We start from the raw sequence: 72,089 nt of genomic DNA on the forward strand, positions 1-72,089 counted from the left end.
AGCGATGGACAGAACCTGAGGCTCACCTAGTGCAACCCCCTGCAATACAGGAATTCTGCCCACAGCCATCCCTGGGTGGGCTCGAACCACCAACCTTCTGGCTAACAGCCAGGCACACTAACCCATTGCACCACAGGAGTAAAGCTGTCTTCTTGTCACTTTTGGTTTCTTTTTTCTTGTTGCGTGTTTCTGCAAAATTGAAGTTTCATTGGAAAGCAAAATAATAGGATTCATATTGGGGCTTCAATCAGCTACACAGAGTTGTTCACAGGTGACCTCCATACTAACCAGCCTATTTGACTTTAATGGAAAATTATCCACTTAAAAGAGAAATGAAAAGCAATATTCTGCTGACAGCTTTGGAAAATGATAATAATTCATTAAGCCAGAGGATGGATTAATTTAGTTGGAAACCTTCCTCACCACCACCACTTTAACTCAGGTGTTCAAGTTTATTTTTCAAACCTAATAACAACTGTATGTGCAGCAATTGAGAGCTACAAATTGAGATGGTTGATTTTCTCCATAAGATTATATCCTTCTGCTCAATCTTCTCCTTCCAAATTCAACAAATTTCCACAGTGCAACATAGATTTCACTTATATTTGCCTCCAAATTTATCTGAAAGTGGAAGTTGAAGCCAATTGCAAGTCCTTTGGTGGGTGAAACGGCTGAATGTTGTTGTTTTTTTATTAAAAAAAGTGGTTTAAGAGATTTTCTGGAGTAATTTCGCTACAGTTATTTAAGTTGTATCCCAACACTGCTTGAGCTGTTTCACCCACAAATTCTTTGTGTATGTGTGTAATTTAAATTAATAAAGATCTTTTTTAAAAGTAATGTTAGAAACCTAGACAGAAGCACTAGCATTATAAATTGTGTCCAACAAGGAAAACCAATGCAATAACCCCCATGTCTGAATGCACCCCATGTGGTCATAATAAGTGTAGGCTTTAGGGGTGGGAGTTATGCTGTGAGAAACTCACAATGGGTGAACAGATCCTATGGTCTATTAGATGCTCATACCTGTGTCAGCAAGAATCCTGAAAGTAGAACTGCAAACTCTCCGTCTTTCTTCCTAGAAAAGGTCCTGCCGAGCCACTGAGAATTCTCCCGATTTGTCTCCCTTCTCAGCAACTTCTTCAGTCTGGCAGCTGCCAGAGCTCAGAATGAGAGGCCAGCCTACTAATTTAAACACTGGGAAAAGAAACCACATTTACTTTTTGAGTGACAGATTGGATATTTATTACAAAATTGGATACCAACTGTCATGCTGAGATCCTGGATTTCTGATGTGAATCTGATATTGCTGTGAGGTGCCAAAATATCTCTGGGAGTTATATATGTCATTTCCTGGCCTCTCCCCCCCCCCCACCTCCAATATACTAAAACAGCTCAAATATTGAATGTATAGCTTATGGTTTTTTCAGTAGAGAGGGAGAAATTCAGAAAATTTGGAGCAATTGCTCTGCAGATGAAATTTCTAAGGGTGCATTTGTTAACTAGGTAATGGAAGATAGTTACTGTTTTGCTGTTGCAGTTTTGTTACGTTGTGTAGTGTTTTGTTGCAATGGCACAATAACTGTATTCATTCTTGTGGTTGAATAAATATGTTATCTTCATAACAATCATGACTGTTACATCATCATCATCATTATCATTAATGATAGTGATGCTGATAATGTTGATAATGTAGAGATGTACACACAAAAAAAACCCCCCTGGGAACCCAAAAACGCTGAATCCAGCCCCAGAACAATTTGTGGTGGGGCTAATGTTTAAGGTTTCTAAACCCTAATTAAACATTTGCTTGGGGGGGGGGGGCAAGAAGGATACACTGCATCTCCTCCCTCCCTCTTGCTGAGTGCTCTTTTGCTGCTGCCTTCACTATAGGGAAGACCCTCTCAAAGGAGCACCTAGAAGTTTGCAGGATTCAATCCTGGGTGCTGCTTCCCAAGTGCCTTCCCAGCTGCTCAGGAGAAGATTCAGCCATGATGGGGTCTGCACAGAGACCCCAGCGCAGTCTCTGGGGGGAAGATGTTGATGAAGTAGACCCCTGCAGCCTGCCTCATCAACCAAAAACACCAGATTGCACTGGGTAACCCAATCTGGGTTGCTCCAAGGCTCTCTCAACTCATCTCAGCCCAAGCCTGGATCTCAGAAAACTGACCTTCAGTTTGGGATTCATCAGAATGTGGGACACAGCCCTAGATATCCTCATGATCATGTTGATGATCTCCTTGACCAAGCTTTTACTTAGCAGCCCAGTTGTCCCACCAGGTTCATCAGCCACCATCGACCATTGCTAGGCATTATGGTGTCAGGGATTCCCGGTCCCTCAGCCTCACTTGTCTACACCATGAGTATCTGTGTCTAAGTTTATTTAATCATTTTCTGCCCGCAATTCTCTCAGGACACTTTTTAAATCAGCTAGCAATGTATTTGGTAGTTTTGGACATGAGATGGAGTTCACCACTTGAGACAGTGGGTGGGCTGTCACATACTTGACAGGTCACAACATATAGCATTTGGCTTGATGAGTCAGAAGTTCTGGTGAGTCAGAAGGTGTGGGCTTGTACTACATCTAAGGGATTGCAGCATTTCTTGATATTCTCAACTGTGGTGCTGAAGGCAACGTATATAAACGTTGGACAAAGGTAGAAAATGAAAACAAGGCGCAGTAAAATGATCAAAAGTGGATGGAATCATTGGTGGCCATACAAGTGAAAATGTCACAGTCTGGTTCACAGGCGATCAAAGTCCCGTCTTGGGATGTTGGGACCGGGGGCAAGATGGCATGGTGAAGGCAGGAACAGGAGTCCAGAAGCCAAGAGTCCGAGGGTCAGAGAGCCAGGAGTCAAGAAGCCAAGGGTCTGAGGGTCAGGAAGCAAGGAGTCACGAAGTCAAGGGTCCGAGGATCAAGAAGCAAGGAGTCAAGGAGCCAAACACAGCAAGGCAGGGAACGTGTTGCTGTGGCAAAGAGCTGAAGAGAAATGCTGACCTTATATCCCTTCCCAGTTCTTGCCACCAGGTACTGTAAGTTACCACTCGGCCTCACCTGTGCAGCCTCACATTGCCTCTTCAGAATAAACTTAGGAAGGCCCCAGCCCTGCAAAGTCCTACTGGTCACAGGGCCTGGCTCCTGCATGCACTCCTGACAGAAAATCAGGCAGCAGAACACAAAACAATATAATGTGGCGGAAAGGAAATATCTTCTTTTAATGAAATTTGGGTTGAGCTAAAGGTTATGTTATTGCTACAGTGCTAAATTTGAACAACCCACTTTCCATTTTTAACACCTATTTACCTCAGAATGAGTGGCCTTGATAACAATCAAAAAAATCAATAAGAAATCCAGTATTCAAAAAAGAAAAGAGAAATATAGAGTTATGAAATATAGGAAACATACATAAGGACATAACTCACTGATGACATTTAATAAGGGTTTAAACCTTCAAGCTCCAGCCATTTCCAGCCCCATCACACAGTGGTTATAGACAGGTATACACTCTGACAGAACTCTAGAAAATTCAGAGAGGATGTCAGCTTCTCTCATTCATTGTAGGATCACTTATAGTTCCATCATATCCTGCATTATTCAAAACCCAGTACAGTCATACCTCAGGTTACAGACACTTCAAGTTGCGTTTTTTTGGGTTGCGGACCTGCCAAAACCCGGAAGTACCGGAATGGGTTACTTCCGGGTTTCGGGGGTCGCGCATGCACAGAAGCGCCGAATCGCAACCCGCGCGTGCGCAGATGCGCCGCTGCGGGTTGCGAACGTGCATCCTGCATGGATCACGTGTTGGTGCTTCACAACTTTGACCTGCGGCAGGACCATCAGTTGCAGGCACAATGGATGAAGCAGGAGCAAAACGCTGCTACCAGTAACTTGGTTACTTAGATGTGTTTATTATTCACAGCAGACTCTACAAGTTACTATATACAAGAACAGACACACGGATCTTTACTAGCTCTCTCTTAACAAACTCCAAACGACTCTCAGAACTCACACTGACCAACACACACTCCAGTCAGTAAGGGTCATAAGACATTATGCCTGTGTGAGACCTTAGCCAATGGTAAAGCTGTTTCCAGGGTCCCATATCTCCAGGCAGATAACTCCTCTCTGCTCAGTCATCCTTGGCTGTCAGCCAACTCTTAATTGACTCTGTGTGAAGCTGCACAAAATGGCACGTAGTCAAAAATCCCAACATCACGTTTGCAACCCGAGTGTCCACTGTAGTGACAATCAATGGATGTGGAGAGAGGATGGAGTAATGTAAACTATGATGATGACACAATATAGGTAAGGGCACAATCTTAGTTCTATATCCATTGGGATGAGAAAGTTAGGATGCGATAGATCTATAGCTCAGCCATCAGGTTCCCAGCTCAGTTTGGCAAGAATTTGGTCAGATAACTGGCTCTAAAAAAATGGCTAACCTATAAAAAATTATTAGAAGAATGTGATAATAAATTAAGATTAAAGAATTATGACATTTTAAAACAAATTGGCATAAGTTGGCTGCAATATTATCAACAGAATCTTTGAGCAAGATAAAAGGAAAAAGGGGTTTGAGAAAATAATCTCTGATTTAGACTAAGAACTTCTCAAATAACAAAAAAATCTGTCTAAAGTGTACAAATTATTATTAAAATGGCATCTTAAAGATGAGGAAGTTAAAAATGTAATGGTAAAATGGGTGCAAGGCCTGGGATATAATATAGAATTAGAAAAATGGGTTAACCTCTGGAAAAATGATATCAGATTCACAGCCTGTTACACGATTAAAGAAAATGCCCTTAAAATGATGTACTGGGGGCATATGACTGCAGCAAAATTGGCTAAAATGAACAAAAAGATTAGTAACAAATGCTGGAAATGTAATCAAAAAGAGGGGAGTCTTTTCCACATGTGGTGGACGTGTCCCAGAATCAAAAAATTCTGGTACATGATATATGAAGAAGAAAAAATAATGATTAGACATACATATTTTTAAAAAGCCAGAATTATTTTTATTGGAAATTTTCACAACAGACATCCCAAAGGAAAATAAAAGAGTCTTTCTATATGCAATCACAGCCGCAAGGATCATGACAGTGAAACATTGGAAATGTAATACAATTCCCACAAAAGAAGAATGGCTCTTAAAATTAAGTGAATATATAGAACTTGCCAAATTAATGGATCTAATAAGAAATCACTCAAAAGAAAGAACAAGGAAAGAATGGGCTGTTGTTATTAATTACATGGAAAAAGAAGGTTTCCAGAACATCACCTGGCTTAGCATAGACTAAATCACACTGACAGTCAGATTGTCTCTCCAATATTTACCATTTGAATACAGTTATCTGGAAAAAAATGATTTGATAAGTATGTTCGTCGATAGCGGGAAGTCAAGATACGAATTAAGGAGCCAAGCCGAAGCTGTTTTAAAAAGGCTTGAACTCCCTGTGTAGAAGTTGATATAAATATATATATATTTTTGAAGTTTGTTATCTATTTTTCCATTTTCATTCTTTGTTTTGTTTCTTTTCTCTTTTTTATTCTTTACTTTTCTTTTTAGTTTTATTTATGTATATTTTATGTATTTATGTGTTTGCAACTAATAAAAATCTTAAAATAAAATAAAATAAATAATAAATAAAATAAAGCTCTGTTCTCAAGAGGGGATTCCAAGGGGGCGGGGCAGAATTGGTGTTTCTAATTAGTTGCAGGTCCTTTCTGTATTCAGTCCAGAAGAGCCAATCCCTTAGTTGACGTCTATTCAAGCAAAACTCAGTTCTGAAAGAGATATGGTTTTCAGAGTTTGTTACCGTCTGATTCCATATTGCATAGAGCAGGAAAATGCTCAATAGCCATACAGTGGTACCTCGGGTTACAAACGTTTTGGGTTATGTGTTTTCAGGTTGCAGACCGCAGGAAACCTGGAAGTACTGGAAACGGTTGCTTCCGGGTTTCGCCACTCTCACATGCGCAGAAGCGCCAAATCGCGTCACATGCGCAGTGTCACGAATTCTCCATGGCACTTTAGCAGAAATGCTCAGAGTTCCAGGTTCTTCAGTGCAGTATATTTATTGTGAGCTATATATACAAATATCTACAGGCTATAATACACGAGCAGTTCATACAGTCGGTGGCATAGTGTGGGTTGTCAGCACCCAGGGCAACGCAAGTAATTTGCGCCCCCTAACCCATGGATTTGTGCCCCCTAACCCTAACCCCCAGATGTTGCGCCTGGTGCGGCCGGCCCCCCCTGCACCCCCCACGCTATGCCACTGCATACAGTCAAACAGAGTACCTGGCTGCACCTTAAGGCAAATAGGAAGACCTTTCTATCTCTCTCTCTCTGACCACACTCCTCTACACCAACCCCTTACTACTGAAGGTTTCCCTTTTAAACCGATGACAGCCAATCAACTGACAGCACATTACTGCTGAGTCTTTCTGACCCAGCACTTCCATAGAAAGTATTGCAGGCTGACTGCATCAGCCAGTTGCAGCAGCTAGCAAACTCAAGCCTGCAGACTTACTATCTCACACAGCATTCTGTGAATCCCAACACGCAGATGTGGCGCTGCAGGTTACGAATGCAGCAGGTTGTGGACGTGCCTCCATCATGGATTACATCTGCAACCCGAGGTTCTACTGTAGTAGCATTTTTAAAAATATATATATTTTCACTGAGCACAGTCCCCTCTTGCTGACCACCCAGATTCTGTACAATGAAGAGCTTTACACCATCTTAACTGAAGATGGCATGAATTATGCTGGTTTCCCATAGCTATGATTGTTTCCTAAGTGTGCTAATAAAATATATGGATAACGGGAAGACATGATATAGGGGGTGTAGATCTCTACTACTGTCATTCTGCTGCTAGGGATGGAGGAAGAATCGGTTTAAAATGGATTTATACATGAAAATTTGTGGTTCTGATGCAATCAAGTTTTGCACACATTCGTTTGTTGTCACATTGAGTGCCTGTTTATGTCTGAGCTGCATTGCCTAGGTTGTTGTTATTAAGTTAAAAAACCCTCAACTAATTTTATGCAAAATTATATGCAAATAAATTACATATATGTGTAATACTTATCAAGGAATCAAGTCCCAGGTTGTACTATATTTCTACAGTGTTATATTATAAATATATTAATACACTTTTTTAGAGTTTCTCTCTGTTTATGCACTGGTTAGTTTAGGAAATCTGGTGTGCATATGCATATAATCAGTGCCAGATTTATGTATAAAGCTAAACAAGCTATAGCTTAGGGCCCCACTCTCTTGGGGGCCCCCAAATAAATTTAGAGGGGGGGGACTGGATGTACATTTCCAAAATATAAGATAAAAAACAAATAAAATAAAACCTTCATACAGCAACAGTGTTGTGTTGTGTAGGCTCCTATGATTTAAGTCAGGTATTGGCAAACTCAGCCCTCCAGATGTTTTTGGACTACAACTCCCATCACCCCTGACCACTGGTCCTGTTAGCGAGGGATGATGTGAGTTGTAGTCCCAAAACATCTGGAGGACAGAGTTTGCCTATGCCTGATTTAAGTAATGGGCCCCACCTGCTCCCTAAAATATCACTGGTTTTAGATACCTATTAGCTCCATAAATTACCATATAGCATATATTCAACACAATAAACAGCCACAATTTGTTATTGACAAAGGACAGCTGGGCATATACCTTTAGGGCATCATCAAACCTAAATCCAGCCCTTCATACAATTGTTCATATTTTCAACAGAACTGGGAGGGTTTGTTGCTTGTCAGAATGAAGGATTGAGATGAGACTTAAGAAAAATATATATGCAGATAAACTCAAAAGCTGGCAGGCAGCAGCACTGCCTCCGAGACAGAAGCAGTGTAGCTCTGCACTGCACAACCAGCCAGCCGGCCAGGAACCCTTTTGGGGGGGCAGCGGTGTTTACCTGTTTGTTTGAAAATGTCTGTACAGGGGGAAGAGAAAGGGTTAAAATGTAGACTAATAGGAAAGCCGGAGGTGGAGCCTACCTGTTTATAAAAGGGCTTAGCCCGAGGTTTGGGGTGTGGGTAGTTGGCTGGTTTTAATGGGTTGGTTGGTTGGGAAAGGCAGTTGGAAAAGCAGTTGGCAGGCAGTTGGAAATAGAGAGACAGGGCAGTGGGTTCTTGTGTGAGGAGAGGTATACCTGAAGGAGGGTCTCCACCTCCATCTTTCTGCCCAGACACTGAAGACCAGTGCTGAGGGCCTGTTGGCAGTTCCCTCGCTGCAAGAAGCCAAGTTACAGGGAACCAGGCAGAGGGCCTTCTTGGTAGTGGCACCCGTCCTGTGGAACACCCTCCCACCAGATGTCAAAGAGAAAAATAACTACCAAACTTTTAGCAGACATCTGAAGGCAGCCCTGTTTAGGGAAGCTTTTAATGTTTAATAGGTTATTGTATTTTAGTGTTTTGTTGGAAGCTGCCCAGAGTGGCTGGGGAAATCCAGCCAGATGGGCGGGGTATAAATAATAAATTATTATTGTTGTTGTTGTTATAGAGACAGGAAAAAATAAGACTAAGAAGGTAAAGAGTAACAACATTTGGAATGCAGTTAAAGTTTGTGTCTGCAATAAACTACATTTTTCTTTGTTAACTTGAGTACCTGACTGAGTGATTTACCGGGGAGGAGCTGGCTGGTGCGAGCGGATTAGTGGTGTACGGTTCAAATAGTCTGTGAGACGGCCGGGAGTTCCGTATGAACGCCACAGGGGGCTCGGATGTGGAGGCAGTGCGTCCCTGCCTCCGAGCCCGAGGCCCTCCCTGCAGAATAGGGTGCCTCGCTGTCTGCAGAGAGGAAGAGGGAGCTTCCACCGCCAGCCGCCACAATGCAGATGTGTGATGTGACATACACATGCCTTCACGTTGTAACCTTTCAGACCTTTTCCATGGGTTGGGTGAGCGTTGCTCCCAGGAGGGAGGAAGGAGTCAATAGACACCGAGGGTTGCTTCAGAGAAAGAGTTTATTCCTGCTCTCTGGAGCAGCAGAAAGGCACTGCGTGATCGTTCACAGCAAGTGCACTTAGAGAGCAATTACATACAGCTTATATCCCTTTTAGGTCCCCTTTCCCCCTCCCCAGGAATCCAGCCTCGTGTGTGTTTGTACATGTAAGTTTACATCCTTGAGCCTCCTTGAGCATGAACAGACCTTCCTATTCCTGTACTCTTATCTTGGAGTAGAAAGGTCACCCATCTATAGGAGTACTCCTTACTCCTGGCACCATCCCCGGGCTGACAGGCCTGTCTTGCAAGGTCTGTACATCATCGTGGTCAGGATATTTACAACCGGTAAGATAAGACCATCCCATCTCCGCTAGGAACTGACAAGGCCATCCATTATGCCTTCAGGAACTGATAAAGGAGAAGGCTTTGTTTATACAGCTGGTTTGTGTTATACAGCTCAAGCTAATGGATTTTAGCTAATTATCGAAGAAGAATGAATTAGGGAATTTTGGGGCTGGGGCCCGGTTCGGGTGACCGCACACTGAACAGTCAGGTTTGGGTAACCTGTTCCTTCAACGTAATGTGTGTGACGTCACACATACTATGTGCTGGCATGTGCATGTGAAGTTGCACATCCATGTTGTGGCAGCAGGCACCCTCAATCCTGAGGGTGAGTTGGCCCTCCTGGTTGGAAGTGAACCTAAAGAACATCTATTCCAACCACCTGCAATTCAGGAATAGACATCTGTCTCACACAGGGATCAAACCGGCAACCTTGCCGTTATCAGAACCGTGCTCTAACTGACTGAGCTGCAAATCCTCCTGCATCTTATACTTAATCTTTGTATCGGTCCATGGTTAGGCCTCAGCCCAGGCGCATATTGTAGAATATCTTGAATCTGAAACCCATGTGTTCTTTAAAAATGTTAAGCAAATGTGGAGTTCTTCAGATTTTATTGGTGTGGGAAAATACACTTTAATTAAAGTTTCTAAAGTTGTAGGGGGTGGAAATCCCAGCAAGTATATCAAATGTACTTTTGCAAATGTAGCCCTAAGGACAAGTCTAATTACTTTCTTTCCCACCGTTTTCATCTTTCTGTTTGTTTTGTTGATAATGTTCCACCATCTGATGACATTAACAGAGAGCACGCCTGGTGACTCATTCCATGGCTCAGCTAGGGAGCCTGATGCTGTTCAGAATAGAGGGGGATGCCTGTGTGTGTGTGTGTATGTGTGTGTGTGTGTGTGTGTTAGATTATTTGTGCTATTCTGCTGGAACTCCTACTGTGGCAATCCTTGTTGTGCTCCCACAAGAAAAATATGAATAATACACTAGACCAGAGACTCCCAACTTCTGTATTCTTGAGACACCTCTGTTGTGCCAGATTAGCAGTTGGTTGAAACTAATATTTGCAAATTCTCCACATTTTTATCCATTTAGTTAGTCTACTAGGAGCTACTGGGTATGATTCCATGGTCGGAAATACTCAGTGAGAAGGGAGCCCAAGAAGGAGGGGAGTTTCTAAAGGAGAAATATTGAAGGCCCAAATGCAGACGTTAACAACAAGAAAGAAAAGTGGGAGGCATCTCAGGAAACCTGTGTGGCTGCACAAGGAGCTTACAGATGAGCTGAGAGTTAAGAAGGGCATGTATAAGAAATGGAAGAAAGGGGAAATCACAAAGGAGGAGTATACACAAGTAGTCAACACTTGCAAGGGGGGAAGTCAGGCTGGCTAAAGCTCAGAATGAGCTTAGGCTTGCAAGAGAGGTTAAAAATAATAAAAAGGTTTCTTTGGCTATGTCCGAAGGAAGAGGAAGAACAAGCAAGTGGTAGTTCCTTTGTGTGGGGAACATAAAGAAATGCTATTGGGTGACAGAGAAAAGTCGGAATTACACAACACCTACTTTGCCTCTGTTTTCACCCAAAAGGAAAGTGACGCCCAACCTGGTGATAACAGTACAAATGATGTAAGGAGGGAGCTGTATCCCAAAATAGGAAAAGAGGCAGTAAGGAAACACCTAGCTACTTTAAATAATTCAAATCTCCAGGGCCTGATGAGCTGTATCCAAGGCTACTAAAGGAGCTTGCAGAGGTAATTTCAGAGACTTTGTCTATTATCTTTGAGAATTCTTGGAGAACAGGTGAGGTCCCTACAGACTGGAGGCAGGTAAATGTTGTCCCTATCTTCAAAGGGGGGGGGGAGACGCAGGTAACTAACGACTGGTGAGCTTGACATCAATACCAGGGAAGGTCTTAGAACAGATAATTCAACAGTTGGTCTGTGAGCATTTACAAAAGGATGTTGTGATTACTAAAACCCAGCATGGGTTTCTCAAAAATTAGTCATGCCAGACCAATCTGATTTCCCTTTTCTTTCTTTCAAAACTGCTTCCCACCCCAACGCCTTATTGACTACTATATATAAATTATACATTAAAGTAGACAAATAATACAGTGGTACCTCAGGTTAAGAACTTAATTCGTTCTGCAGGACCATTCTTAACCTGAAACTGTTCTTAACCTGAGGTACCACTTTAGCTAATGGGGCCTCCCACTGCTGCCACACTGCCACCACACAATTTCTGTTATCATCCTGAAGCAAAGTTCTTAACCCGAGGTACTATTTCTGGGTTAGCGGAGTCTGTAACCTGAAGTGTCTGTAACCCAAGGTACCACTGTAACTTACAAAAAAGGATCAATAAATGTGTCACCCATTGTCTAGAAACCTTTATCATAATCACATGTCAGATTTTCTTTTGTGAATGAAATACAATGGTTTCAACAATAGCCAATAACCAAATGTAGAGCTTGGGGTACATTAAAAAGGCATACATCAACTCCCCAGATGTTCAGTGTCCAGGGGTTCAAAGCCTGGCACCTAGCAATAAAAACTTTATATAAAAAAAAAAAAAAACAAAGCCTGGCACCTAGAAACGCATGGCATAGGAGAGTCTGGCACCCACAAACTCATGACATTTCACTTCCTTAAGGGGAACAATTCATATTGTTAAGCAAGGTAGCTAAAGTAATGGTGTCATGTCCTCCATTGTGACACGTCCCCCTGGTGAGTGACTTGGCTGAGAAATTTGGGGAAAGCAACTATTTGAGGATAGTTGCTCAGAAGAAAAGAGGCTTTTCAGAAAATACAGTTGTCACAAACAATGAAGATTTCTTCAACCCGTTGTAAGTAGGATCTCTTATTCTTTCCACAGTCTATTTCTTTTGCTATCCCTTAAGATTTAGAAATATAGGGAATCAGGTCATGGTTAGATTAATTTTTAAAGATTGTCCTCAGGGCCACCTTAGATGCTTTGAGGTAAATTTCTAGAACCCATTCCTTGATTATTTCCCCTCTTCTTCCCTAGGTTTTGAAGTCTCCAAAGACTCAGTGGGCTGCTGGTCTCCTGCTGCTGTGAACAGAGGGAGGAGGTTGATGTGATCAAAAATGAGAAGAAGGTGGTAAAAATAAGACAAATATATGTAAGACCGTATGACCAGGGGATGGATGCCACAATGTGCTTCTACCAACGGGGAGTGCTGATCTTTGTTCATGAAGAACAGAGAGATCAGAGAGAATCTGGATCACAGGGGTGGGGAGGCAGCTCCCTAATTCAAGAAGAGTTCAGGGATGGGATGAGGAAGGGAGAATAACGTAAGTCACCTTGAGATCGTGGCAGAAAGATGGGTTATCAACATAATAATAAATGGAAATACTAAGAATTGTTTCTCTTCTTTTCTCTGGACTCCCCCCGCCTTTGTCCAGTTCCCCTTCAAAAGAAAATTAAATTAATATATATTTTTAATTTTTATTATAATAAACTTCATTTACAATCATGAACATTTTTGATCATGATTTTGTGGGCATGGGTGGGAATCTGGGGCCTCGCTTCAGGAGTCTACAGTTTGGCTCCTTCCCTTGTGGGTACTTGCCCCAAAATGGAAAGAAGAAGTAGTCCCAGTGAAAGAAGAATGGATACCAAATCTTATGGAAGATGGAGAAATGGCAAAACCTTCCGGAAAACTAAGAAATCAAGATAACAAATTGCTTATAAAAGAATGGAAATGGTTTATTGAATATTTACAAATAAACTGTAAACATTGTAATAACCTGAAGTTTTATAAGAGCAAATATATATTTAAAGCAGATGAATAAATGAGCAAATTAATTAAGCTAATTTGGATATGCAGAAAATATTAAACATAAATTTAAGGAACCACGGGATAAGGCGGAAGGAAGTCGAGTTCTGAAATGTTAAAATGATTGTAAAATTATTGAAATGTATAAAACTGAAAATCCTAAATAAAATATGAAGAAGGGATAGGATAGATTCCAGGTATATTACTTTTGTAACTTAAGTCTGCCTTCTGGGATCCATCTGTGAACAGAATGTGAGTGAGTAAACTTTTTTATACTTTTATAGAAGACTGTGTCGTGTCTATTTCTTTTATGAGGGACTAAAGGGGAGATTACCAGGTAACTTATTTTAGAGGCTTTAGCGAGCCTGAGCAAACGCATCCGCTGTGTAAGTTTAAAAAGGGGGATGCTACTCTGCTAAATTGTGGAACTTGTTAACACAAGTTGAAAAGGATATAATCAAACAATATATCCTTTCCCGCATCCCTGCACATTCCCACAAAGAGTATTCATTCATGGTTCCTCATCATCCTGGAAAAAAGTGGCCAGTAGTGTGTCACAGGGTCCTGTCCTGGGCCTGTTATTGTTCAACGTCTTTATAAATCATTTGGGTGAAAGAATTGAGGGGATGCTTCTCAAATTTGCAGATGGCACTAAACTGGGAGGGGTAGCTAATGCCACAGAAGACAAAATCAGAATGACATTAACAGATTGAAGAACTGGATGAAAGCCAACAAAATGAATGTCAGCAGGGACAAATGTAAGGTTCTGCACTTAGGCAGGAAGAACTAGATTCCCTAATATAGGATGGGGGATACCTGGCTTCCTAGCAGTACCTGTGAAAAGAATCTAAGGGTCTTGATGGACCACAGGCTTCACATGAGTCAACAGTGTGATGCAGAAGCAAAAAAAGCTAGCACTATTCTAGGCTGCTTCAACAGAAGTATAGTGCCAAGGGAAGTAGTAGTACCACTTGATTCTGCTTTGGTCATACCACACCTGGACTAATGTGTCTAATCGCAGGGGGTTGGACTAGATTACCATTGGGGTTCCTTGCAACTCTAAGATTCTATGATTCTATGAAATGGATTTGGATCAATGACAGCCATCCACCAGTGTCATATTCAAAACTGCTTCCCACCCCAACCTCTAAATGATTACTATATATAAATAATACATTAAAGTAGACAAATAATAACTTACAAAAAGGATCAATAAACATGTCACCCATTGCCTATAAACCTTTAAGATAACCACATGCCAGATTCTCTTTTCTGAATGAAATACAATGGTTTCAAACACTTTTTAATAACCAAGAATCAAATGTAGAGCTTGGAGTACATTGAAACAAAGCTTAGATTAACGCCCCAGATGTTCAGTGTCCAGGGGTTCAGTGCCTGGCACCCAGAAACTCATGACGAAGGGGAGTCTGGCACCCACAAAGTCATAACATTTCACTCCCTTGCAACCTTAGGAAAGCTGTTTATTGGCAGAGCACACTGGGCAGAAACTGAAAGAAACAGGGGGATGAGGAGGTCTAAGGGTGAAGTCCTGCTCCTGTCTATCACAATACTAGACAGATTACTACAGGGTGTTGAGAGAGGATATTTTTAACTCTTAAGTGAGAAGCAGCATCTATAGTCTAGGCCAGAAGTGTTTTCCTTTGGTGACTCCTCCCTCCATGTTGAAAAGTGTGTGTGTTTGTGTGCATTTCCTGTCCTTTCCAGAAAATCATGGTGTTACATGAAAAGGGGTCTAGAACTTTTTTTAATGAATTAAATAAAACTGCTCAACACACTAAAAATACACTTTAAAATGTATATCAAGGGGAGGGATGCCCATTGTTCCATTGTTAAGCAAGGTAGCTAAAGTCATGGAGTCATGTCCTCTATTGTGACATGTCCCCCTGCTGAGGGACTTGGCTGAGGACTTTGGGAAGAGCAGCTATTTGAGGATAGTTAGTCCAGGCGAGAGGAGCTAGTTTTTGCAACAACAAATATCCTCAGGGCCACCTTAGATGCTTTGAGGGAAGTGGCTTGCCTTCTCCCTTGTGGGCATCATCACAAGAAGGGCATCTCCCAGTTTTGGAGGGTCTTTTGACAAGATGCACTCGCCATGAGAGGTTTCTGAAAGCAAGTTCAGCTGCCAGGTGCCCCCAATGCAGTGTAGAGATAGAAAGTGTTGAGGAAATAACTATAATCCATTATCTGACCTTCTTTCTTTTCTTCCCTAGATTTCAAAGGCTGTGCAGGCTGCTGGCCTCCTTCTGTGACCCACCAAAACATGATGCCCTGGTCTATAAGGAGGTGGTGGAAGAAGAGGAGGAGGAATTAGTGGCTGTGACCAAAAAAAATGGATCTGGTAGTCAAAATCAGAGTAACCCATGTTCGACGCAAGGCTCAGGGGATGGATGTCACTAAGGTAAGAGATCACTTGTGTTCATGAGGAACAGAGAGGCCAAACAGAATCTGGCTCACTGGGGAGGAAGGAGGCAGATCACTGATTCCAGAAGACTTCAGGGACATCCCTTTTGAAGAAGAGAGAGAACCATTTCTCTTTACTTCTGTCCTGTTCCATTATAGTGTAGTGCCCACTGCAGTCTCTCAGGTTTGCAGGTGTGCCCATTGGTTCAAAGGGTTGGCAACCCAAGTTAGACTGCTGGACCAGGACTGGGGGACCAGGGTTCAAATCCCCCCTCACCCATAGAACTGAATGGGTGGCCTTGGGTGCTCACTGCCTCTAGGCCTACCTCACAAAGCTGTTGTGAGGATGGGATGAGGGGAGGAGACTCACGTAAGCTGCCCTGAGATCCTTGCAGGGAAAAGGGGATATCAATGGAATAATAAATGCATAGTGAATGAAAAAAATAAGATTCTTTTCTTTTTTTCTTCCAGGCAGAAAACAATAGGCTGCAGCAATAGGAAGTCCAGCGTCTCCAGCCCAGCTCCCCTCCAAAAAGACCCATTTTCACCTTCCCCACAATCCAAAATAGACAAATAAATAAATGAGTTACACCTGCTTTTGACTTGGATATATTTTTCTTTGATTCTAATAAAGGTTCTACTACAAACATGCTACTCCTGGATCATGATCTTATCCTTGGAAGTGATTTTTCCAACCATTGTGAGCATGGAAGGAAATCCTGGGTCTTGCTGCAGGAGTCAACAGTTTGGCTCCTTCCCTTGTGGTCTTGTTGCTCCTAGATGGAAGGAAGTGTGCATGTGTGAAGACAAGACAGAGTTTGGGTGGGGCGAGATATTCCACTCAGTTCGTGCCTTTGAAAGCGGGACACTCTGGAACGATATTGTAAGAAGCCACTCCAATGTCTGTTGAGGGGTGCGAGGTTCTAGGGGTCTTGGCACTTAACCAGGCTTTGTGCTTCCTTTTCAATGAGGCACAGCAGCCATGATAATGTTTTTGGTTGGCATGCTTATTTATGGTATGAAAAGGTGAAAGTACGTAAAGGATTTATAAATCATGTAGTTAGGAAAAAATTGTATAGATTATGGAATAAATACACAAATTTATTAGAGGCAAAAACACCACTTTGGCTCGCACCATTGTAAACTATAACAGTAAAGAAAAAGAATATGATCAAAGGTCTTAAGCCTTATGAGGAACGGTTGAGAGAGTTGGGTATTTTTAATGTTTATGGTGTTTTAATGTATTTTAAAGCTCTGGTTGGAAGCTGCCCAGAGTGGCTGGGGGAAACCCAGCCAGATGGGCAGGTATAAATAATAAATTATTATTATTATTATTATTATTATTATTATTATTATTATTATTATTATCCTGGAAAAGAGGAGACTGAGGTGGAATCTCCACACATGTTAAAAACATTGTGAAAATGCTTTTTTTAAAAATTTCCTTTGTAAAATGCACTGAATTTGCTATAGCTCACAGTGTCACAGTTATAAACTGCACTTTAAAATACATTCAGAACATTTTATTTGCAGCTGTACAGCTGAGTCCTGAGTGGAGATATGATAGGCATCTTACAGTATCTTAAGGGTTGTCTCATGGAGGATGGAGTGAGCTTGTTTCTCTTGCTCTAGAGGGTAGGATCCAAAGTGATGTCTTCAAGTTAGAAAAGAGATTCCAACTAAACATTAGGAAGAATTTTCTGACAGTAAGAACAATTCAACAGAGGAATGAAGTCCCTTGGAAGGGGCTGGACTCACCATCTTTGGAGGTTTTAAAGCAGAGGTTGGATGGCCATCTGTCATGGATGCTTTCGTTGGGATTCCTGCATTGCAGGTGGCTGGACTAGATGACTGTAGTGGTCCCTTCCAACTCTACAATTCTTGGATTCACAGCATATTTCACACACTGAATGGGAGACGTTTTTGTCTCAGGACTAATTATAGTGAGTATTCTCTGATGCTGGAGATTAAAAGAAAATAAAGCAGCTAGAAAAAGTAATTAGTCTCCATGGGTAATTCTTTACAGTGAAGGGCTATCTCATCATCCTCATTTTATTCCTAGGAAAAACTCTAAAAAGCCTTTAGGGTCATTGTTTGACTCAGATGTGTAGAACTATAGCAAACAGCATGAGTCCACATGGTCCCCAGGTGAACCACATCTGCACAACAGTGTTCCAGGTCTCTGAAGCCCATATCAAGGAATGACTGGGGGTTTCCAGATCCTCAACTCCTCTGTTTGTTTGTTTTTTAAAAGCACCCTGCAGCAAGACCTTAAGGCCTCAGATCCAGCTATAACACAATGGGAATCATAGCTCTCCTGATGTTGTCAGACTCCAACGCCCAGCATTGCCAATGAACGACCAGCATTGCCAATGAAGGGTGATGGGAGGCATAAGCCAATGACATCTGCAGGGCCATAGGTCCCCAATCTACATGGCGAATCTCCCATTACCATGTGCCAAAGAAGAAGAAAGAAGAAGACCATGTGCCAGAGCAGAAGGACAAAATGTTTGTTTTCTGATCTTTCAACCTATGGCCTGGAAGACTGGGAATTTGCGACAGATTCATGCACTCCCTCTCTCCTTACTTCCACACTTAGATTTTACTGCTGACCTCTTTCCACCCATATGAAATCTGGTCCTGCAGAGAGGGACGAAGAGTTACTTTGCTAATCTCATCAAGAGCCTTTTGCCTCCAATGGATTGTTTCTCCTCAGTGGGAACTGCCACATTCATCTTGCAGTTGCATTTGGTGAAATTTGATGTTGGCAATTCTACCCAGAACAATTAGAAAAAGCAAGTCTTCAGGCAAGTTTTCAAAGCATACCTCTTACAAATCAGGGTGAAATGAAAGGTGTGATTATCACTTACAGAAACAGTAGTTACAGGCTTTAGAATTTGATTCATATGACAAAATAAAAGTCCTATGAGTCACTATTAAATCCAACATGAAACAGGGAAGAGAAGCACAATGAAATTAAATGAATTTAGAAGTGGAAGATTATTAATGGCAACTCTGTACTCTATTGCTAATACATTCCTAGGCTGCATCATCATCATCATCATCATCATCATAAGAACACCCTTTCATTCAGAGACAAAAATAATAATAATGCAGAGGTCATTTTTAGGAGGTGGGATTAATTTTGAATCTGGAGGGCATGGAACATCCTGAGGTTCCTCTTGGCTCCTGCAGCTGATGGCCAAATTTTCTATGTGCTCTATCACACCACATAAAAGTCACTTCTGGAAATGTAGCAGAAGTTTAACGTTCATTTCTGTGTTAATTTTTTCCGGGGGGGCGGGACTGTTTGCAACCCCATTAACTTGGAAAATCATGAAGTATACATGGAGGAGAGAACATGCTTGTATTCTCCTGCTCTGGAGGGTAGAACTCAAACTACTACTACTACTACTACTACTACTACTACTACTACTACTAATTTATTCTTTGTACCCCGCCTATCTGGCTGGGTTTTCCCAGCCACTCTGGGCGGCTTCCAACAAAGATTAAAAATACATTAAAAAATACAAAAAAGGGAGGTATGAGGAGGTCCGGGAAATAAGTTAAAGGAAAATAAGTAATAGAAAATATGTGTGTTTTTAATTGTTTTTATTTTGTATTTTTCTTTTTTTCTTTTTTCATTTTTTCTGTATTATTATAAAAAACCTTAATAAACATTTAAAAAAAATAAAATAAAAATACATTAAAATGTCACACATTAAAAACTTCCCTGAACAGGGCTGCCTTCAGATGTCTTCTAAATGTCAGGTAGTTGTTTTTCTCTTTGACATCTGATGGGAGGGCTTTCCATAGGGCGGGCGCCACTACCGAGAAGGGCCTCTGCCTGGTTCCCTGTAGCTTTGCTTCTCACAATGAGGGAACCGCCAGAATGCCCTCGGCGCTGGACCTCAGCGTCTGGGCAGAACGATGGGGGTGGAGATGCTCCTTCGGGTCTTCAAGTTGCAAGAAAGGAGATTCCAACCAAGGATTCAGAAAACTTTCTGACATTAAGAGCTGTTCAGCAGTGAAACTGACTCCCACAAGAGGTGATGGGCTCTCCTTCCTTGGAAGTTTATAAACAGAGGTTGGATGTCCACCTGTCATGGATGCTTTAGCTGAGATGCCTGGTTTGCAGGGGGTTGGACTAGATGACCCTTGGAGCCCTTCCAACTCAAAGATTTTATGACTCTATGCCTGAATTCCCAATTCGTTCAAATTTTGAGTAGGAGGTTTTAAGCCTCAATATTTAAATGCTTCATCTCTTGATTGTTTGGGTTCTTGACAGGCATCAAGAATGAAATAGACTGTCAACTGTTGAGTAACTCCCCAAATCCCACACACATTTAAATTATGGAAGGAAATGGCTTCCTTTCCCACTGGTTATTTACCAGTGTTTGAAATAATGGGGTGGGGGTGGCAAAGAATGGTGGGGGGCTGAAATCTTGTTTCCACTTAAGGGAAACTAGGATAAAGTACTAGATGATACATGTTGCCCTGCACATTGGAAGGACACACTAGCAAATATTTAATCTTAGAATCTAGATTTATTTATTTCATGCAGTCATATAAATGGAAAAATTCCGCTGATGTTTGATGGAGTTCAAAGAAGACCTTGCACTGGAAATGTCTAGTAGTTTCTGTAAGAGGCAAGCAAATCTGATATTAGCAATATTTGGGGGGGGGGGGAGAATTCTTCCAAAATATTAGTACTAAGCTACATCAAAGCAGATAATTATAGGAACAATTGTGGAATTTAGATTAGCTTTAGGCAATTTATAACATAAAATAATGAGGGACTAAAATGAAATTTGTTGAGTAGTGCTCATCTCGCTTTCAGGACGAGGGAGCCAGCATTTGTCCACAGTTTTCTGGGTCATGTGGCCAGTATGACTAAACCTATTCTGGGGCAACGGGACTTTGGGACATTGTGCTGGATACCAGAGCACATGGAAACTCCATTTACCTTCCCATCACAGTAGTACCTATTTATCTACTTGCACTGGTATGCTTTCAAACTACTAGGTTGGCAGGAGCTGGGACAGAGCAACAGGAGCTCACCCCGTCATGGGGATTCAAACCGCTGACCTTCTGATCAGCAAGCCCAAGCGGCTCAGTGGTTTAGACCACAGCGCCACCCATGTCCCACAGGGTGTGGCTAGTGTGTGTTTGTTGTGGTCCTTCAGGACTCTCTATCTGGCCCATGAGCAGCATTTAGTATTTCCTGGCTGGAACTTGTCCTTGAACTTAGCTAATGGCTCTTGCTTGGCTATATGGAGGATGGACAGGGGCCTGTTTGCATATGTGTAAGGGCAGAGATTTTGTGCAGATTTTGTGCAGGTGGTCAGCAGAAGCTGCTGTGAACCCCTCAGACATGTTTCAAGTGGAAATGTCCAAATTAGCCCTATAAATTTCACTTTGGGCAAAATATGGTGGCGAGAACCTGCATGTAAATATAGAACTAGTTCCAACTGTTGCAACGAAGGAGTGATTTCTTCTGCGTAGACATATAGAATTGTTCTATATCTTGCATGTCTCCTTCATTGCAACAGTTGGAACTAGTTCTCTATTTACAGTACATGTCGATAAACAGGGATCTTTTTTCTCCTCCACACACCTTCACGTTTTCAATTTTCTTCTTCATTTGTCAGTACGCTCCTGGGGGAGAAGGGCTCTGCACATTTCACAGTTTATGCATCCTACCTTTCCCCATCTGACAGAAACAATCTATGTCAAAGTCATTAGCTGCCATAACATTTTAACTGTCTCTGTGAGGTGAGGGCCTCAGATCTGGTGACAATAATTAAAAAGGCAAATACAAGGAGGAAAAACCTGAACTGTAACAGGCGAACTATTATAATGGCAGATTGCTAATTACTTACAGCTCTTTATTGATGGCACTTTCAAGAACCATTAGCCACATTCCTTTGTTTCATTAGTTTCATTACAGTTTATCTCCAAGAAACATGTCTGGAGATGTTTTTTAATTGTCTTTCTAAAATCAGATCCATTTCAAAGTGTTTATTGAGTCTCCACACAGGAATGCAGAGATACCCACCCATAAACTAGGTGCAGTCAATGCGAGATGTGAACTTTTTTTGCTTCAAGAAAGAAACAAAAACCACATATTGGATTATTGTTTGGAGGAGAGAGATGGGAAGGAGATCGCTTGGAGTAAGGAATGTGAAAGTACATGGAGGTCAGAAGCAACATGGCCTAATAGATAAGAATGACGGATAGGGAGAGGGAGGGAAGTTGTTGGAGGTGAGGTTAGGTGTTAGGAGATTAATAGTTCTTTTCACATTAATCTAAGACTCCAGTTTAGTGTGATTCCCCCACACCATAATTTATCAGATAAACAATCTGCTGTTAAATTTGGGTAATTGTCAGTGAAACTATGCTGAAAGGGTTTGGAGGCTTACTCTTGTCACAATAAATTGTGGCACTTTTGAACTCATAATCCAAGGATAGAAAACATATGACCCTGCAGCTGTACTTAGTCACAATCAGGTAGTGGACCAAAGTTCCACAATAGCTGTTGTCACCATAGGAACCATTCTACTGAGTAGCTCTCTGGAAAATATATTGGAGGGATTTTTAACCACATAAATGCCGTGCAGAATCTTGTGTTCTGAAACTTTCACTATTCAGGTGTTTACATTAGTAACAGATTCCCAACTTCTAGCTACTTATAAATAACTTCTAGTTATTTATGAATTTCTTTTTTGGGGGGGAGAGTAATCATAAGTCAACATGTGTTAAATTCGAATTCTAAGCTATTTTACTATTTGTGATAAGAAACAGTGCAGGTCACTTTAAGCACTGGCTGATTCTCATCAGCGCTATCAAATAAAAAAAAGGTAAAAGGAAAAGGACCCTTGGATGGTTAAGTCCAGTCATAGGCGACTATGGGGTTGCAGCGCTCATCTCGCTTTCAGACCGAGGGAGCTGGCATTTGTCCACAGACTGCTTTCTGGGTCATGTGGCCAGCAGGACTAAACCACTTTTGATGCAATGGGACACCGTGACAGAAACCAGAGCTCACAGAAAGGTTGTTTACCTTCCCACCGCACCGGTCCTATTCATCTACTTGCACCGGCATGCTTTCAAACTGTTATGTTGGCAGGAGCTGAGACAGAGCAACGGGAGCTCACCCCATCATGGGGATTTGAACCGCCAACCCTCCGATCGGCAAGCCCAAGAGGCTCAGTGGTTTAAACCACAGCGCCACCCGCGTCACATAAATAATATGCATATCGAATATGCAGAGGGTATTTAGGAACTCACAAGAGGGGGCTGAAGGTCTGATATTAAAAACTCAGCAGGAAATGAGGAAATGAGTTGGGGATAGACAGAGGCTGCACTCAGAGAGGTGACCCAGTGACAAGAATGGTCCTTGACTCCTTAGGAAATAAGGGATCCACCAGGTGGATCCTAAAGTAAGAATATAATCTAAGGATCTGAATGATCCCTAAAGTTATTCAGGCTAACGGAACCAAAACATGACAGTTTTTTAAAATGTTTGTTCAAATTGTGCAATACTTTAAATCTGCATTGAGAGCGGTGCTTAATTATCAACAACCTTGTTTAGACAGGAATGACACACAGAGAAGCAGCATTCTATACAGGCACCCCAGGACTCATGTAGCTGAACCCACTGCCAAAAGTTATGGAAAACCAGGGATCCTGCAGCTCAGCCATTTTGGAAGGCAGAGTTGGAGGTTGCATTCAGTTCTCTGTACTTTCCCCTCCAAACCATTGTTCGATCTGATTCCTCTTCCTTTCGTCAGCCGAGCTGGCCCATCCATGGGGCAGGCCGAGGCACCCGCTTCAGGTGGTGGAACTGCAAGAGATACCATCCTCACAGGCAACCCACCAACTGCCTCCACCACCATTGGAAATGCAACCAAACAATTAAATCCCTGTGTTGCAAGCAAATTATCAGTTGCCTTTGGATATTACTGACCATTGGAAAAGCGGCAGTGGCACCTTCAGACAAGATCATGATGAAATCTCACGAGATCTCATGAGACCTTTGCAAGATCTCACCAGAACCTGCCGCTGCCACTTTGTGGTCACTGCTGTAATACCTGCCAAAGAGAGGCTTCGGCAGGGGTGGAGTGACACCTGCCCCTTTGCCTCAGGTGGTGGTGATACAGGACGTGCTGCCCCTGTTTATCAGAGTACACATGTGCCAACCTAGCTAGTGCATACTGTGTTGGGCTGGAGCCATTAAACAGAATAATAATAATAATAATAATAATAATAATAATAATAATAATACATTATTTATACCCTGCCCATCTGGCTGGGTCCCCCCAGCCACTCTGGGAGGCTTCCAACAAAACACTAAGATACAATAACCTATTAAACATTAAAAACTTCCCTAAACAGGGCTTCCTTTAGATGTCTTCTAACAGTTTGGTAGTTGTTTTTCTCTTTGACATCCGGTGGGAGGGCATTCCACAGGGCGGGCACCACTACCGAGAAGGCCCTCTGCCTGGTTCCCTGTAAATTGGCTTCTTGCAGTGAGGGAACCACCAGAAGGCCCTCGGCACTGGACCTCAGTGTCTGGGCAAAACGATGGAGGTGGAGACGCTCCTTCAGGTATACTGGACCGAGGCCGTTTAGGGCTTTAAAGGTCAGCACCAACACTTTGAATTGAGCTTGGAAACGTGCTGGGAGCCAGTGTAGGTCTTTCAAGAGTGGTGTTATATGGTCACGGTGGCCGCTCCCAGTCACCAGTCTAGCTGCCGCATTCTGGATTAATTGTAGTTTCTGGGTCACCTTCAAAGATAGCCCCACATACAGCGCATTGCAGTAGTCCAAGTGGGAGATAACCAGAGCATGCACCACTCTGGCGAGACAGTCCACGGGCAGGTAGGGTCTCAGCCTGCGTACCAGGTGGAGGTGGTAGACAGCTGCCCTGGACACAGAATTGACCTGTGTCTCCATGGACAGCTGTGAGTCCAGAATGACTCCCAGGCTGCACACCTGGTCCTTCAGGGGCACAGTTACCCCATTCAGGACCAGGGAGTCTTCCACACCTGCCCGCCTCCTGTCCCCCAAAAACAGTACTTCTGTCTTGTCAGGATTCAACCTCAATCTGTTAGCCGCCATCCATCCTCCAACCGCCTCCAGACACTCATATAGGACCTTCACCGCCTTCACTGGTTCCGATTTGAAAGAGAGGTATAATCAATATTCACTTGCAAGTAAGTCCCATTGACCACAGGGGGACATTTCTGAGCACAATATTTCACTGTCAGTGTGATCCTAATAGTCCGAGCTTTGGTGCAATAGAGCGAATTCTCCATTCCTCTCAGTTAGCAGTGATACCAACATTTTATTCGTTGAGTTTCTGGTTTTTTCTGGCGATAATGGTAAGTCAACTGCAGCAATGTGGGGGAAATTGTTTTAAAATTATCAGTCACCATTTAGCTGACTTCTGTCATGTATTCCTCTCCTCCAGTCTTAACTTTCAGCTCAAGAAATAACTCCCCTGGAGAAAAGGGGCATACAATGCTTTTTGCGACTGTCATATATCCAATTTGCAGTCTTTTCTTCTCAATTCCATGAAATTTTCACTACTGACATCCATTTGGAAAGGCGCCCCCCAAGTTTTTGTCTAAATAATTGTGATATTTTTCTCCGTACTAATGAAACATTCAATATATATTCTGCTCAACATTCATCTAAAACTAAGGTCAGTCTACGCGAGGAGGAGGAGGAGGAGAACATAAAAAAGCTGAGGGAAATATAAAGAGTCCAATAAATTATAAGGATTAGCTTGAGAACAAATAACAGGGGCTAAGAAAGTGGGTGGCCATATTTTGTCTCTTGACAAGTCTGTTACCTAGGAAACAAAAGACCAAATGATTGCTTAAATGACCCTATGCCTGTAGATTTAAATTGATGAAATTATATAGGGCTGCAATCTACAAAGAACAAGGAAATGTATTGTCAGAGCCACAATTTATTAGGTGAAATAAAAAATAAAAAAATGAGAAAGTAATTTTCAATCTGATGAGACTGGGATTTTTGTCTCTCCAGCATTTATTGCCTAAGTCTTTATTATCAGACCCCTGATCCAACCAAGCAGAGGAATTAAAAGCAACCAGTCAACATATCCTGCTGATTAATCACCATTTTTTAAAAGACTTCTGTATAGGAAGCTAATCACCAGCTGAACTCCAAGCTCCAAACAGCAGGAAGGAAGTTGATTCCAGCCAACATCCAGATGGTATCAGTAGGACATCGTTTTGACTTGTGGCAAGAAGTTCATTAATCCTCCTGCGACTGCTGGACTTCCAGCAAAGGTAAGCCAGTATAATTTTTATCCAAGAAAAACCACGGTGAGCCCTCGCAGTAAACGGCAAACAGATATTGCTCATTAATTTTACAACAGAGAAACCTAGTGACGCATCACCCACAATCAGTATAATAACACTCTGTGAACATATGAGGGAAACCACTAAAAAAAGAAAGGCAGAGAAAGAATAAACTTTGCACCTGTTGGATGAAGCAATCTGAGGTGTTTACACAATTCCCATAACAATCTCCAAAGATTGTGGCCTTTTACACAGTGAAAATCTTCCAAATTGGCTGCATAGGTAGGGACTAGGGCTGGGTGACACTTGGTTTTTAACATTGTGATATATCACCAGCTAAACATTGCAATAAATTGATATATTGCAATGTCTGAAATAAGGATGGAGCTATGTAGAGGCATTGGCTGGCTTCACGGTTTTCCCACATCTTGATTTTTATTTTTTTTACATAGCACACAAACATCATGATTCACAATACAGTGGTACCTCGGGTTAGAGACACTTCAGCTTACAGATGCTTCAGGTTACAGACTCCGCTAACCCAGAAATAGTACCTGAGGTTAAAAACTTTGCTTCAGGATGAGAACAGAAATCGTGTGGCGGCAGGAGGCCTCATTAGCTAAAGTAGTACCTCAGGTTAAGAACAGTTTCAGGTTAAGAACGCATATCCAGAATGAATTAAGTTCTTAACCCGAGGTACCACTGTATATATTGCCAGGTCAAAAATTATGAAACCAATATCATGATATGGACTTTGAACCAGTTTTGAACGATATAGTGATGTATCACCCAACCCTAGTAGGGTCCCATGGAAAAATGTTCCTGAACTAAAAGCAGAAATGTGTTCATTCAGGACAATCCATCGTTCCTTCTTTGATCATTTTAACTCTGAAAAGGCATTCTCTCACACAACGTAGAGCAGGAATTGGGACCCCATGGCCCTCCAGCTATTGGAGTCCAACCCATCAGTCCTAGCCACCAGCAATGGTGGGAGTTGGAGTTGGAGTTGCAAATTCATTGAGCAGCTGTAGTGGGATCTTTTTGTAGAAGCAGACAACACTAGCTGCTTATTTTTTATTTTTATTTTATTTTTAAAACTTTTTTATTATTGTGTTGTATAAACAAGAATGATGTTATACAAATAAGTATACTAAGTTTTCTCATGTCATTTGTATATCACAAAAATACCATAATAAATTTGGAAAAATATGCACAACGTATGTTTCATTGTTGTTTATTCGTTTAGTCATGTCCGACTCTTCGTGACCCCATGGACTAGAGCATGCCAGGCACTCCTGTCTTCCACTGCCTCCCACAGTTTGGTCAAACTCATGTTGGTCGCTTCAAGAACACTGTCCAACCATCTCATCCTCTTCTCCTTGTGCCCTCCATCTTTCCCAGGGTCTTTTCCAGGGAGTCTTCTCATGAGGTGGCCAAAGTATTGGAGCCTCAGCTTCAGGATCTGTCCTTCCAGTGAACACTCAGGGCTGATTTCCTTCAGCATGGATAGGTTTTATCTTCTTGCAGTCCGTGGGACTCTCAAGAGTCTCCTCCAGCACCATAATTCAAAAGCATCAATTCTTCGGTTATCAGCCTTCTTTATGGTCCAGCTCTCACTTCCATACATCAGTACTGGGAAAACCATAGCTTTAACTATATGGACCTTTGTTGGCAAGGTGATGTCTCTGCTTTTTAAGATGCTGTCTAGGTAATAATGAAACTGTATGTTTCATTATTAGTGGTCAATGAATTATTGGTTTATGAATTGGTTTAAACAATTAGGAAGAAGAAGAACACTAGCTGCTTATGATCGCAATACCAAAGGTTTATTTAGACTAAAAACAGTGACACCTAGAAAATTATATTGGCTTGAAAGACTAACTCACAAGAGGTGCAAATTCAACCTGTACTAGAAATTCTGTGATAGCTTGATGGTGACACCTGATCTGGAGCTGGACTGAGCTACTCTAAGTCTCTTGTGAACATCTTCATGGTGATACCTGGTCTGGAGCTGAACTACTAAAAATCTTGTGAACATTTTCAGTGGTGCTAAACAGCATTTCACGTTTTCTGTAGAATTATTGCCATTCCTTGTTGGAAATGTAATGAGACTGAAGGTATATTTTTTCACCTTTGGTGGACATGCCCAAGGATTAAGACATTCTGGGAGATGATTTATAACGAAATGAAAAAGATATTTAAATATACTTTTCTGAAGAAACCAGAGGCCTTTCTCCTGGGCATGGTCGGCAAATTGGTGCCAAAGAAGGATAGATTTTTTTTATGTATGCAACAACAGCAGCAAGAATACTCATCGAGAAGTATTGGAAAACACAAGATTTACCCACCCAAGAAGAATGGCAGATGAAGTTGATGGACTATATGGAACTGGCGGAAATGACTGGCAGAATCCGAGACCAGGGAGAAGAATCGGTGGAAGAAGACTGGAAAAAGTTTAAAGACTACTTGCGGAAATACTGTAAAATTAATAAATGTTAGAAAAATGTTGGAATGAAGTTATATGGCTTTAGTAGAAATGTTGTAAGGAATTAAGTATAGATAGATTAATAGAGTATTAAAGGGAAAAATAAGGTTAGAATGTGTTAAGATAATTATAGGATAGAAAACAGAGGAAGATGGAAAGGAATTGCTGAAACAATTAAATAGAAGTGGAATACAAAAAGGGAGGTGTGAGGAGGTCGTGGAAATAAGTGAATGAAAGATAAGATATTGAAATTGGATTGTGTTTTAAATGGTTTTTGTTTTGTTTTGTTAGTTGTTTGTGTGTTAGTGTTTTGTAGTGTTTTTTTGTATTGTATTGTATTGTTGTATTATTATTTTTTGGTTTTCTGTAGTGTTGTGTTTTAACTGTTGAAAAATTAATAAATATTATTTTTTTTTTTTTAAAAAGAATTATTGCCATTCCTTTCCTTTGGGAAATATTAAATATTATTATTTTTTCACTTGCCCTTAATCTCAATTGTTTTTACTTGCCCTCTGTGACATTGTCATAGTCAAGTCTGATGACCTAGTACGTTGACATCATCTCACCCATTGTGTACTTCCTTAACTGGATGGATCAGCTATATGCCTATGAAGCTGCCCTATCCTGAGGGTAGAGTCCTATCTTCTTGGATATTAGTCCATTGATCACAGTGTTGTCTTGTTTAAACTGTCAGTAGTCCTCTGGGGTTCCAATCATCCCCCCTTTTTTAAGCTGGAGATGTCTACATGCAAGCACTGAGTTGCAGACAGATTTAAGCAAGGGGAAATAAACAGTGGCAAAGGAGAAAAGCAGGACTAGAGTAACAGCAGCAGCCACCATGGAAAGAGCAACAATAGCACCAAAGTCTAGATCAGGGTTATTCCTAGTCTTTACCCCCCAAAATAAACTAGAGATTTTTGGGTACCACTCTGATTTGATCCAAGAAAGGAATGTAAGGATGCTAAGCATCTGAGGTTTCTTTTTTTTTTAATTTTAAAAAATACAGGTTTTTAAAACATAAGCAGACTTGAGATAATGAGAAATAAAGTATTACCATCGCCCGAAGTCAGGGCAAGAGCTTACATCTCTTTTATCTTACCTGAGAAATGGAAAACTGAGTCTCTCTTTTCATCATTTTGGTTTATATCCCCCAGTAATATGCAATGCCAAGCTCTCTTCTGCTTTCTCTGTGGCTTTTGTTAATTATGTGATCACTTTTTATCTTCCACTTAGGGTACTGGCCTTTGTTTTTCAGAAACGGCTTGGGGAAGTAGAAATATTCCACCAGGTCTCACTAATTGCTCCTGCTCTTCTTTGTGTTTCATTATTTTTTCAGTGCTCGGAGTTTACTTTATTCCAGTGTTTGTATATCTTATTTCAGTTATTAATTTTGCAGGTGAAGCTTCGCTTTTATAAACAAAGTTGGGATGTCTGAGTGCACAGGGACCTAGCTCCTCTTTAACTGCAAAAATCACCTGCTAGTTCCTTTAATGCCTAACTTCTAACATTATCTTCCCACAAATCCAGCTTATTATAATTTAAGTGAGCGAGAAATGAGTTCGTAAACACTTCTCAGCCTTCTTCTATGGATGACCCTTCCTTGAGGGATGCAACATACACACTTCTTTTCAGTTTCCCCATGATGATCATGTATGGGGTGAAAAGAATTCAAATTAAGCAGAAACAGGGGTGTCCTTATGATATATAGCTCATCCCCAGGCTGTCACCTCAAAAGGAAATTAGCCTGACTTAATTACCTTTTAACACTTGTTGATTCCCTAGGATTAAAGACGTTTCTGACGCATAGCCTAATACACACAGGTCTTGATTAGATTCTAACACACGGTGTCTGGCACATAGTTTTAACATACAAGCCTTTATTAAATTCTAACACTAGCTTGATCTGGAATTTAGGGCTTCTTACACCCACAAACCCTTAACAATCTTGGTTAAAATGTAAAGTGAGAACAATGCTCATGACAAGTTGCCTTACAGAGCATGAGATGACTGGATGGGAGGTGATAAGTTAGAAGTTAGTGGACGATAACTGCCATAAAGTAGTATGCAGAACACCTGTTCTGGGTTGCTGTTCAAACCAAGCTGATTTTATTGGAGTGCACAAAAGAACAAGAGAATTGCATTTAAATATGGCATTTTCAGTATGCAAGGCTGAGGTGGAGGAAATGAAACTGGCTAGCAGCCGATATCACTGGCTCCAGAAGTTTGGCAGGAGAGAGGCGCAACAACGAGAAGATACCTCCAATACTGCCCAAGGCAGCCCTTCCATTAGTATGCAACTTGGCCATCCTCCACAATTCCATTCGACCTACCCATGCCATTGGTCTTGGCAGTTCCAGCTCGATAGTCATTGACTCTGTGAGCATTGCAGCTGGTCTTTGGTTCAGATGAAGATCATTTAAAAATTAAACAGAATTACATTGCCCTCACCTGTTTTGAAGCACGAACCACAGCAAGGAACCACAGCTGTCAAAAACGGAGCCAGCAGTGTCAGTACTTAGGAAGACATTTCAGTAGAAACAGAAGAGGAAATGAAGGGTATTTTGTTCTACTTCAGGGTTTGCCAAATGTGATTTCTGTCACTCTACATCTAGTGGCCTTGGATGCCAGAAGACTCTGGAGATTCTTACTCTCTTCACCTTTTGTTGACCTCTGACACTCATTCCTCTCCTGTGTTCCCCTTCTTCTTCCTCAAGGATGTCCAATATGTCCACTGCCTGTTGGGTTTACCATCTAATTTATGGGCAGGAGCCTTCGGCTATGAGGACCACGGGCAAAATGCTATTTTGGTGTGCAACTTCCAGCATGCTTGGGCCTCTCTGGCAGCAACAGTATTGTGACCTATGCTGGGTGACTGTGAGCAAGAATAGGGAAATATAGGGAAATCTGTCCATTTCAGTTTCTCCCTGTTCCTCATCTTTCCAACAAATTTGTAACTTGATTTTTAAAGAAGTCCTCATGAAAATTAACCAGCATTTCGGAGTGAATATCTCCTAATAATACAATTTCTTTTGTTTGCAATTTGTCCTGGGGCTCCCACTTGTGGACACAGTACTTGGACTCTCACCTTGATTATTCCCAACAGCTTTATTCAGGAGAAAAAAAAAACTTTACATGGCTTCAACATAGGTCAGGCTGCAGATTACATGGTTCAAGAGTTCAAAGCAGAGCTCTAAGCTAGGAACATGCTAAGATGTTTTTTCAACATGTGACATTCCCCCTTTCCCCTTCTTTTGAAGAGCAAGACAGGCACAGCCAGTCACACATTTTATCTCTGGAGCAATGGGGCTGGGGCAAGCAAGCAGGCTGGGTTTGTTCATGCTTGTGCATTCAACAGAGCATTCTTGGAGATGGAGGCAAGGTCTGCCCATCCAACTCAGTGTGTGATCCAGGCTCAGGCACTTCCCCAGTTGCCAGAGCGATTTCACTAGTAAGAGGCAGAGCAGGGGCTGGTTCAGATAATTCTCTCTCCTCTGCTGGGACATCCAACACCAGTGAGATGGATATGCCTCCTGATAGATTACTTGGCTTCTCCCCAGCATCAGCCTCTGTGCTCTCACCCAATTCCTTCTCCCCCTCTTCCAAGTCCTGCTGAGAAGTCTCATGTCAGGTTTCAGGGAATCAGCTTCCTCCACCTCACCCCCCCCCCTTAGCAGTAGATAAGCAGAACAAAGGAAAATGAGTCTTCTTACCAGTTAGAAACTTTAATGATCACAGCGAGAGAACAAAGAATCCATTTCCTAGGAATGGCGGTGCTCCCAATTAAGAGCTCCACCCATTTCCTCCCTATAGTCACCCATGTCATGACTGTGTCTTGTAACCTGAGCTCGTAACCTCTGTTCTTTCTTTTCTGCCAGCTTATCAGCTCTTTTTGTCCTTGGGCAGGGCAGAGGAAGGTGGACTGATATTCATTCTTCCATACTTTCCTTTCCACCTGTCTTCAAGTCCTGGGGTGGATGTTGGAATCCTGGTCTGGATCAAGGAATGGATCTGTCAATTATTTGTTTGTTTTATTTTTACAACCTTTCCCTTTTAATTCCACTTTCCCTTTCAGTTCATCATCAACCAATGTGACCACCTATCCAATGGTAAAGAAAGCCATGCCTTGTCAAATGGGCACGGATTCTGTGATACATTCATTTCAGTAGCCTTCCTTAAAAGTTCTAAAAGGATCTGTAACAGAAGTGTATGTCTGGCTTACCATTTGATATTCTACTCAATTTCTCAGTATTTGCCTCTGCCCCCGTCCAAATTATAGCAGCTCAGAAAACACACCAATTAAGGCTTTCTGTGTTTATTTTCTTCCCCCGTCACACACACACCTTGATCCACATTACTCTTTTATTCTGTGACAAAAGGCAAAACTTCAAACCAGGCATAGCCATTTTAAGATCATTAGTAGATCGCACCATGACAGTTACTTTACTGTTGCGGTATCGGCAGCGAAATGAAATTACCTGACCTATCTGGGGATGTGCAAAGCGCTGTTATTTACATATGTAGCCTCTTCTGCCAATCTCAAGTAGGTTTTAGCACTCTACAAGTATGCTGGTAAAACATGCAGTAAAAATAATGACAGCCCTCAACTGACCTATGCTCCTATTGTTCTTACTCCATAAATTCAGTCAGTGAACTGGAACAATCTGAGAAGGGAAAAGTCTTGTTTCTGCTGTCAAGCTTCTCAACTTCATATCCCAAAGACACAATATTATTTACCAAGTTTATCATTTTATAGTTGACTGGCCTACTGGGAAGAAGGGGGGGGGGTGTGGACCAAGCACAGTGCTTCAAACAATTGATGTTTGAAATGGATGCCCACTATGAAATATGAGCATATTTTCACTCAAACTTTGGAGCTCCCTGTTTAGAGATGTTTATTTTGTCTTTTCCTTATTGGCCTTCAACCTCAGGTTTAAATTCTTCCTGTTTAGGAAGACTTTGGAGCATGGATAGAAAGTCTATGACCCTTCATACCAGATATGTAAGTATGTCTGTACACACATACATGTGAAGCTGTATCTTGCATGCATTTTGACAGAAAATTATAATTTGGGGGATTAGCAATACTGTTATTGGGATCTTCACTGAAGACAATTGAGAATAGCAAATGAGATTCTGGGAGCTAGTGTTTGCCACAAACAGGTTGCTATTGTTCCCTACCCCTGCTCTAAAGTACAATATACCGTATTTTTTGCTTTATAAGACTCACTTTCCCCCTCCTAAAAAGCAAGGGGAAATGTGTGTGTGTCTTATGGAGCAAATGCAGGCTGCGCAGCTATCAGAGAAGCCAGAACAGCATGAGGGATTGCTGCTTTCACTGCGCAGCAATCCCGCTTGCTGTTCTGGCTTCTGAGATTCAGAATATTTTTTCCCTTGTTTTCCTCCTCCAAAAACTAGGTGCGTCTTGTGGTCTGGTGCGTCTTATAGAGCGAAAAATGTGGTAAATATTGGTACTGTTTCATAAAGGCAGGAAGTATCAAATTCATTTTGAAGAGTTCATCTTAACAACACTCATGTTTGCATTTGAGTACCCTCAAAACAATATTGCTACCTGCTCTGTAGGTTTCAAGGCATTCTTTTTCAAGTATAACATCCAGCCAGCTGTAAATGCTTTTTCATTGCCACAAGTCATATGGTGTAACAAGAAACAGATTACCAGCTGGTGTACTTAAAATCCTAGGGATGGGTGGGTCAGAGTCTGCCAATTTTGTGCTCACCTGCTATGAAAAATGATGTGTCTGGAGTCCTAGTGGTATATATTTAGCAACTGCATCCTCTTTCTTCATGGTACTTTAGTACTGGACACACTGAGTTCAATCACAGCTTCTGAGTGTGTTCGCACATTGAACCCACACTTTACAAGTGAGGGTCATGAACTTTTTCACTGCAGTATCAAAAGGAAGGGAAGTCCATGGAATAATTCTGTCCTTCTCTTCTCAGTCAACTAATCAAAATAAGCTTCCCTGAAATGGATATGTTTCCTTCTGAACCTGCTCTCTCTTTACTGGGTCATCATGCAATCCTACGTACATTGAAGTCAGTCCCATTGAGTTCAGTGGGGCTAGTGCAAGGAAAGAGGATATAAGAACCCATAAGGGACAAACGAGGGAAATATTTTCTTTGGGTAAATTAATACTCCATCTCAAGGAAACACTTTACAGTTGTACCTTGTTTTTTGAGCACCTTGGTACTCGTCTGTTTTGGCTCCCGAATGCCGCAAACTCGGAAGTGAGTGTTCTGGTTTGTGAACGTTTTTGAAAGCCGAACGTCTCTTTTCTGATGAGAGCAGCTTTTGCATCTCATTTGGAAACCAAAGACCCAGAGTCTGGAGGCACACAATGCCAGATGCTTGAAGTCCAGTGTGAAGTTTCCACAGTCTGTGTTGATTTGGGGGGCCATGTTATCAGCTGGTGTTGGTCCACTGTGCTTCATTAAGTCCAGGGTCAACACAGCCGTCTACCAGGAGATTTTGGAGGTCTTCATGCTTCCTTCCGCCAATGAGCTTTATGGGGATACTGACTTCATTTTCCAGCAGGACTTTGGTACCTGCTCACACTGCCAAAAGTACCAAAACCTGGTTCATTGCCTATGGGATTACTGTGCTTGATTGGCCAGCAAACTCGCCTGACCTGAACCCCATAGAGAATCCATGGGGCACTGCCAAGAGAAAGATGAGAGACATGAGACCGAGCAATGCAGAAGAGCTGAAGGCTGCTATTGAAGCATCCTGGTCTTCCATAACACATCAGCAGTGCCACAGGCTGATAGCATCCATGCCACGCCACACTGAGGCAGTAATTGATGCAAAAGGGGCCCAAACCAAGTACTGAGTACATATGCATGCTTCTCAGAGGTCCAATATTGCTCTATTTGCAATCCTTGTTTTGCTGATTTCCTTTAATATTCTAATTTTCTGAGATTGTTAATTTGGGGTTTTCATCAGCTGCATGCCATGATCATCACAATTATAACAAATAAAGGCTTGACATATCTCGCTTTGCATGTCATGAGTCTATCTCATATATTAGTTTCACCTTTTAAGTTGAATTACTGAAATAAATGAACTTTTCCACAATATTCTAATTTTCCGAGTTTCATATGTAGAGCCTTTTGTATGGAAAGCAGATGCCCTAGCACAGAGCTTCCCCCAACTCTTATTAGCCCCTGCCAGTATGCCCAATGCAATAGTCAGGGATGATGGGAGTTCCAGGTCTACTGAAATATTTATTCATAAAAGTTAAAAATAGAACACTGGCTATAATGCAAGGCTATCACTAGAACATGCTTTTCCAAACTTGGATAGCCAGCTGTTTTTGTACAACAACAACAACTTATTATTTATACCCCTCCCATCTGGCTGGGTTTCCCCAACCACTCTGGGTGGCTCCCAACAGAATTAAAAGCACAATAAAACATCAAACATTAAAACCCACCCTAAACAGGGCTCCCTTCAGATGCCTTGTAAAAGTCAGGTAGTTGTTTATCCCCTTGACATCTGATGGGAGGGCGTTCCACAGGGTGGGTGCCACTACCGAGAAGGCCATCTGCCTGGTTCCCTGCAATCTCACTTCTCGCAGTGAGGGAACTGCCAGAAGGCCCTCGGAGCTAGACCTTAGTGCCTAGGCTGAGCGATGGGGGTGGAGACGCTCCTACAGTTTTCATCATCCTTGACCACTGGTCCTGTTAGCCAAGGATGATGGGAGTTGTAGTCCAAAAACAGCTGGAGATCCAAGTTTGGGAAACCCTGCACTAGAAGCTACTTCCAGTGCTGTGTTGAAACTTTTCCTCTGGTTTCTTGAACGCTCCCCCCCCCCCCATTAAACAGGCTTCAGTTTTTCTGCTTCATTTGCAGGCTGCTTTAAATTTGTGTTAGGCTTTCCTCATCACTTCAGCAAGTGCAGGGTTGAGCTTACCTTATCATTATGAGGTAGCCGAAGGTGTTGTACAGATTTTTCTACCCATTAAACATTTCTCCAGGGCTGTTCAGCCTTTCCAGCACAGCACAAAGCTCTGGGGAATAACATTAACATTAGACACATCACAGGGCTTCTGTTATTAAGGAGTGGCTGTCCTTGCTTTTACACTGGCAGCTCGTGTCTCCTCCTCCCTCCCAACCACATAACTCTGTGAGGTCCCCAGATTGGAATAGGGTACAGATCCAAGTTGAGCTGACTTGTCATAGAGCATCCTGGTTTGGATTGGAGCCTCTTCAAAGTGCTCGACTGAGCCCTGAATTTGATCAGGGTCCCTATGCACAACCTTGATAAGTACTACCACCACCCCCACCAATGAAAAGTTCTGATCTTCATCTTGCTCTGCAATGTCCCTATGAACCCAACCTATCCCCATCTGGTTCCTTAATCTCAGCGAGAAGTGAATATCCCACCCTAAGTTCAACAAAAAAGAGCAGTCTCCACATATTCTACACATTATTATATGTATAATATTATATGTATACATAAACTCCACGATTCCAAAAGTAACAGGTACAGTAACTAGGAGTGGGGAACCTTTGGCTCTCTTGAGGTTAGTAAACTATAACTCCCATCAGCCATAGCAAGTATAGGAAATGAACAGGGATGTTGGGAGATCTTGTTTTCCAGCATCTCAAGGGCCAATGCTTTCTCACTCCTTTCGGAGCCTTGGAAAGGGACTGGAGAGCTCAAAATTCAGTGCAGCCAAAACCAGTGCCCAAAATCCTCTCTCGGGCTTCTTCTGGGGGTGCATAGCACCCTTGTGCTTTCTCCCTTCACCCCTTGACGATCGGACCTCTCTATGGGGATCAAGGTCCGTAATCTGCAGCCATTATCGATAACCCAGAAGTCGGGCCAATGCTTTGTCACACCTGTCATGAACAGAAACTTACAAAAATGCACATAACTGTATACAAAGTACATACGTATTCATACATTAGATGGAGAGAGAAAAATGCTGCAGAAATGAAGTACAACAAGGGGCTTGATTAATTTATGTATGCTATATACAGTGGTACCTCGGGTTACATACGTTTCAGGTTGCATATTCCTCAGGTTACAGACTCCGCTAACCCAGAAATAGTGCTTCAGGTTAAGAACTTTGCTTCAGAATGAGAACAGAAATTGTGTTCTGGTGGTGCAGCAGCAGCAGGAGGCCCCATTAGCTAAAGTGGTGCTTCAGGTTAAGAACAGTTTCAGGTTAAGTATGGACCTCCGGAATGAATTAAGTACTTAACCCGAGGTACCACTGTATACACACACACACACACATATTTTTATTTTTGCATATGGTTAGTTAGGCTGTTCTTTAAAAACAAGAAAGTGCACCAGTGGCTCAGAGATAAGTGGGAACTTGATGCAAGAGGTGCACACAAAGTTCCATTGTGTCAGAAGAACCATCTGATTCTGTGTATACATCCTTTTGAGAGATTTTCTTCCTCTACCCTAGTGGACAGAGTCCGAAGGGAGTCCTTTGGACTGGTGCCTTGCACTTTTCTGCTTCTAAATCAGCTCCTGCTGACTTAAATCAGCTCCGGTACAAGCTCAGTGTCAGGCCCAGAGTCTGGGTTCAGCACCTCTGCAGCTTGTACTGCTGGTCTTCCTGACCCAGCTGGTTCCTCCCTCTCTTTGTCAGAGGCCTGCCTGCTGCTCAGGGTCAAAGTCATGACAAGTCGCATCTCTGATTCAAACAGAATCCAAGGAGATAATTGCAAGGGGAAATGTAAAGAATGATCTTCATCGTAAAAGGAAAATTAGCTCTGGAAGGAAGCTACCTGAAGGAAGAAGCCACTTAGTCCCAAAGACAGAACTAAAAATACACTGAGGACCAGAAGGCTGCAACCAATTTCTCTATTTCCAATGCACATAATTAACCTCAGATGGCATATTAGGGTTTATAGCCATTTTGCCACCATTCTACTACCCCCCCCCCCCGAATCTGTGACCTTCATATTGAGAAAAAGGCCAGAACGTTGCAACACAGAAAACAAGCTAAAACAATATGAATGAATTCTGCAATGCTTAATTTTGACTGCTAGATCGAATTCCATGCTTGCCAAGCCAAATTACAGACCTGTGGCACACACACTACCTTCCCAACAGGAGAGAAAAAAATGGGCACAATTTTCATTCCCCAGAATGCTCCGCCCAAATTCCTCTTGCAATACAGGGATGTCTCTCATCTCTCTATTCTAAGAGGCACATCCTGCCAGCCTCGAGACGAGAAGAGAATGTGCGCTGATTCCCAGCAGGGGATTGCGGCATTCAACATCAAAGCCCCCAACAAAAGGAAAAAAGCAAAGAGCCGCAGCATATTGTTGTGTTCTCCAATTCTTCAAACTTTCACACTGTGAAAGCTGGAGGCTCCTTATCTTGCAGGTACAATCAGGCACCATTCCCCTCATGTGTCGACAGTGACCCTGCAGTTGCTTGTTTTTCTCTATGTATAAAGCTCTGCTGATAGAGAAAACAGGTGCTCCCATAGAGTTTGGAGGGAAACAAAATGACTATATTAAGCTTGGAATTTGTCAGCAGAGAAGCCCAATAGGAGAGAGAGAGAGAGAGAGAGAGAGAGAGAGAGAGAGAGAGAGAGAAATACGGTACATTTAATGCAAATGTTACAGGCATTACTAGCATGCTTTGAAGTCACTGTGGGAGTGGAAGACAGTGTGACTGAGGGATATTACTTCCAGATGAACATTTTTTTCAGATGCAAATGTGTGGAGTTTGCACAGTCTTTGTACTGACGTGGTATAGCCTTCAAACAATTCTGCTATTAAAACTTGCACAATTCAGATTGAAGCTAGAAGTTCAAACAAGCCTGCAAATGGTGGTTAAAATTCTACTGGCCTTATAAAGTTCCACAATGCTTTCCATGGGGCAAACCTTTCACCATTGGAGTTCCAAGGCATTCCCACCTTCACAGTATTGCAGTATTTGTTCCATGCCCTTCTAATAGTTTCCTTTTGTACACACCAAAGCATTAAAACACTATATGCTGCTATTCAGGCTCTGGCCAGATATGCTTATACAGCAAATATGCAACAATCATTCAGTGTTTCCATATGATTTTAATACAGCTCCCACTGTATGGGAAGACATTGTTAAACTTAATGCCACAACTTCTGTCTTTGCATTTAAGTGTTAGGTAACAATGAGCATTGTGCTTAGCAATTTCATGATGGCAATAATTTGCTTCTAATGAGCTACTGAACTGAAATAGGGATCAGTTTCTATCCAGTGAAAGCTACTTCAATGTAGTGGCTAAGTGACTGAGCTGGGCAAGAAACTCCAAGCTCAAATTCCATCACTGCCATAAACTCTGGAAGTGGCCTTAGCCAAGAAACTAGTTTTTAACCACAGCTCCCATGTACAATATGAGTATAATAATACTGACTCACCTTACAGGATTGTCAAAAGGTTGCCCAAGGTAATGTTAAGAACATTGGGTGTTATGTAAATTCTAATTCTTCTTAATCTTCTGTTGCTAAACTAGTATTAATATGAATGACATAAAGCAACCTTCCTCATTTTGATTCTGTCCAGATGTTGTTAGATTGCAACTCCCATCTGTCCCAGCCAGCATGACCAAAGGACACTGATGACAGGAGTTGTAGTCCAACAAGATACCGAGGGAACCAGGTTGGGGAAGGACGATGTAAGGTGTCTTGCGGGAAGCCATCCTCTGAAGATTCACCCAATAACAAGAACATTTTCTACAAACAGATGGTTCAGAACTTCAGTGGCTAAAGTGCAATCCTCTTATAGCATTGCACCACAGTGATGTGTGAAATCCAACCAGGAAATTGTGGGTGTCTTACCAAAACATTTTTGCTTCCCTAGAAACTTATCATATGCTTTATCTGGAAGACAGCCCCACCCCAGTCCTCTTGGATTCTAAGTTTGTGTTCAGTGGAATTTCAGCACCATGGACAGGGAAAGGAGCACTATTTTCCAGATCATTAAAAACTGCCTCCTGGAAACAGACTCACAGTAGCCAGGCTTAGGTTGTGGTGGGTTAGGTAAAGGTTTCCCTCTACCCAGCTCTCCCAGATAAGATGGATTCTCACCAGGCAATGAAGATGTTGACAGGTGGGTGGCCCACTGGTGGTATCCACGTCAACAGGAGTCAGTGGGAAGTCCAGAAATGGGGTCTTCCAAGGGCAGGGAAGGATGAGGCTGAGCCAACAGCATCAGGCCTGATCATCCTATGCTCCCACCTTCCTCTCGGGGTGGGCACTGACTTCTCATTCCTGCACTACATCCTCTAATGCCAAAATCTCTAACACTTTGGACCCCAGACTGAAATGAACACAGCAGAAGGCCATTGGCTTCCCATTAGCCCAGTTGCTGCTGAGGACTCATGCCTATCTTCTTCTCTTTGCTACCAGTGTGGATGTCAGGGACTGCACAGAGGAGGAATGGTGGAGACCATCTTCCCAGCCTGACAATTCCAGAGAAGAAGAAGACAGTTCAGAATTACAACAGGGGTTTGAGGGAGATCACAGCTCAGAGGAAGATGAGGGGAAAAGTTAGGAAGTAATGGGAGAGGAGGAGGCAGAGCCAGAGCAGCTAGCTGACACATTATCACTAGAAAGCATTCCAGACCCACCATCTCCCAGAACCTGGCAAGCCTTAAAAATAGGAGAGCAAAGGGATCAGAAGCAAACAGTCCTCAGCACCACCCATAGACGAGATAATGAAATAAGAAGGGGAGCGGAGGTTTACTTGGGGCAATTCCATTATTCCAAGAGGCTGCATTCCCAAGCCTCTCTGTAATAATGAATAAATGGATGGTAAGGATTTTAGTTAAAGCTATGGATTTCCCAGTAGTGATGTATGGAAGTGAGAGCTGGACCATAAAGAAGGCTGATCGCCGAAGAATTGATGCTTTTGAATTATGGTGCTGGAGGAGACTCTTGAGAGTCCCATGGACTGCAAGAAGATCAAACCTATCCATTCTGAAGGAAATCAGCCCTGAGTGCTCACTGGAAGGACAGATCCTGAAGCTGAGGCTCCAATACTTTGGCCACCTCATGAGAAGAGAAGACTCCCTGAAAAAGACCCTGATGTTGGGAAAGATGGAGGGCACAAGGAGAAGGGGACGACAGAAGACGAGATGGTTGGACAGTGTTCTCGAAGCTACAAACATGAGTCTGACGAAACTGCGGGAGGCAGTGGAAGACAGGAGTGCCTGGCGTGCTCTGGTCCAGGGGGTCACAAAGAGTCAGACACGACTAAACGACTAAACAACAACAGCAAGGATTTTACCTTGTCTTATCCATTCCTGGCAACCTGCCATGGCACTGGGTTCCCCTGCTTCCTGACAGTGTAGGTACTTAGGAAGCTGTCTTATACTGTGTCCAGCCATTGGCCACCTTGTTGAGAATTGTCTACACTGACTAGAAGCAGCTTTCAAGGGTTCCAGAAGAGGAATATTTTCCTGCCCTACTTGGAAATGCCAGTGATTGAACCCAGGACCATCTGCATGCAAAGTAGATACTCTACCACTGAGTGATGTCCCTTCCTTTAGGAAAGTATTTGGCCAGATATGCAGAAATTTCCTGCAGAAATTGGAGGAAGGCACCCACTCCTGCCTTCTCCCTCCTCCATACTGAGTATTCAGTATTCTCCATGCAAGAAGCCCTCTTTACTAATATGTGGAGTGAAACGACTTACTTCTGTTTTCGCTTTCTGCTGTTCCCAGTTGATTCCTCAGTTTCTATGGAAACTTTATATTACCCTTAATGAAACTTTTAATACAAACCTAACAAAAGGCAGAAACTTTCTCGCAGACATGTTCTTGCACCTGAAAGCAAAATGTGAAGGACAAATAATGAGAAAATTATCCCTGCTCCTATGTGTGGGTGTGAAGAATGTGTCTTTGGGAAGCTGAGCTAAAGTAACATTTTTCCCTTCAGAGTGAACCTAAGAGTTTAGCAGGTAACAGCAGAGTGCTCCTGTACTCCAATAAACCTAATTGCTTCCACCATCATGTCATTCTTATTGGATTTCCACACAATACTTCTATAGAGAAATATTACAGTGCTTCTAACACAAGACACCATTCATGCATTAGTCTGAAGTCCTATCAGCATTACTGCCATACTTGGCAGAGTGCTTGAATGGCAATGGGGAGTGGGGCAGCCCCCTTACTTAGATTATGGCCTCCGAAAAGGTCAATGGGGCTTTCGAGTTTCATTGAGCATCCCTCTGTCTTTGCTCTCATAATTGGTATGGTCTCTCCTTTCAGTATGTGCCCATTCAATCAGCTCACTTTTAAATAGCAGGCTTTGCCCTCGCCATATGCCTGCTTCATCTTGGCTTCAAGCCCCTCTTATCTTCAAAAGACAGTGTCACAATTTATTTCTTAGGTTGGCTTCAAATAGCTTTGGGCAACAGCACATGCAAAACAATTCCATATATGTGCAGCATGCAAACATAGGCTCATTTCTCCCTTCCAGGCATAGGTAAAGGTAAAGGACCCCTGACAGTTAAGTCCAGTCACAAATGACTCTGGGGTTGCGGTGCTCATCTCACTTTACTGGCCGAGGGAGCTGGTGTTTGTCTGCAGACAGTTTTTCCAGGTCATGTGGCCAGCATGACTAAGCCGCTTCTGGCGAAAGCAGAGCAGTGCACAGAAACGCCGTTTACCTTCCCACTGGAGTGGTACCTATTTATCTACTTGCACTGGTGTGCTTTTGAACTGCTAGGTTGACAGGAGCTAGAACCGAGCAATGGGAGCTCACCCCATCGCGGGGATTTGAACCGCCAACCTTCCAATCGGCAAGCCCTAGGCTCAGTGGTTTAGACCACAGTGCCACCTGCGTCCCATAGCCTCCTGAATTTATTGGAATGCTACTCTAGTACAGTGATGGAAAACCAGTAGACCTCCAGATGTTGCCACACTACAAATCCCATGATATGTGGCCATACTGGGAGTCCAACAACATATGGAGGGCTACAGATTCCCCATCCCTGCTCTGAAGCCATGTACAAATATCCACAGAAACCAGCATAGCCATAATATTGGCTTCTTTTAAGGGGTCAGTAACCCATCCAGAGAGGAGAAGCTTTACTTCTGTTACTTTGATTGAAATTAGTTATCTTCAGCAAAAGAAAATGAACTCCGCCCTCAAATTAGTAGCTATTCCAAGTTAACGTAAAACTGCTAAGATAGAAAATGAGCTTCATGGAGGATGAATAGCCTGCAAGACTCAGGCCAGATGGGGAATTAGCTTTCTAGTGGTATTTGCTCAACAGAGCTAAGAACAGGGGAAGTATAGCAAATATGAAAGGGGGGAAAGGGTCACTATAAAAATGATTCAGTTAAGCCACTGTGACTCCTTGATCCACATGAAAGATTAAGTTGCCATATGTGATAGAATATAAAACATTGAACAATGTGGCTTTTCTAGAGGTCAACAGGGAGAGAGAAATCCACAAGCAGTAAGGAAACGAGTCACATATAGTCAATAAGCTTGGTGACGAACCTTCAGGTATTACTTTTGGAAGAACTTAATCGGAGGTATTAGACGAGTCAATAATAGGAGACATATTAGAGGAACTGAGTTCTGCTCAAACTGATGAGCTGGGAGACTTTTAAGACTTGCTTTCTTCTTTATTGCTTTTATTTTGTATTGAGTACAGAGCCTGTAGTCAGTGAAGAAATTAACCTCAAGGGTATCTCTTGACTTATAGTGGAGACCAGAGGCTGCCCTCTGTTACCCCGAAGCCCTCGAGTGTCATTCACAAAGGCCCTAACAGTTGACTGCAAAATATAACTCTGCCTTTTCCAAATAGTGTAGAAGTCATGTTTGCTGAGATCTATGGTGGAACCTGTCATTTGACAGGGTGGGAAATAATGTGCTGTATATCTTAAGGAAAATTAAGATGGATGTGACCCTAACAAAGGTTCATAGGGTGCATTCACACAGCATCAGTGGCTGCATACAATTCAACTTATAAGAAAGATTAGCTGAATTTTTGACAGTTTTCGTTTTCATGTTGAACTTTGCATGGTTACCAAATATTGGACAATAGGTAAGAAAGACATGGCATGCATAAGATCATGACTTACAAGCATTTTTTAGGAGGAACGAAATTACTCTATAAAGATCTCTTAAGAAACAATCTTCATTCATGAACATCTTGGACAGAGATAGACCAACAGAATTAACTGGCATGGATCTGAAGCAGAGTGAACATATTTTTATTTTATATGAAGTTGGAGAACTTGAGTTTCTGTGCAATTTTGTTAAACTGATTTTTAAAAAAACCTGCTGGAAATAAACCAATTTATTGTTGCTATTTTATGTTCTGGTAATAACAAATAAAGGAATTAGCTTGATTGATTAGTAAGAATGACCTCTGTGCAAGCAAAGGTCAGGAGCAGGAAGGATTAATAATAATAATAATAATAATAATAATAATAATAATTTATTTATACCCCGCCCATCTGGCTGGGCTTCCCCAGCCATTCTGGGCGGCTTCCAAAAGAATATTAAAATACTATAATACATCAAACATTAAAAGCTTCCCGAAACAGGGCTGCCTTCAGATGTCTTCTAAAAGCCTGGTAGTTGTTGTTCTCTTTGACATCTGGTGGGAGGGCGTTCCACAGGGTGGGCGCCACTACCGAGAAGGCCCTCTGCCTGGTTCCCTGTAACTTGGCTTCTCGCAGTGAGGGAACCGCCAGAAGGCCCTCGGTGCTGGACCTCAGTGTCCGGGTAGAACGATGGGGGTGGAGACGCTCCTTCAGATATACTGGACCAAGGCCGTTTAGGGCTTTAAAGGTCAGCACCAACACTTTGAATTGTGCTCGGAAACGGATATGGAGCCCATTAGCACATATATATTATTTGTTTCCATGATGACTGTCTGCAAAGCTCTTATGAGAGACAGACCAACAGAACTAGATGATGATGATGATGATGATGATGATGATTAAAAATGAGTATCTGTTTTAATGAACAAGTACAAAATTGGTGGTACTGTTGAATTTATTGCTCCATATCAAATATATAGCTATATATATTTGATATATATATTTAAAACATTTATATTTATCCTATTTAAAACATCCTCTTGAAAATGTTTTCACCATAAATTCACATACTCCGCCACTCTTCTTTGGTGGTGAAGGAGTGTGAAGAGAAGAGAGCAACACATCTAATTGTGTAAGGGCAACATTGCCACCATCATAATTGTTGTGCAGGACAAATAGGCTGCAAATGTAGAAAGGAACTGTATAATACGAGGTTTGATGTATTCCTCCCATCATGAAAGTTAATGGAGCAGAGAGTAAAGTCCAAAGCTAGGTCTAGTAACATCTGTTTGGTCTAAATTTGACTCAATCTGCACATTTGCTATGTAGTACATGAAGCTCTGATGGTCCCAGGGAAAGGCACAGATTAAACAGGATATGGCGATCCGTGCTGTTATGAGATGGATCTACAATAGAGATCTAGGTGTTAATGAAAAAAGAGCCATCAGATTATGTTCCATGAAACCGTGATGTTCTGTAATAAGAGACAGGCATTTCACTCTCTAGGGTTCATTGTGGAATTTGGTACAGTCTGAAAATAAATGTTCCTTCTAACAATGGCCATCTGGACCGTTTATTTCTGTATAACTCTATCTCCCCCCACCCCTGAACATTTTCTTTCACCTTTGTTGGTCTAATGACATACCTGCCAACATTTCGCAGACGAAATCAGCAACTCTCCTGTATCACGGTCACCTTCTTGATATCGAACCACTGCCTGATCATACCCAGTTCACATTCCTCCTGCAACAGCCTGTTCTACACCAGCTTCTGAAGCAGATATATTAGCAAACTGACCTTAAGATGTATGAAAATTTCCTAGAATGTTTTATCTCACAATGGCTCTGGCTCTACATGTGGCACCAAGTTAGTATAGAGTAGCTGCAACTCAAAGCACATTGGCTTGGAGTCTAATGCAAGTTCATGGAATGGAATGGATGCAATTTCCCCATCTCTTCTTTCCTCTCTTCTTTCCTACAGCCACTTGCAGTAATAATAATAATAATAATAATAATAATAATAATAATAATAATAATAATAATAATTTATTATTTATACCCCGCCCATCTGGCTGGGTTTCCCCAGCCACTCTGGGCGGCTTCCAAAAGAATATTAAAATACTGTGATACATCAGTAGATAGGTAGCCGTGTTAGTCTGCCATAGTCAAAATAAAAAAAATTCCTTCCTTAGAGTCACAAACCATTCACTAGAAGGTACTGGTATTTGAAGGAGCACCTATCTCCATATGTACCTACTAGGGGTGTGGAGAAACCACAAGATTAGATTTGTATCTTTTGTGCTTGGAAGCAGCCTGACTTAGTTGGTCTTTAAGGTGCTACTGGAAGGAATTTTTTTTATTGTGATACATCAAACATTAAAAGCTTCCCTAAACAGGGCTGCCTTCAGATGTCTTCTAAAAGTCTGGTAGTTGTTGTTCTCTTTGACATCTGGTGGGAGGGCGTTCCACAGGGAGGGCGCCACTACCGAGAAGGCCCTCTGCCTGGTTCCCTGTAACTTGGCTTCTCGCAGTGAGGGAACCGCCAGAAGGCCGTTAAAACTGTTAAAGTGCTGTTAAAACTTCACTGGAGGCGGGGGCTGAACAAGTAGAGTGGAATGCAAGGAACTGATTGTGGGAGCAAGGGAGAGGAGCCATTTTGTGAACTTCTTGAAGTTAACTTACATTAGAGTCACAAACCATTTACTAGAAGGTACTGGTATTTGAAGGAGCACCTATCTCCATATGTACCTACTAGGGGTGTGGAGAAACCACAACATTAGATTTGTATATTTTGTGCTTGGAAGCAGCCTGAACGGTTTTGTGTTGTTCTGGTTTGCTTTATTGTTAGGGTTCAAATACAGTTAGTTAAATCTGAAGCTCTGTTTCTTCTTCTCCTGACTATGTTGCAGAATCTAAAATCTTTCCCCTTTTAAAAATTGATTTTTCATAAAGATATGTACAAGCTAACACATAAGCATGTAAACAATAGCAGAACCATAGACAGAGAATATACCATATATATTTTTTTACAGGTATAAGGTTAAATATAGCAATTTTTAAATATAGGTCTGTGTAACCCAACCACAACAAGGAGTAAGTCATGAGAGGAGTGTTTATATGACTCTCCCTATTTATATAATCAAATAATAGTAAGTAGTCTGCATCAAAACTCTCTGATTTGGCTTTCTCCCAGGCTTTCTCTTCCCTACATAAGTGGCTGAAATCTGCAGGCATAGTTGTCTCTCCTGAGGTTTGCAAGCGTGGACACCCCTATATTGAGAAATGTAGATGTGGTAGTTTTTCTGCAAGGGCAGACTTTACTAATTGGGCTGAGAAAAAGAAATCATGTTCCCTCCCCTAGATTTTTTGTGGAGGGAATCAGCCTGAAATCTGAAAACATTAGGGAAGTTTCCCTTGGTAAGAAACCTGTCAAAGTTCAGACAAATAGATCCAGGGGATATTGGGGGAGGTGATTTTACTTTGATTATTTTTTAAAAATGGGAAACATCACTGTTTTTATCACTGCCCCCCTGCTTCCTGGAAGAGTTCTCTCAAAAGAAAAAAAAAATGAAAAGTAAGCAAGCTATGGGTTGGGTTGGGTTGGGTTGAATTTGTTTGCTAAGAAAAATGTGGAAGAAGCCAACTACCCCTATAATCTTATAGAACCTTTAAAGACTTGCTCTCGCACCCAGATCTCAGAGGAGAATAATGACCCATACGAAGAACAACTCTCTTTGCTTACCTCAACATGCCGCCCGCCCAAGTCACTGCTATTAAAATCTAGGCCTGTCCTTCAAAATGAAAATTTCTCCCCTCTCCACCCCCACTATCCTACTATCCTTTCCTCTAGCTTCATCTAGAGATCTAGTTTTGTTTCATTGTTCAGGAAAGAAAAGGAGGGTGATAACATGTTATTAACTCTCTCTCTCTTTTGGAAAAACCAAGACCACAGAGCATCACAGACACTTTGGGGGTCCCTAAGATGGCTTGAGACACCTTTTTTACAGTGTGATCTGACTCAGGAAAGTAAGGTCATGACCCCAAGCTTTTAGGATCCCAAGCTTTTAAGGTGCAACTAACTGTTTTATGCTGCTTTGATGTGCTTGTGGTGTTCATTTACATTTCAGTCATTTTATTCCTTTTGCAAACAATTGTGGGAATACAATGGACGGGTGGCATGAAAATACATGTAACAAAGAAAAAATCCAGCAACATTTTACTCTCCTGATAGACATGGGTGGAAAGACACTTGCGCTCTTTGAAGCAATGTGTGCACAGGGAAAACACTTTGCTGTCTGTTCCTCATTTCAAAGAATGGTTCCTTGTTTAATAATGCTTCATAAGGAATTGGTGGGAAGTCCAAGCAGGGGAGACAATTGTACATGGATCAAGGCAAATCAGGCCCCCTCTGTCCAGTCTAATGTAATAGGTATGAGTTACTCGTGCGTAAGCTGGTGCCTTTCTAGGTTAGTTTGCCTTATTAAACCTTTTTGACTGCACAGCCCTTCTCATCGTGGCTGCCTCAGTCACTGGCAGAATCCGTCAGTGGGCATTTCTTGAACCTCTTCCAACATAAAAGTTGTTTGACACCCAGTCTCCTCCTCCTCTCACTGCGCGGGAGTCTTCTGCGCAGGGAAGGCGTGGGTAGCAGAGGACCTGGGCTCTCCTCACTGATGTCCAGTGAAGAGTCCTGGAGCCCTCTCTCCAATTCCCCCATCTGCCCCCCTTTATCCCTGGTGTTGCGCTGATTGGCTTCCCCCTCTACTGAGCTGTTTCTCCCCCTGCTGCTGGGTCCTTTGCCAGCATCATCTGGGAGACTCCCCTTCGCCTCTCCCTCCGATGTCAGTTCCCTGACATCTAACTTGGATCTCCCTGTTTGATTTCTGATCCACTTTGTTCTGCAGGCCTTGTCCTGCAGAGGGCAACCACTTCAAGGATCTGGTCCCAATAATATCAGGACCAGTCTGAATGAGACCCGTGCTGGCCTGGGTCTCAGAAAGGCTGCTTGGGTAACCATTCCAGTGTGCAGCTATATGAGAAAATAATACGAATCTCCCTTTCTTCTTCTTTAAAAAAGTAGAAGGAAGCAATCATGTACTTGAATGGAAAGGCTGGAGAGGCTGAAAAGAAACAGGAAATGATTTTAAAGATGAACCCCAGAAGACTAACATTTGCTTTGCAAGTTTGCCAGTCATCTTCTGCAGTTAGCCTGTGAATGAAGATAAACTCAGCTTAGGAGAGAAAACCAAAGAAAAATTCAGCCATTTAATCTTCTTAGACTGATTATTGCAAGCTGTGATAATTCTTTCCACTATGTGCTTTTAGTACTTTCATATGACAAGGCTTAGGAAGCCCTTCGTATTTTAGCTCAAATAAATGCTGACAGTTTTAAAGCCTGCTTTTTGATTGGCATTGCAGTTTGCATTCTCCCTTCTACACCAGAGATTTCCTCTTTCCTTTCCCTTTTTAGATTACTGGGTTCATTCTTTGGGCAAAGTCTGTGCACCTGCAGTGGATGGATTCTTTGAAGGCTGATCTCTCAACTGATCTGTCAACAACTTCTTGTCTTGGCTACTGCAACATGGTGGGGCTGCCAAATAAGGTAGAGCAGAAATTTCAGTAGATCAAAAATGGTATTAACCATTAGGGCATATATCATCTATAAAGAAAAAGTTCCACTGGTTGCTAACATATTTCCAGGATACACTGGGGAAGCAAGTTCTTACACTTAAGGTTCTTTGTTCTGCATACTTTAGAGAGCTAATTCTGGTGTGTAGGTGTGTTACATGGCGGCTAACAGATTGAGGTTGAATCCTGACAAGACAGAAGTACTGTTTTTTGGGGGACAGGAGGCGGGCAGGTGTGGAGGATTCCCTGGTCCTGAATGGGGTAACTGTGCCCCTGAAGGACCAGGTGCGCAGCCTGGGAGTCATTTTGGACTCACAGCTGTCCATGGAGGCACAGGTTAAATCTGTGTCCAGGGCAGCTGTTTACCAGCTCCATCTGGTATGTAGGCTGAGACCCTATCTGCCTGCGGACTGTCTCACCAGAGTGGTGCATGCTCTGGTTATCTCCCGCTTGGACTACTGCAATGCACTCTACGTGGGGCTACCTTTGAAGGTGACTCGGAAACTACAACTAATCCAGAATGCGGCAGCTAGACTGGTGACTGGGGGCGGCCGCCGAGACCATATAACACCGGTCTTGAAAGACCTACATTGGCTCCCAGTACGTTTCCGAGCACAATTCAAAGTGTTGGTGCTGACCTTTAAAGCCCTAAACGGCCTCGGTCCAGTATACCTGAAGGAGCGTCTCCACCCCCATCATTCTGCCCGGACGCTGAGGTCCAGCGCCGAGGGCCTTCTGGCGGTTCCCTCATTGCGAGAAGCAAAGCTACAGGGAACCAGGCAGAGGGCCTTCTCAGTAGTGGCGCCCGCCCTGTGGAACGCCCTTCCAGTAGATGTCAAAACGATAAACAACTACCTGACATTTAGAAGACATCTTAAGGCAGCCCTGTTCAGGGAAGTTTTTAACGTGTGATATTTTACTGTATTTTTGGTTTTTATGGAAGCCGCCCAGAGTGGCTGGGGACACCCAGCCAGATGGGCGGGGTATAAATAATAAATTATTATTATTATTATATTATTATTATTACATGAATGCTTCCAGAGCTCCTTCTGGGGCTGGAAAGTGGTTATTGCAGACCCACAGCCAGTGCAAAAGATTTTGTGCTCACTTGAGGAGCAAAACAATGTGGGGGTCGCTGTCCTGAGTGAAAGAGAGAAGGGGAGGTATCTGTCATGAATGAGCCAGCCACCAGGGAAGGTTTGCAGCCAGCCCACTCTGAAGTGTTGCAACCAGATCCCAATGAAGGATTGCAACAAGCTGAAGAAAGCTGCCAGGAACAGAGAGGGTGAACTGCCAGCCAGGCAGAGCATCAGCGAGTGCCAACTCCCCCACCCCTTGGAATGCCAGTTGATAAGAGAATGGCTGGGAGTGAGCCGGAACCCAGCCAACGCTCTACTGGCGAGAACAGAGAAGGAAGCAGTTTGTCAGAACAGGAAGAGATTGGAGCTGAGCCAATCCCTCCTAAGAATAGACTAAGGGGAGGGCTGTTAGACCGGAAGCAAGGCAAAAGGCACAAAGTGAGAAAGTTCGATATCTTCTGTAAGCAGAAGGGAAGCTCAGAAGGATCATCATGATTGATGAGACAGGTGGCTTGTTAGAGCCGTCCAGAGAACTCTGTTTCTTTTTGCAATAATTCTTCCTTTTTAATTAACTACGCTTGCTGTGTTTTCAAGACGGGAACCGGGACTCCTGAAAACCTAGTATCTGAAAACCTAGATTGGTGATTTTGGAATTGGATACCTTTTAAGCCCCAGATTCAAAATGTTTAGCAAATGGAGGATAAGGCTATCAATAGCCACTAGCTGGAGTCATTATGTCTCTGGATACCAGTTCCTGGGAATCACAAGTGAGAAGAGAACTGTTGCAGTCAAATCCTGATTATAGGCTTTCCATTGGCATCTGGGGTGGATCTACACACAGAGAAAAAACCCCGCTATAAGTAAGTCAGAAATTAAATTGTTATAACAAAAGGGGAAAAAAACACTATGGAAAATCAGATAGAAACTTTCTTTTGCTCTCCAGTGCCACCTGGTGTTGCATGTTTATAACACATTCAAAACACTATTTTTTTTACTAATGTAGCTGAGTCCTTGATTGGCCACTGTAAGACCAGGATGTTGGGCAATATGGTGTGATCCAGCAGGGCTCTTCTTATGTTTTTACATCTCTTCCCTTTTCTAGTTGACACACATATTTGCCTTGGACTATAACCGACAGAGAAACAGGCCATATATCTCATACCCTTGAACATTCTGAACTACAACAATGCTTTGGGAGCTTCTATTAAATGACTTAGCAGATGCAATCTTATTTCTTTTATAAAAATAAATGAAGACAAGACAGGAGAGAAGATCAGATAAGTCAAATAAAACTGGCAGAAGTGGTCTAAAGGTTGACTTAACCTTTCTGCAGGTGCTATAAAGGATAAGTCATCAGTTTAAAAAGAAAAAAAAATTCAATGAATGCTCCAAATGTTCTTAAAAGGCATTTTCATTAACTTTGGTTTCCTTCAAGGCTCCTCTAGTAATTCATCAGAGGCATCACAGAAAATGAAATGAATGGCACAAAAAGTGAGTTGTCTGTGGCATAAATTATATTTGTGTCAGGCTTTTGCGGTCCTAAGGGACCTGGGTGGTGCTGTGGTCTAAACCACAGAGCCTAGGGCTTGCTGATCAGAAGGTCGGCAGTTCGAATCCCCGCGATGGGGTGAGCTCCTGTTGTTCGGTCCCAGCTCCTGCCCACCTAGCAGTTCGAACGCACGTCAAGTGCAAGTAGATAAATAGGTACCGCTCCGGTGGGAAGGTAAACAGCATTTCTGTGTGCTGTTCTGGTTTGCGTGATGAGGTCCCCCAAAACACCCTGACCCCAATAACTCACACGACACACATAATTTTTGTTTAAGGTTTTTTGGCATAATTTTGGCCACAACTTTATTAGCATACAAATTATGTGTGGTTGCTTAGGCATTGGTTATGACTATCTGCCCCCCCCCCCCCGCCTTGGGGACAGCACTGGCTCCCAGATTCCAGTGAAAGCCAGTGTGGAGGAACAAGTTCAGGGATAACTGGAGCTGCGACACAGACCCTCAGCTTCTCCCTGCATGCTCCTAGGGGCTTACCCGGCCCAAACCCAATTCCAGGGGTTTGGACGAAAGGATGGTAAGCCCCTGAATTCCTTTAACGGAATTCCCATGCAGCAACAGCATTGGAGGGGCAGGCACAGCCAATCCATACTCCTCCACCAACCAATTTAAACCAATGCCTAACCGCCAACCTTACAATTTGTGACGATTTGCTACGCAGTAGGCAAAACCCAAAAGGCACACACTAATCAGCCAGTTGGAAAAATTCCTACCAGGCCCCCGCACCAATGCGGACGACCCCATGACAGGCATAGCAAGGTAAAGGCGCAAGCCCAAACAAGGGAGGGCGGGCGGGTGATCCGATGTCCACAGCGAAAGAGAAAGTAGCCTGCTGTGGACCCTGCTTAAATATCCTCTGATCCCACCCCTAAATTTGCAACATCAAATCTGCCCCAGCAACAGAAACACCAACCAACGCTAGGCCCCTTAATTCCAACCTGCCTAGTCACTGCAGGGTGCTTTGTCCGGCCCCATCCGCAACATGTGCTCTCCTTTAGTGCGAACACGCTTTGCCAGAAGTGGCTTAGTCATGCTGGCCACATGATCCAGAAGGTGTCTGCAGACAAATGCCGGCTCCCTTGGCCTATAGGGTGAGATGAGCGCGCAACCCCAGGGTTTTCCACAACTGGACCTAGGTCAGGGGAACATTACCTTTACCTTTACCTTTGTAGTCCTACTTTGTTATAATAGATTAGGATCGTGGATGTATGCATCACAATACTCTGGGTAGTCTCTGGAAAGAGGGACCCAATCCTTTTCAAGGTTGGAACAAGTGTTTCCCCATGATCAGAACAATCCAAACCTGACTGCAGACTGTAGTAGTCTGCACAATGTACATGTACAATGATTTGGGGGTGACATTTCCCCCTTCCACAAGTTTTGAGAAGAAAGTCCTCTGCTGAAGGCTTTCTACTCTCAACTAAGCATTGCAGTGTTTTACATTTCAAAAGGAGCTTCAGGAGGGGGCAGTAGTTCAAAGCAGAAAATTGATAAGGGAAGTGGTGCTTAACCCTTTCCCCATCTGATATTTCTCCACTTCAAATCAACACACACACACACACAGAGAGAGACCAGTTCCCCCTAGGAATCCAAAATTGGTTTTAAGAACCCACCTTCACTCACTACTTCTTCAGATTGAATTCTCCCTTTCTGAAGTAGTTCTCCCCCCTCCCCCCATTTATTATTATTATTATTACAAAAGCCAGGACTGAATCTGTTCCTACCTAGGGATTCCATACATCTGGATTTTCCCAGACAATACCAGGATTTCAAAGATGGAACTGGCATCTGGGGGAGGGGGGATTCCTGAAAGGTGGCAACTCTATACTCCTACCCCCAGAGGAATACCAGCAATCCCAGTTACCAGAGGCAAGGGAAGTATGTGTGGCAGAAACAGTGGCTGTGGCAATGGGATGGATTTTCTGACAGTCCACTGTGGGACAAGGTGTGATCTGACTCACCACGCCATACTTACAACTTGCTGCAGATTAGGGATACAAAGTCTAGCAGTTTAAAAAATGCCCCAGAAATGTATCTTTATATCAATGGAATCCCCCCCCCCAAAAAAAACCAATTCAGAAGCTCACAAAGTTATTTGCAAGTGTTATTTTACAAAATGCCTCAAGGAAATCAACAACTATCTGATTTTTAGAAGACATCTGAAGGCAGCCCTGTTTAGGGAAGTTTTTAATGTCTGATGTTTTATTGTATTTTTAATATTTTGTTGGAAGCCGCCCAGAGTGGGCGTATACCCCAGATGGGCGTATACCCCAGATGAGTGGGGTATAAGAAAGTAAGTAAGTAAGTAAGTAAGTAAGTAAGTTACTGTTTGTTCCACACTTTGCAAGAACTTGGTTCTTCAATATGGCCTCCCCTAGACTTTGGAACCCCTTGCAAACTGATATTAGGCAAATACACTCACAATATTGTTTTTGGTGCCTGCTTTAAACTTTTTTAGTTAAGAAAGCCTGCACATTTGAAATGTATCTTAATATGTAAATGGATGGCAGCTATTAACCTCTTAACAAAGCAAAACAAAAAACAAAGCAAAACAAAACAAAAATCCCATGGGTTTTATCATCAGTTGTGCAAATTTCTCTCTCACCTCCCGCCCCTGCAGTATGAGAAAGCACCTAAAACTATTTTATGAAGAAGAAATTAAGAAGAGTAGTTGTTTTCGTACCCAAACTTTATCTAATTCAACCACAACTCTACCTTCATCTTCATTAACTCAAACTTTCTCTAGACATTAAACTAAATTAGGCCCTGTATTATCAGGGAACTGTTAAGATTAATTTTCAGGAAAACGCTATTCTAAGTGAGGGTCCTTTAAGTGAGCAAGCATACAATCTCTCTACAGCAGTAAAGCTTTATCCACAGTAAAACACCTGAGTAACAAGAGGCAAGAAATAAGGCCATTTCATCATTTAAACTGCAACTACCTCTTTATTTCCTGCTACACTTTTTTTTTAAAAAGGCTTGGAAATGTTTAAAATTGAGACGGTTCTCCCACTGATAAAATACAGTGAAGTGGAGGAAAAAGCAGGAGGGGAAAATCAATACCCAAAGAACTACTTACTACTTTATTTTTCTCCTTCTAGATCTTATGCACTTTCTCATACTGTATATGGTTGAACAGTCGTCTTTTCTTTTTTTTAAAAGTGACATTATATTGTATTCTTATTTTTTGCGCCTGTCCTTTTGGGCAAGAATATATTTTGTAGATGGAGTTCTTTCTTTCCTGTTTCATTTTTATTTCTTGTATGGGAAATGTTGTATGAGGGATGGGGTTTCTGTTCCTTTTCCTCTTCCCATGTAACCCCAAAATCTGCTCCAAAAAGCCCCCCAAACATCGGATCTGATTATGAGGGTTCAGGGGGCTGGTTTGGAAGGGACAGGAGAATTGGGCACATGGAAATTGGTTGCACAAGCAGAGCTGCAATGTTGGATACTGCTTATATTTTCTAATGGGGTGGGGAACTACTTTCTGGTCTAGTGCAATCTTCTTTCTTTCTTTTTGTGAAGCCCCAGACATGCTTGGATTATAAAACTGTGGTGTTGCTTTTGAAAAATGTAAGATATTGATCCCAAACTTGGAGCATAGCAATTACCTCTTATTTTCTTCAAAGTTTCATCACATTTTGAAAGATAGGCATTCATGAAGCATTGTCAAAGCCGCCAGGAATGATTCCTTTCTGGCGCTCTAAAATTGGGTTGTACTGGATGATTCAGGAGGGACGCACAACAGTAAGCTTCACAGGCACACTGGCAACTTCTTACCTAGAGCACAGATCTTCCCAAGCCACTATCTTTCAAAAGGGCAAAGAGAAAGGAAAAAGGAAGGTCGCAGTTCTGTGCACATGTGACTATAGTGCTTTGCAATGTCATCAGTGTGGACACAGCTAACGACAAAGCACTTAATGTGTGGAGGGTCATGACACAGTGGCAAGAACATAGAGCAGGGGTCGGCAAGGCTTACTGGATCACTGGGATGGACCGGTGCAGCGTGACACCGGAAATTGCATCTGTGCCTGTCTGTGGCGCCAAAAATCGCTTCTGCGCATGCCTGGACGCAGAAAACCGCACCTGTGCAGAAGCGATTTTCGGCATCTGGGCATGCGCTGAAGTGATTTCTGGTACCGTGGACACAGTGGCATAGCGTGGGGGGTGCAGGGGGTGCCGGCCGCACCGGGCGCAACATCTGGGGGTTAGGGTTAGGGGGCGCAAATCCACGGGTTAGGGGGCGCAAATTACTTGCCTTGCCCCGGGTGCTGATAACCCACGCTACGCCACTGCGTGGACATGCACTGATGCAATTTCCAGTGTCTGGGCATGCACAGAAGCAATTTCTGGAGCCGCGGAAGAGAGTCCCTGTGTAGTGTTGCACCAGTTTAGCGCAGCACACGGGGACTCGCCAAGCGGATGGCTCAGTTCAAGGGCAGCTCGTGGGCTGGTTAAACGGCCACTTTGGGCCACTTCTGGCCCATGGGCCACAGGCTGGGGACCCCTGATATAGAGGATAGAGCTAATATGCTCACTCCCATAAGGAGAGTACAGTCGTCCTTGCTTCTTGAATGGAATCCATTCCAGAAATCCATTCGAGTTCTGAAAACATTTGAAAACCAAGGGGTGGCTTCTGATTGGCTGCAGGAGCTTCCTGCACTCAGGCGGAAGCCGCGTCGGACGTTCGGCTTCCAAAAAAAGTTTGCAAACACTCACTTCCGGGTTTGTGGCATTCAGGAGCCAAAATGTTCAAGTCAAAGGGCGTTCGAAAACTAAGGTACGACTGTACTAGCTTTTTTCCTGAGTCATGCATAGTGATACAGCAGTTTCACCCTTGAAGCCCTTGTGATGAGAATTTGAAGATGACTCTTTATTTGCAGGATGGCAACTATTAGCAAGCAGTAGTATTTATGCATACAAAGGCCAATGCAATGTGTTTCTTCTTGCTTCCAAAACTCCTTCATATCCAAGCATAAGTTATCAGTCCATTGCTGGCCTGTGTTCACACTCTGCAAAACAACAGCAAAATAACCAGCTAAACTCCAATTTCCACCCCTCCTATCAAAAGCACACATGCATGCTCACTTTTAAAGGGAGTTAACAAATTAACAAGGCAATGATTCAGCATTTCTGTGGGCTTAATTGGAGTCACTAGATTTTGCAGCTGTCACATTACGTTGCGTGTCGAGGTCCCCAATCCACCCCCAAAATAACTCACAACGGACACGTAATTTTTGTTTAAGATTTTTGGCATGATTTTGGCCACAACTTTATTAAAATACAAACCGTGAGTGGTTGTTTAGGCATTGGTTAAGACTTTCTGTCCCCCCGCCTGGGGACAGAACTGACTTCCGGTCACCACCAAAAGACAGTGCGGGGGAAAGCAAGTCGGGGAGAAATGGAGCTGAGTCACAGACCCTCAATTCTCACCCGCCTGCTCCCCGAAGGCTTGCCGGCCCTAGTCCCATTCCAGGGATTGGACGAAAAGATGGCAAGCCCCAGGATTCCTTTAACGGAATTCCCTTTCCGCAGCAATCATGGAGGGGCAGGCCCAGCCTATCCTAACCCCTCCTCCACCAGATTTATAACCAATGCCTAACCACAACCTTAGAAGTTGTGACGATTTGCTACGCAGTAGGCAAAAACCACCCAGCCAGCCAATTTGCCAGGTGGAAAAATTCTTACCAGGCCCCTGCTCAAAGGCAGACGACCCCATGACAGGCATAGCAAGGTCAACGCAACAACCCCTTACTCTAGGGCGGGTGGGCAGATGATCCGTTGCACGCAGCAAAAGAGAAAGTACAAGGCTGCGTGCAGAGTATTTAAACCTTTTACCCCTCCCACCAAAATTGCAACATAACTTTTGCCCCAGCAACTCAGCAATCCAATCACTGCCCCCTGGCCGTCTTGGAGAACTTACCCAGCAACAAAGGGGGTGGCTCAGTAGACCCCACTGCAACACGTGCTCTCTCTGAAGGAGAACACGCTTTGCATAAGTTTTCTTTTCCCCAGTGCAATTTATTCTTTGCTAAATACATTTTCTAACAAATACAGTACAAATACTAAGAGGGCATAACACCTGAAGAAGGTTCTTAACTCATATATCTGTTGAGGAATATTTTGTATAGTTAGGAAGAACAGGGTTGACCTAACCCATTTACATTTGAATAAATATGGCCTTCTCACGATTGCTCTGTCTCTCAAGTATTTTTTCCAGTGTGTGTTGGTAATAGAACCTGGATGGGTGTGACCACACAAGACATAATAATAATAATAATAATAATAATAATAATAATAATAATAATAATAATAATAATAATAATAATTTATTTGTACCCCCCTCATCTGGCTGGATTTCCCCAGCCACTCTGGGTGGCTCCCAACCAAACTTTAAAAACACAGTAAAAGATCAAAAATTAAAAACCTCCCTAAGCAGGGGTGCTTTCAGGGGTCTTCTAAAAGTCAGACTAAGGGTGCATTCAGAATGGGTATTATTGCTTTAGTTTTCCTAGTTATAATGCTAGCAATTCTGTCCCTGTTTCCAGTGTTTTACTCTGCATTGTCTATTCTATTATGAAACTGCAGTGTTTTGATCAACAGACCACCATGACATGCTAAATTTCATTCGTGCCAGTGGGCATCATCAGTGGGACAGAACAGCAGAAGTCACTGAACATGGTGCCACCCTTTATGGGCATGTCTGTTGTGCCATTACTAACCCATGAAAATGGCAGGCAATAACAGTATGTGGGAATACTGCCTCAGTTTTCATCACATGGCATGATCCATGAAAACAGTGGGAAAATTACAGTTCAAAAGTACTTCATGATTTCCCAAGCTAATGGGGTTGCAAACAAGGTGTGTGTTTTTTCCCCCCTGGAAAAAATTAACTCAGAAATGAATGTTAAACTTCTGCTACATTTCCAGAAGTGGCTTTTACATTGTGTGATAGAGCACATAAAATGTGGAAGTTATCAGGTAAGGAAATGTCAGGAAAGTAGGATAAAGTGCTGTCTGAATTAAGACTAATGCTGAACAGCCTTCCTCCTGGTAACTATGAATAACTTTGGGTTTTAGAAGAGTCCTAGAGTGCAGTCCCGAGGGATGCGGGTGGCGCTGTGGGTTAAACCACAGAGCGTAGGACTTGCCGATCAGAAGGTTGGCGGTTCAAATCCCTGCGACGGGGTGAGCTCCCGTTGCTCAGTCCCTGCTCCTTCCAACCTAGCAGTTCGAAAGCACGTCAAAGTGCAAGTAGATAAATAGGTACTGCTCCAGCGGGAAGGTATGTGGCGTTTCCGTGCACTGCACTGGTTCGCCAGAAGCGGCTTAATCATGCTGGCCACACGACCCGGAAGCTGTACGCCGGCTCCCTCAGCCAGTAAAGCGAGATGAGCGCTGCAACCCCAGAGTGGACTGGACCTAATGGTCAGGGGTTCCTTTACCCTTTACCTAGAGTGCAGTCATATATATATATATATATATATATATATATATATACACACACACACACACACACACACACACACACATATATATATATATATATATGCAGGTTTTGGTGTCTTCGGGTGTCTTCCCGTGTAAGAGTTGGGGTGTCTAGGCAACGTTTCGACGAGGTCTCACTCGTCATCTTCACCTCGTCGAAACGTCGCCTAGACACCCCAACTCTTACACGGGAAGACACCCGAAGACACCAAAACCTGCATTCCTGTACCCGTGAAAATCTACGAAAGCAAATATATATATATATATATACACACACACACACACCGATATATATATATATATATATGCAGGTTTTGGTGTCTTCGGGTGTCTTCCCGTGTAAGAGTTGGGGTGTCTAGGCGACGTTTCGACGAGGTCTCACTCGTCATCTTCAGGCTGGTGCTTACGGCTTCTTGTTACTGGAACAGAGCTCTGTTCCAGTAACAAGAAGCCGTAAGCACCAGCCTGAAGATGACGAGTGAGACCTCGTCGAAACGTCGCCTAGACACCCCAACTCTTACACGGGAAGACACCCGAAGACACCAAAACCTGCATTCCTGTACCCGTGAAAATCTACGAAAGCATATATATATATATATATATATATATATATATATATATATATATATATATACACACACACACACACACACACACACAGTGGTGCCCCGCAAGACGAATGCCTCGCAAGACGAAAAACTCGCTAGACGAAAGGGTTTTGTGGTTTTTGAGCTGCTTCGCAAGACGAATTTCCCTATGGGCTTGCTTCGCAAGACAAAAACGTCTTGCGTTTTTTTGCAAGTTTGTTTCCTTTTTCTTAACACCGTTAATACAGTTGCGACTTGACTTCGAGGAGCAACTCATAGAACGCGGTGCAGTAACCTTTTTTGAGGTTTTTGGTGATTTTTGAAGCTTTTCCAAAACTTTTCCGACACCGTGCTTCGCAAGACGAAAAATTCGCTAGACGAAAAAACTTGCGGAACAAATTATTTTCGTCTTGCGAGGCACCACTGTATATATATATATATATATATATATATATATATATATATATATATAAAAAATCATAGAGTTGGAATAGACCACAAGGGCCATTGAGTCCAACCCCCTGCTAAGCAGAAAACACCATCAGAGCACTCCTGACATATGGTTGTCAAGCCTCAGCTTAAAGACCTCCAAAGAAGGAGACTCCACCACACTCCTTGGCAGCAAATTCCACTGTCGAACAGCTCTTACTGTCAGGAAGTTACTGTCAGGAAGATATATATATGTCCTATTGGGTTCGGTACGACTTATTCCCAAGAAAGTGGGCATTGGAACCTTAATCTCATACTGTAGGGAACCTAATTTCATTAAAACATCTGATTTTAATTGCTGCCTATTTTTTGCCAGTATTACATTGACAGGATTAGGCCTTTTTGCAATTTTTTTAGGGGTGTGTGTGAAAGCAACACCCACTAGCAGCACCGCAGGAATTTTAATTTTCCAATAAGGCCCAGGAAAAGATAATAATTTAGCATTAGAGAGTGTATATATATATATATATAGTCTCAACCTAAGTTAGCAACTGTTTAGTTGAAACATTCCTAGGCTAAGCAAAAAAATATGTCCCTCTCCTGTCAAGACCCCATTCCAACACTGAAAAAAGTGTTCAGGGATGGGGTGAATTCTGAAGCCACATGAAACTGCAATCCACTTAGTTCACCATGTTGTTGTTGTTGCTGCTGCTGTTTTTCATTTCCCAATAATGGTTTGGAACTACATCATTTTGAAAAGCAATCTGTCACACACATACCACAACCCAACAGCCTGAATGACATTTGTCAGAACTCTGCATAGCCTTGTTCTGGGGCAAGATAGAAAATTTGGTCATCAACTGCAGGAACCAAGAGGAGCATGAGGATGTTACATGCCCCCCTCGAGCTTCAAAATTCATCCCACCTCCAAAAAGTGACCTCTCCATTATTATTATTATTATTATTATTATTATTATTATTATTATTATTATCATCTCTGAATGAGATGGTGTTCTTTTTTCATTATGCAGCCTAGGAATGTATTAGCAATAGAGATACAGAGTTGCCATTAATAATCTTCCAATTCTAAATTCATTTAATTTCATTGTGCTTCTCTTCCCTGTTTCATGTTGGATTTAATAGTGACTCATAGGACTTTTATTTTGTCGTATGAATCAAATTCTAAAGCCTGTGACTATTGTTTCTGTAAGTGATTATCACACCTTTCATTTCACCCTGATTTGTAAGAGGTATGCTTTGAAAACTTGCCTGAAGACTTGCTTTTTCTAATTGTTCTGGGTAGAATTGTCAACATCAAATTTCACCAAATGCAACTGCAAGATGAAGGTGGCAGTTCCCACTGAGGAGAAACAATCCATTGGAGGTAGAAGGCGCTTGATGAGATTCGCAAAGTAACTGTTCATCCCTCTCTGCAGGACCTGATCTCATATGGTTGGAAAGAGGTAGGAAAGGGATGTCAAAAAGAAAGAGAGAAGGAGATGGCAGAAAGAAAAGAGAGAGAGAGAAGGAGATGGCAAAAGGAGAGGGGGAAAGAGTAGTATGTGGCCCCCAGCAAATTAGTCCCTCGGATTATTCTTGAGGGAATGTGGCCCTCAACAGAAAAAGGTTGCCCATTTAAGGTCTGGGCTAAGAACATCTAATAACACTTTCCACCTCATATGCCTTCATCAGTCACCACTGACATTGTACATTTTTGTTTTGCTTTTGATGAATTAATTTCCTCTTATTGCCAGCTACCTTGGAGGTCTGCTGTTGGGGAGAAAAGCAGAATATGGATATTTAAAATTAATAAACCATGTGAAGTTATCTTCTGAATAAAGTAGCACCGGATAGCATTACTTGATGAAAAGCTAAAGGAAGATTGCACCCACTGTCTCTCGTCTAGTTTGGGGAGGTTCCCATTGCCTCACATGCTCAGATTGAGTCACATCAATGTCAATCTCCCCATTCCCTCACCATGAAGATACAGCAGGTTAATATATGCCTGGCTGCCTGATTTTCCATGGCGCAAAGACATGGCCCTTCTACAGAACGTATGTTGTGGGACTGGGGAAAGAGGGACTTCCCAGTTTGAATGTTAATGGTAAGGCATAGTTTGCCAGACTGAGAAAGTCCGCAGTAAAATCTGAGTGTGGATGTAAGGAGAGAGGGAGTGCATGAATCTGTCGCAAATTCTCAGTCTTCTGGGCCATAGGTTGAAAGATCAGAAAACAAACATTTTGTCCTTCTGCTCTGGCACATGGTCTTCTTCTTTGGCACATGGTAATGGGAGATTCACCATGTAGATTGGGGACCTGTGGCCCTGCAGATGTCATTGGCTTATGCCTCCCATCACCCTTCATTGGCAATGCTGCTTGGGCCTGGTAGACGTTGGAGTCTGACAACATCAGGAGAGCTATGATTCCCATTGTGTTATACCAGGATCTGAAGCCTTAAGATCTTGCTGCAGGGTGCTTTTAAAAAACAAACAGAAGAGGAGGGTAGGATCTGGAAACCCCCAGTCATTCCTTGATATGGGCTTCAGAGACCTGGAACACTGTTGTGCAGATGTGGTTCACCTGGGGACCATGTAGACTCATGCAGTTTGCTATAGTTCTACACATCTGAGTCAAGCAATGACCCTAAAGGCTTTTTAGAGGTTTTCCTAGGATTAAAATGAGGATGATGAGATAGTCCTTCACTGTAAAGAATTACCCATGGAGACTAATTACTTTTTCTAGCTGCTTTATTTTCTTTTAATCTCCAGCATCAGAGAATACTCACTATAATTAGTGCTGAGACAAAAACGTCTCCCATTCGGTGTGTGAAATATGCTGTGAGTTCAAGAATTGTAGAGTTGGAAGAGACCACTACAGTCATCTAGTCCAGCCACCTGCAATACAGGAATCCCAACGAAAGCATCCATGACAGATGGCCATCCAACCTCTGCTTTAAAACCTCCAAGGAGGGAGAGTCCAGCCCCTTCCAAGGGAGTTCATTCCTCTGTTGAACAGTTTTTACTGTCAGAAAATTCTTCCTGATGTTTAGTTGGAATCTATTTTCTAACTTGAAGTCATCAGTTTGGATCCTACCCTCTGGAGCAAGAGAAACAAGCTTGCTCCATCCTCCATGAGACAACCCTTAAGATACTGGAAGATGCCTATCATATCTCCACTCAGGACTCAGCTGTACAGCTGCAAATAAAATGTTTTGAATATATTGTAAAGTGCTATATACAATTGTGACACTGTGAGCTATAGCAAATTCAGTGCATTTTGCAAAGCAATTTTTAAAAAAGAACCGTCAGGGATAAAAAAAATGACCAAAGACCAGCATATTTATAATACTATCTTTATTAGAAGAAGAAAAAATTAATTAGGGAAGGGGGGAACTGGGCCTTGGTGGGGAGAGCTGCTGGCCTCACTGTTGCCGCTGCCTGGAAGAGAAAAGAACAGAAAAGATTCTTAATATTTTCATTGATTATTACTGCAAGGATCTCCAAGTGGCCCACATTATTCTCCCTTCCTCATCCAATCCCTAAACTCTTCTTAAATCAGAGAGCTGCCTCCCCCCCCTGCCCCCCAGCCAGCCAGATTCTCTCTAGCCTCCCTGTTCTTCGTGAACAAAGATCAACACTCACCACTGGTGGAATCACTGGTGGCATCCATCCCCTGGTCCTTTGGTCTCACATAAATCGTTTGCACTCTAATCCTCCTTCCACCAATCACCACAGTATCTTCGTCCAGGGGATGGATTTTAGTGGCACGGCAACAGGAGGCCAGCAGCTCTCGAAACCTGCGCAGACAGCGGGATCTAGGAAAGAAAAGGAAGAAGGTCACGAAATGGATTATTTCCTCGATACTCTCTATCCCTGCACTGCCAGCTATTTCCCTGAAATCATCTAAGGGGGCCCTGAGGACAATCTTTAAAAATTAATCTAACCATGACCTGGTTCCCTATGTGTCTAAATCTTAAGGGATAGCTAAAGAAATAGGGGGAAGAATAAGAGATTCTACTTACAAGCGAGACGTCTGAACCTTCATTTTGTTGAAGACCACAAGTGTCAAACTAGCTCTTCTCTCACTAAATTCAAATAGTTGCTCTTCCCAAAGTTCTCAGCCAAGTCACTCAGCAGGGGGACGTGTCACAATGGAGGACATGACATCATCACTTTAGCTACCTCGCCTAACAATGGGCACCACTCCTCTTTTCAAATGTATATTTCAGTGGATTAAGTGGTTTTAATTAAATAATTTAGAATATGGTTACCAGATTTTTTTCAATGAATCTGGGGACACTTTTTTTTTTTAATTTTTTGGGCTGAGTAGCAACAGGGAGTCCGTAGTGGGGATGGTGAAGCAAAAGATCCTGGGTCTAAGCACACATGCATATTGTATAAAGGTGCAAAGTTGTTCTTTTGCACGCTGTGAAACATAAATGCACAGGTTTTTTTTAAAAAAAAACTGGGCAACGGCCACCCGCCCACAACTCCCGAGCCATCCCCGATCAGTCAAAACAAAGGGGGAAGGGGGCAGGAGATCTGTACCACCAGACGTCCCTGGTTCCCCTTCAGAAGTGGCAGCAGCAGCGGCAGTCAGCAGCCCGGAGCCAGCCTGGTAGCGCAGTTGGCTCTGGCTGGCTTCAGGAGCAGCTTGCTTCTGTGGCACCCGCCAGTTTGCTTCCCGGAAATCCCCATATGATGTGTCTTTTGTGCAACACATCATATGGGGACTTCTGGCAAGGAAAAATGACGGGCACCATGGCAGTGAGCAGCAAGCAACTCCTGAAGCCAGCCAGAGCCAACTGCGCTACCAGGTTGGCTCTGGGCTGCTGAGGCTGCCACTGCCATGTTTCCCGGGGACAGATTTGCAAATCCGGGGACGTCTGGTAACCCTAATTTAGAAAAGATCCACAGCTGGCTTCATGCACCACAGTGCATTTCTGGACAGGACAGGAAACACCTTGCAAACACACACACTTTTCAACATGGAGGGGTCACCAAGGGACAACACTTTCGGCCTAGACTACGGCTACTGTTTCTCACTTAAGAGTTAAAAATAACCCCTCGCAACACCCTGTAGGAAACTATCTAGTATTATGATGGACAGGAACAGGATTTCACCCTTCTACCTCCTCATCCCCCTGTTGTGTTTCTGCCCAATGTGTTCTGCCAATAAACAGCTTTCCTTAGGTTGCAAGGAAGTGAAATGTTTTGAGTTTCTGGGTGCCAGCCTCCCCTTTGTCTTGAGTTCCTGGGTGCCAGGCACTGAACCCCTGGACACTGAACATCTGGGGAGTTGATCTAAGCTTTGTTTCAATGTACCCCAAGCTCTACAATTGATTCTTGGTTATTAAAAACTGTTTGAAACCATTGTATTTCATTCAGAAAAGAAAATCTGGAATGTGGTTATCTTAAAGGTTTATAGGCAATGGGTGACATGTTTATTGATCCTTTTTGTAAGTTATTATTTGTCTACTTTAATGTATTATTTATATATAGTAATCATTTAGAGGTTGGGGTGGGAAGCAGTTTTGAATATGACACTGGTGGATGGCTGTCATTGATCCAGATCCATTTCATAGAATCATAGAATCTTAGAGTTGCAAGGAACCCCAATGGTAATCTAGTCCAACCCCCTGCGATTGGACATGTTAGTCCAGGTGTGGTCTGACCAAAGCAGAATCAAGTGGTACTACAGTGGTACCTTGGGTTATATACGCTTCAGGTTACATACGCTTCAGGTTACAGACTCCACTAACCCAGAAATATAACCTCAGGTTAAGAACTTTGCTTCAGGATGAGAACAGAAATTGTGCTCCGGCGGCACGGCAGCAGTGGGAGGTCCCATTAGCTAAAGTGGTACCTCAGGTTAAGAACAGTTTCAGGTTAAGAACGGACCTCCGGGATGAATTAAGTACTTAACCCGAGGTACCACTGTACTACTTCCCTTGACACTATACTTCTGTTGATGCAGCCTAGAATAGTGTTACCTTTTTTTGCTTCTGCATCACACTGTTGACTCATGTGAAGCTTGTGGTCCATCAAGACCCTTAGATTCTTTTCACAGGTACTGCTAGGAAGCCAGGTATCCCCCATCCTATATTAGGGAATCTAGTTCTTCCTGCCTAAGTGCAGAACCTTACATTTGTCCCTGCTGACGTTCATTTTGTTGGCTTTCATCCAGTTCTTCAATCTGTTAATGTCATTCTGATTTTGTCTTCTGTGGCATTAGCTACCCCTCCCAGTTTAGTGCCATCTGCAAATTTGATAAGCATCCCCTCAATTCTTTCACCCAAATGATTTATAAAGACGTTGAACAATAACAGGCCCAGGACAGGACCCTGTGACACACTACTGGCCACTTTTTTCCAGGATGATGAGGAACCATTAATGAATACTCTTTGTGGGAATGTGCAGGGATGCGGGAAAGGATATATTGTTTGATTATATCCTTTCCAACTTGTGTTAACAAGTTCTACAATTTAGCAGAGTAACACTTCCCTTTTTAAACTTACACAGCTGATGCGTTTGTTCAGGCTTGCTAGAGCCTCTAAAATAAGTTATCTGGTAATTTCCCCTTTAGTCCCTCATAAAAGAAATAGACACGACACAGTCTTCTATAAAAGTATAAAAAAGTTTACTCACTCACATTCTGTTCACAGATGGATCCCAGAAGGCAGACTTAAATTACAAAAGTAATATACCTGGAATCTATCCCATAAAGAGATAGTCCCTTTGTCCTCTCTTGGCTGGAAGCCAAGAGAGCATCTTTGGCTAAGCAGATATTGCTTCTTTGACAAATGTAGTCAGAGAGAGAGATGGCGGCCTCCGATGAGTAATTTTGTTACCTGCATAGGTGAGGTCATACCCACCTCTGGACACATGTAGAGGAAGTCTGTCCCAGCCTAGGAGGAAACAGGAAGTTCCGACTGGCTGGTCCAGGCATCCCCTTTTTATGTCCACTCTAGGGATGTTGTACTTGACTGCTCTGTGTTTCACATCTCACACTCTTCAGATTCAGTCAATCAATCAGCTACAAACGTACCTAACAGTTACATCATCCATCCCACCTTTTACCAGCTTCTCCACAAGAATATAATGGAGGATTTTGTAAAAACCTTACTGAAATCAAGATACACTACAGATCTCTTGGCCTTAGATGTTCATGAAAAGTTATATTACATAAAGAATACAAAATAAAACAGAGATTCTAGTTAGCATGATGGAACTTCCTCAGGTCATATGCAGAGTAACATAACATAGACTACTTTAGGGTTATAAGGAGACATGCTAGAGAAGAATCCCCCACCCAAGATGAACTTTTATTTTTATACTTATTTTTTATTTGCTTAATTAATATTTAAACTAAAATAGAAAGAGGGGAGGGGGACAGAGTAGAGTGGACCGAGTGGTGGTTGACTGATTGCAGCACAGTGGTACCTCAGGTTAAGAACTTAATTCATTCTGGAGGTCTGTTCTTAACCTGAAACTGTTCTTAACCTGAAGCACCACTTTAGCTAATGGGGCCTCCTGCTGCTGCTGTGCCATGGCTGCACAATTCCTGTTCTCATCCTGAAGCAAAGTTCTTAACCCAAGGTAATATTTCTTGGTTAGCTGAGTCTGAAATCCGAAGCGTATGTAACCTGAAGCGTATGTAACCTGAAGTGTATGTAACCCAAGGTACCACTGTATATTGAAAAATGGGGTGATGTGAATTTTTTTACCAAATTCATTCAGAAGTAGATTTTAGTTAGCATTTCAGTGATGAAACTTGGGTTCATGGAAAAGATACCGATTTTGGGGAAGAAGAAAAAATGCTTTTCAGAGCTGCAGGGTATCTTTAACCATCTTTGGGGCTTTGAATTTCTACATTTGAAAAGTGAAACCCAAAACTTACATTTTGTGGGATCAGCTTCAGTTGTTCAGCCTGAGATTGTAGGCAGGACTTTTGCAGCAGTGTGTCTAAGTGCCCTCTCAATTCTTGCTCCTCATGGCTGATAAAATCTAGCAGGAGGGGACTGATTGAATGGGTTAAGCAGTGGCCATTACCTCACTGTGAGGTGATTGAAAGGGTGATGGCCAGCCATCCACGGGATGATTTTTTTTAAAAAAAAAACACACACATTATTGATGGTTGTTCCTGGCAACCCTGAAATGCTGTCTGAGAGAATGAATCTTTTAAACCATTTTTTAAGAATGTTTTTAATTAAGTGTTTGCTTCAACTGATGTGTTTGCTTTCCTAGGCTCCTTTGGGAGGAAGGGTGAGATATAAATTGAATAAATAATATTTTTGCGTGTGAATTGTTACATATATTTATGCAATTTAGCCTCTCTTTTTTTGTAAGATTTCCTTTAATATTTCCTATCAAAGTTTCTCCTAGTACCGTGGACTTTAGTTATTATTCTGACACTGTTGGTGAAAAATGAACACCGGTCTCTGAACGTAGCCACTTTTTATGTAATTTGTGTAACTTACAGTCACATCAGAATATTTTTTATTAAGTTATTAGTACATGGTGTGGGTGGTGGGAGGATTTCTGATGGGATTGTGGCTGGGGATGGAGAGTTAAATCTCCCTTCCCTTTATGCTGAGGTCTGGGTGGAAACGATGTCCCCTCCTGAAGCCTGAGATTAAATTTAAAACATTCTCAAACATGGTCATAAGTCATTAACAATTAACATAACATATAACTAACACAATTATTGACCACTTGGACTTATGGGCCAGAGGAGTGGGCTCTGCTTGCCTAGAATTCACACCAAGTTCAGATAAGAGTTTGAGTGGAAACCGAATAAACCAGTCCAATTCACCTCACAACTTTTCCTTAACGAAACCCAACATGCAAAATTGCCTGCATAGCAACAATCAAGGTAGGAAATAGATCCCCCCTCAAAGTTTAAAAATAAATCCCTAGCTGCGCAATATTAACAATTAACCATTTATCTAAAAATCTGAGGTCAGCTTGCCCCAGAACACTGAATAAAATGTGTCCAGATGGATCTCTGAGTGCCATTAGAAAGCTGGAGCTTGGCAACATGAACGCCAACTGCTGTTTTAAATTGGCATGTGAGGCCAGAGTAATGCACACCCAGTGTAATGACTGCAGAAGAGCACAGTGTGAAGCTCAGTAGCAAATAGTTTTGAAAACTGAGGTAATTTTTTCTCTGCGAGTATAATGTCTTGAATGGCAAATGGAACTATTGGACTGTGTGACATGTTCTCAAATGGGAAAAAAGTATATCATATTGCTGAAAGTATGAAGACCAACTGATACCATTAGTTTTTGGAGAAGTCAACAGGCATTAGTGGGCCACGTTTTTTGTGCTGGGCTGTCACATCATCCCAAGCAGGATATTATTCCAAGGCTCTTGTGACATTCCCTCCCCCCACCTCATCTCAATTCAATATTAGGAAGACCAACATTCCTTAAGAGGTTTTGAGGACTTACTATTAGTATTGACAGCAGTTACTTGACTGTTTTATTTGCGTGGATAGGCAAAGACCCCCCAACCCTGGGCGACACCCGCGTGGAACAATGACTCAAGACAATGTGTTATGGGATTAAAATTTGGCCACGACTTTATTAAAACTTCAGATGTAGGGAGACCTTGGCTTAGGCATTGGGTTTTTATCCTTCCCAGTCCCCAGCCGGGGATCTGGGGAACATCAGGGTTATCCAGAATGTGTAGGGATTGGGCTGGCTCTGGAGAACATCTGTTCTGCCCCCCATTTCACCCACTGTTGCAGGGGAGAGCAATGACAACCTACTTGTATATGGCCAATGCCTCCCCTCAAAACAACCCCTTTAATGGGGAACCCTGGGATCGCTGTCGCGGGGGGGGGGGGCGTGGGTCACTGCTCCACACACACACCCCATTTAGGGAAGATAGACTAAATAGATTCCGCCCAAGTCCTGAAACTGCCAAAGTTGTGATGTTTTGGTACAGGGAAGGCAAAACCTGCCAACGCAGGAAAATTCCTTTCTGGCCCTTCAACAGCAACCATAATGTAGCAGCGCCCGCATACCTGTGAAGAAGAGGTTAACCTACAAAAGAAGGCTTAACTGAGGGGGGGCAGGGTGGGAGAAGCTCTGAAGCCGACTGAGAACTCCCAGGTAAGTTCCGCCCACTATTGTGTGGGCTGGGCGATCCCTCCCCTTACCTGGCCAACTCTTTCCTGGCAACACCTCTCCAGCTGGGAATGGGTAACTGACAGAGGTAGACGGCTACCTCCAGGTGTCCAGCCGGGGGGTGGGGGTGGATCCAGGCTGTACTTCCGGGAGCCGCATGGGATTGGGGGGGTGGTCTGCGCACAACCTTGCAAAAGCCCCCCCCCCCATTTAATGTGGGGAGCGGTCATTCTTTCCTTCTTTTTTACTATATATGGTTGCCTTTTGTGACAGCACAGAGCTCTTTTCACTGATTGCCAATGGACAGCAGCCACTCTCCATCACTGAATGTCCCAGATGCAATGTTATTCTTGAAGGAACACCACCTACTGGCAACAGTCACCCCTCTCCCCCCAACACACAAAAATGCTCTGGAATGAGATGAGAGATAGAGAGAGAGAGAGAGAGAGAGAGAGAGAGAGAGAGAGAGAATGTGTGTATGTGTGTGTAAAGTAAAGAGTGAGAAAGACCTGAAACCCATGTGGCAAGCAACAATCTTACAAAAGAAAGATTGACTGCTGCTCAGTTTGCTCCTTGTTAGTTTCACCTCCAAATTTCTTCCATCCTTCATGTTGGTTCATGAAAGTTCTTATTGAAGACTTTTGGCTCAACCATACAAGCTTCTAACATAGCCTTATACATCTAAAACTGTGAGGTTCAACGTACCTCAGGACACTGGAAAACATTTGGCTTGATCTGACATATTTTACAAAGTTATGTTCCCTTAAAACAAACACTCCTCTGTCCAAGCTGATCAATGCAATTTCA

The 72,089-nt window shown here is 42.7% G+C and overlaps 2 long non-coding RNA genes across 3 annotated transcripts; one reads left to right on the forward strand and one right to left on the reverse strand.

The window, feature by feature from the left end:
• Positions 1–852: 852 nt before the first annotated feature.
• On the reverse strand, positions 853–22,027 carry LOC310708505. 2 transcript variants are annotated; one of them, XR_014527064.1, is made up of 3 exons: positions 21,947–22,027; positions 18,138–18,297; positions 853–1,194 (listed from the first exon to the last, which is right to left on the reverse strand). It is a non-coding gene; the product is annotated as an uncharacterized lncRNA (long non-coding RNA). The 2 variants fall into 2 exon arrangements; XR_014527065.1 differs by lacking the exon at positions 853–1,194 and adding an exon at positions 14,916–15,397.
• LOC310708490 lies at positions 15,374–16,173 on the forward strand. Its single transcript, XR_014527035.1, has 2 exons — positions 15,374–15,522; positions 15,996–16,173. It is a non-coding gene; the product is annotated as an uncharacterized lncRNA (long non-coding RNA).
• Positions 22,028–72,089: the final 50,062 nt, after the last annotated feature.

This window comes from Podarcis liolepis, assembly GCF_965112155.1.
Source record: "Podarcis liolepis genome assembly, chromosome: 6".
NCBI classification, from domain to species: Eukaryota; Metazoa; Chordata; class Lepidosauria; order Squamata; family Lacertidae; genus Podarcis; species Podarcis liolepis.